A 71389-nucleotide genomic window follows, 5' to 3' on the forward strand; every position below is an offset into this window, starting at 1 on the left:
TTGATGCTCTTTTGTGCTTTTCAACCTTATTAGCTTTTTCCCCATGACCACCTGCTAAGTGAAACAAATAGGTTACTTTAACAAAACAAAAGAAAGATGACACATAAGTATTAATACTTCTATGACATGGCATTAAATGTGTACTTCTATCATTTCAACCTCATGCTTCTCTTTCTAGTGCACTGCGATGTATTTCATGTGCATTTCTAGTGCTTGTTGCACTAGAAGAGCAAGATGCCTAGCACAGAGGCGGATCCACCATGGGGTCAATGGGGTCAGACGACCCCATGGCAAATATGGACTTTAGTGTTAGGGACTGGTTTTTGCCCTTGGAAGCCATGGAAATGACCCCATGGAGAAGAAGAAGCTTCGGTGGCTGGGGTTCTTTTATGTTTTTTTTTATAAAAAAAACTGCTTTGCAAAACGACGTTGTTTTGGGCAATGCAATTTTTTTAAAATGACGTAGCCAAAACGACGTCGTTTTGGTCTAGGACTTAAAAAAAAAAAAAAAAAACGAGGCTGCAGCTTCTTAACAGCACACAAACCCGAAAACAGACCCTCCAAACTCCAAATTTTCATATTTCTCCTCCCTAACCCCAATCTCCCCAAGACCTCTACCACCATCTCCTCCCTTGCCACCGCCGCCAAGGGTGCTAGCTGCCGTTCACCACCAGCCATTCCCGTTGCCGCCACTATTTTTGTGAAAGTTTACAATTCAATTCAAGTAAGTTCTAATTTCTAAACCCTAAGCCTAAATTAATGTTGAAGTATGATATATTTAATTAAATTGAAATCAAATTCGTAATTATTTAGATGAAATTGATGGTTTGAACTTTGATTATAGGTTATAGATTTATTAGGTAGTTTACACTACGACCCCATGAGTGGTCATTCCTGCATTCGCCACTGGCCTAGCAGTCTCAAATTTTCAATAACAAAGCATGCTATATATTTTGGTCCTCAAGTGCACTGCAAAGTAGTGCACTAGAAAGGCAAGATGCATAACAGTCCCAGATTTTCAATAACAAAGCATGCTATATATTTTGGTCTTCAAGTGCACTACTATCACAGTGCACTAGAAAAGCAAGATGCATAGCAGTCCTAGATTTTCAGTAACAAACCATGCTATATATTTTGGTCTTCAAGTGCACTACTATCGCAGTGCACTTGAAGTTCTATGACATATTATTAACAGTCTACTTCTTTGACAGTATTTAACAGTTGTGCAACATATACATTGTAGTCAAAACATGTTTCTCTTCAAAACATTTCAAAACATTGCTATTGGACTTTGAAGTTAGAGATTTTGTAATACCTTGGAGTTTGATACTGATATTTTGTCAGTCATTTTTGAAGCTTCTTTGTTTGATTTGGGATGGTCTTCTGTGCTTTTTGCAGCTTGATTGTTTGTTTTTGGTTGTTGGTCAGTGATTTTTGCAGGTTGGGTCTTTGATTCTGTCATTGTTGGACCTTTTTGTCAATTACCTGTATGAAACATGGTACTCTTGCATTAGTTAGACGAATCTTAAGACAAAAGTGGAAAGTGAGTGTGGGTTTTTGAGATTGTACCTTCTGTTGATCTTTATGGATGAAATTTTCTTCCTTTTTTCCTGGGTTGTCCTTGCGCTTAGTTGTTTTTTTAGGGTTTTTGTAGTGTCGATTTTGAAGACCTGTGGCCATGGCAGATTGTAACTTCGAGTCGGAGTTTGTCACCTGATTGGTGGTTATGGAGTTCGTCGCCTACATTTGGAGTTGATGTCGCACAGATCGGGAGTGAGAGGTGAGTTGGTTTTGTTGTAATATTATGTTAACTCGCAATTGTACGGGGCAATTAGTAGTATAGAACGACAAGTACGAGGTCGTACCCACGAGGACTGAGAAGTTAAAATTAGTTATGTACTTAGATTACCAAATTCAATAAAGTAGGAGGTTATGTCTAAAACAGAAATTAAAACAAGAGTGATTGTGATTGTTGAACAAAAGAAGCAAAATGAAATTGCAAACAAAAGCAAAGTAAGTAAGTGAAACAAAGAGTGGTTTTAAGAGCTGGAAAACAGTTTTGGAGACTAGGGCATTCGAATCACCATAACAATTCAATTCTGGGTTATAAGGAGTCAAGTAACAAGTCTAATTCATATTCAAAGATTGATTCTAGCTAAAGTATGATTAGGCCATGGTGTCTGGTCCTAACCTTGTGTTCCTAATTCCCTAATTTGATCATCTATTGTCTAACCTAAAATTAAGCATTAAGAACCCATTAAACATAGAAGAACAATTTAAACAACCAAGCATGTATCTAATCCCTGTTGTCGAATGTCCATACATACTCTTCCTATTCATAGTTCAATTCGAATTAAAGCATGGTGTCTACTCTTAATTCAAACCATACAAGTTCTAATGGTGATCAATCATTCAAACAAGCATATTAACTGATAAGCATAATGAATATGAACATGAATCATGAATCCAACTTGAAACTCCAAACTTCAAACTTATAAACCCAGAATATTCATGTTAGGTTACATCAAAGCCCTAATTATGAAATTAGCTGCTCATAATGGAAAAGAAACTTAGATATAAATGAGAAAACATAAAGAATGCAACAAGAGTAGAGAAACCCCTTTTTTGAAGTTCTTGTGGTGTCCAAGACTTCTTCAAGTGCTTCTCCACGTCTAATGCTTCTCCAAGAGCTTCCCCACGTCTAGAATGATGTATGACAGCTAGTAGGTGATTTGGGATGAGTTTGGGTGAGTGGTGATGGCTGAGAAAGAGGAAATTCGTATGGAAATGGAAGGGAGGTTTTCTGGAGCTGTTTTGGTGATTTGGGGCAATTTAGAGTATTGGGTTGATTGCTGGAGTGTTTAGGGTTGTGGGAATGTTTAAGGATGATTTCTGGATGTGTTGATGGAATGATGGAAGTGTGTAGGATGGCTGAGGTGAATTGTGTGGGATTGTGAATCCCTGGCTATGTACCTAGAGTGTATGGGGTTCATGGGAGTTGTTTTGAAGCTTGAAGACTTCTCTATTTATAGGGCTAAGAGGGAGGAACATCATGATGAATTCCAACACCATCATTCCTCTTTTAGGACAATCCATAACTCTCACTTCATCTTGTCTATGTTAGTGTGGTTGAAATCAATTCCATCCCATACTTCTTTTGCTGCTGCACCTCAAGCTTTCTTCACATGCATGCACATTCTTTCTCTTTAATAGCATGTACCAACTAACCCACCACCAGCCTGGAAAGTGCTTCTAGATTTATCCAAACATGTTTCCCACAATGCCTTGTTTTTGCTCCTTTAGACTTTCATAGCTGGAATGCCTCCCTACTTTACTCATTATGTTGGGTCCAAAGTCAGTTACAGTTGGGGTGAGGCACATGGCTTAAAGGAGGTGACAAGGCTCAACAGCTAGCAGCTGTAATCCTAAGCATGGTATGCATTTTGATGGGCCCACAGATTGGGCTTGGCTTCATCAATTGATACGTTTTAGCAGTCCATCTTGCAGTTCAGAATCTCCTCTTTCCAACCACATATTATTTGGGCCAATACAAGTTGGAAGGAAGAAGTTAAGGCTGAAATAAATTACTAACTCAGTCTGCTCGTTTTTGCACCATTTTGCATCTTTTCCCATCCAAAGCCACCATTGCTATCTAAGGCCCAATGAACTGAATGATAAACAAAAAAGGGATTAAAAGCACAAGTTTAACTCAATAACATAACCAAATCATAAGCTAGAAGGGTACAAAATGATATACAATTATGAACTGATCAAGTTTTCTGCTACTTAGGTATTGCGCCTATTTTCACAACTATCTATCTAGATTTAATTTTTTTTTTTTCGATGGGCTTTGTCAAATTGAATCTTTTCAGTAATTTTTCAGCTTTTCTTTTGAGATTTCATCCAGCATGTTGTAGACCTTATATGTATTCCATTGTAGGAATGAACCTTTGGCCCTCTTCTTTGATTTGGCTGGTTCTTGACCTTTTTTTTTTTGCCTTTCTCTTTTGTGCTCTCGTCTCTGCTTTTGGGAATGAGGAATCTAGTTTGGTTGCGATCTTTTGATATGTTGTTTCTTTGATTTTGTTAGCCCTCGGACGCAAGTTTTTGATTGTATCTCTTTTGCTTCACCTTCTTGCTTTTCTCCTTTATCCTCTTCATTCTGCAGTTCTTGTGCTAATTTTTGATCTCTCAACAAGGCAATAACAGCTTCCCTTTCATTTATAATCTCCAAGTAGGAAATCTTCTTTGCAAGAAGTTGATCATTTTCTAGCTGCAGCTTTGTCCTGTAGGATTTTTCCTCATAAACATCAAGTTGTATGGAATTCTTTTGATATGCTTCTTCCTTAACTGCAATTGCTCCTACTGCTTCCTTAATTCTTCTTTTTTATGCAGGATGTTATTGCATCATGAATCTTTTGATTCTCTCCTTTCTTTGTCTAATATTCAGCAACACTATTGATCTCCGTCATATACTCTTGTGTAAGCTGTTTTCATCCTCCTTGTATTCTGGGATTGATCCCACAATTTCCTCAATCAACGTTATATTCTTGTTTTTGAGATTTCAGTTTGGAGGTCATCTTGTAGCTGGTGCTGTTGCTGGACTTTATATTCTTGCTTCTCTTGGTGCTCTTGCTCCTTTTGCTATGCAGCAAGTTCATCACTCTCTCCTTTATCAGTGACGTTGAACCTCTTTTTCTAGATGTTGGCACCAAAACTCACTACAAAAAAACACCCATTCCGCAACAACTGGATGTTGTTGCAAAACGTCAAAATTTGTTGCCTGAACATATAGGCAACGAAAAATTGTCGTTGCAACGATCATTGCATTATACCCGTGTCCTAATGGAATACGCAATGAAATACATGAGTTGTTGCTCGAGCACTAATGCAACGATAAAGTTACGCGTTGGCGTCTGTCTTAGAGAACGACCGTGATGTTGTTGCCTATTCTCATTCCCAACAACTTTCATGTCGTTACATATCACGGAAAGAAACCACACCTAACTCGTTGCTTACTATTATAGGGAACGACATTTTTAGGTTTTGTGTGTAAAAATGAATAGGCAACAATACCAATTGTTACTTATTTAAATTAGATTCCTTTGTTTTACTTAAACACAAGGAAACCAATTCCCTGCCTCATGTATGTGACACATTGTTGCGCTTTCTCTCTAAGTCCTCTCCTTATAATTTAAGCAACGATAAACAATTGTTGCCCATAGCTATACGCAAGCACACATGTAGTCGTTGCCTATCACATTTTCATTATGGTGGCAAATTTTCCCCTCCATGAAATTGGCAACAAAATGAAACTAATAAGCGAGGATCTAGGTTTCCCGCGTTCACAGATGTCAGACTGCGCAAGGGCTTTCAAATATTGTTGCCTATTGTTGTTATAGGTAAGGAGATTTTAGTCGTTGCCTAATGTTTCGTTGCCGAATCCATGTTTTCTTGTAGTGACTGAACAGATAGGGATGAGTGCAACTTACAAGTGATGTGGACGATCTAGGGATCGATTGCATGCTCGACGCTGACTCTTCCTGTCCTTGGATGCTGATCCTGAATAGAAGGAAGCCGAGACTCGTGAGGTCCATGGAATCGGTGTGGAACCACCTAAGACCCTCCGATGCCGAAGTAAGTTTGTTTCTAAGAGCTTTTGCTACTGACAATGTATTTAGCATAAAAGTCAAGCTAAAAAGTCTTACCCTTGTATTGTAGCGAAGGGGCCTTTTTATAGAGGGCATTTGGTATGCTCTTAGTACTTAATTTCAATGTGGGACTCGTGGGAGGGCCCTATGAGGTTGACACGAGTCTTTAGATATTTCGGGCGGACCCTTCGAGGTTGATTCTGCAGAATCGGTAGAAGGTACTGTTGCTTCGATTTAGCTGCACCAAAATGGATTCAGCTGCATCCTCAACTTGTGATACTCGCAAGTGCACGAGCCGTTCGGTAGTATAGCATATGTAAGTGCGAGGTCGATCCCACGAGGATTGGTGATTGAATGATCCGATTCGTTTTCCCTACACAAAACAGAAATGAAAAAGAAAATAAATAAAACAAGAAAAAAAAAAGGAAATAACTCAAGCAAATAAGTTCCCAAGTTCAATTAGATTAACGGATTGATTCTAGCTAAAGTATGATTAAGCCATGGTGTTTGGTCATAACCTTGTGTTCCTAATTCCCTAATTTGATCATTTGTTGTCTAACCTAAAACTAAGCATTAGGAACCCATTAAGCATAGAAGAACAATTTAAACAACCAAGCATGTATCTAATCCCTGTTGTCGAATGTCCATACATACTCTTCATATTCATAGTTCAATTCGAATTAAAGCATGGTGTCTACTCTTAATTCAAACCAAGATAGCTAACATGCAAGCCTAAATGGTGATCAATCATTCAAACTAGCATATTAACTTATAAGCATAATGAATAAGAACAAAAACCATAATTGAAACTTGGAAACTAATTAAACTTGAATGCTTAAGAAAGAATGTACATTACAAATAAAAGTAAAGTGGAACTAAGAAAACTTGAAGGAAATTTAGTAAAATCAAAAATCATTTTGTTACAACAATTGACAACTTGAAAGGAAACTAAGAGAATTTGAGGGAGAGAAGGGAAGGGAGCTCTAGAGAAGTGTTTGAGAGCTCCCCCCCTTGGGGTGTGATTTGAAGCTTGAAGGCTTCTCTATTTATAGGGCTAAGAGGGAGGAACATCATGATGGATTCCCACACCATCCTTCATCTTTTGCTGCTGCACCTCAAGCATCTTCACATGGGTTCAAAGGTGATCAGTTGTGGCTGCCTTTGCTGCCAACCCATGTGGTTGCCTTTTGGTTGCCAACCCATGTGGTTGCCTTTTGGTTGCTGAAAAACGAGTTTTCTGAACTAGTCTTGGTGTAGGAAGGCCAGAGGTTTCAAAACGTATCCAATGGTGCTCAAATTTGGATATGTTATACTAGACACCCATTGGAACAACTTCTATGAAGAAAGTATTCCCATCGGAGCAGTAGAAGTGTGCGTTTTGGGCCTTGCAAGTTGGCAGCTGAACAGAGACTAGAATTGACTTCATTTCATTTCTTTGCTTTACATGCATGCACATGCTTTCTCTATAATAACTCCAGCATGTACCAACTTGCTCCTTTAGAATTTCATAGCTGGAATGCCTCCCCACTTCACTCATTATGTTGGATCCAAAGTCAGTTGCAGCATGGGTGAGGCACATGGCTTAAAGGAGGAGACAAGGCTCAAAGCTGGCAGCTGCAAATCCTCCTGAGCATGGTTCAGTGTTGGATGGGCTAAGGACTCCACATATGTTCAATTGGGCTGAATTGTGGATATGTTATACTAGACACCCAATTGAACAACTTCTATGAAGAATGTCTCCTCATCCGAGTTGTGCAGATTGCTGAAATGAGACCTGCAAGGTGACTTACGAAACTGGACTGACAAGAAGTGTGGCCCAACTTTGGTTTTGTCTTTAAGCTCTTGCTCTTTGCCAATCAGCCCTTAACATGCATGGATTGCATCAAATGTGATTTCTTGCTATCTTAACCTACAAAACACACAAACAGAGGTAAGTGACTCAAAAATAAAGAGAAACTAAGCAAAATCACTAAGTAAAGAAGGCAAGCAAGTGTATGAAATTATGGACTTATCAAAACAGAAAATGGATTAAAAGCACAAGTTTAACTCAATAACATAACCAAATCATAAGCTAGAAGGGTACAAAATGATATACAATTATGAACCGATCAGGTACCGATTGTAGACTCACTTAGGCGGTAGCGACCGTTCGCTGCCTTGGACAATGTCATTGGTAGCCGATGCCGTTTCTTCGCAGCCTTGGGCAATTGGGGAGTTTCATTAATCCACGTGTCACTGAATGAGTGGAGGGTCAGATATGGTACAAACACTAAATAATAACAGTGTTATGTTTTCCACAATATTAGAAAGGAAATGTTAGAAAGGAACAAAAAAATAAGATTAACAAATTTATACACAAGTATATATATGTGTTTGTACACCCTTAATTCAGTTTTCAAATATAAATATTGGATCATTATAGGTTATTCTGGGAACCAAATTAAATCAAAACCCTAGGTCAAATATTTCCTTCCATTTGGGGATTATTTGACCTAATTGGGAGTTACTCAATTTAATCGAGGGTTACTCAATTTAATTGGGAGTTACCTGATTTAATTGGGATTGATTTGATTAGTACCTTAATTAGGGATTTGATTTAAATCAAATAAATCAAATCCCTAATTAAGCCAATCTCGCCAAATCGGGGAGGAATAATTCATTTCCATCTACGGAATTATTCCTCTGAAACCCTAGCCTCCGAGGCCCCTATAAATAGATGGCTACACACAAGGGTTGAGGTATGTCTAAATTCCTACTGAAACTCTGCAGAGATTATCCCTCACAAACCCTAGCCGCCATACTCTCTCTCCCTTTCACACAAGGCTCCGGCCACCCGGTTTACACCTTACATATATATCTTCATACCCTATTTAGCTATTGATTTCCCTAAATCAATTTAACTAACTTAGGCATCGGAGGGCCTTTGGCCAACACCCCCAGGGTGTGGTCCTCTTATTTCGATATATTTTGCAGGGAGAAAGAGGCAACGAAGAAGAAAGGGAAATCTTTCAATTGAATATTCTCGTGGGAAGAAATCGCCCCCACAGTTATCTTTCCCAATTTTTAAGTGTGACAACAAAGGCATCATCCTCCTCTTCATTTTCTTCTTCAGCAACATCATCATGCTCTTCATTCACGTCTTCAGCAGCATCATCATCCTCTTGAACTTTAGTACTTTTTATATGTTTGTTAAGTAGAGTTAATATTAAGAGTTTACTTCTATGACATGGTATTAAGAGTGTACTCCTATGACATGTTATTAATAGTTTACTTCTATGACATGGTATTAAGAATGTATGTCTATGACATGTTATTAACAATGTTGTCATATCAGCTGCAGATTATTTGAAAGCAAAGAGTACCTTTATCTGGTTGTTCTTTAGATGATGAAGCTTCGCACTTAGTTGTTGAAGACTCCATTTGACAGACCCTAGTGTCATTTGTTCTCTTCCAAGAATTGGAGTGAGCATGTTAGATCTTTGACACAGCCAATACTGCATTTTTTTTGTGTGGCAATATCACGTGTCAATTCATATCACTAGAGTAATGCTACGAATTTGTAGTTTGGAGATTTGTGTTCTTACCAGTATTAGGATTAGGCAGCCACTCAAGCTTGGCTCCTTTTTTTTGACCTTCTTGTTCTTCTTTGCCTATTCTAATCCAAAATACATGTAGTCCAAAACTCTTTGAGCCCAATTATATTTCCCCATCTCTTCTAAGGTGTCTATTGTAGTTGTATATGTCCAAGCGAGTGTACAACCAGAGTTGCAAAAGAGATTAGTCATGAAGAGTTGTAGGATTATCAATCTTGTTACATCCATAGGACCTTCTTCTGTTTTATCTTCAAATGCTAAGTTCAAGTACTTATCAATTTAAGTCTTTGTTATCTTCTTATAACCCACGTTGATATTGATCTTTGCTCCTTATTCATCTTGGATTTCTGACAAATAAAAAAATACAGTTGAAATCTTGTAGGTAGATAGACAAGATAGACATGTATAATGGAAATGCAAATTTCTTTGTAAAATATCAAATTTCACATGCACTAGATATGTAAATGAAAATAAAAATAAAATAATTATTATTTGTTTGGAATCTTCTTGTTCAACTTCCTTTTGTTGATGCACTTCTTTTCCATTTGTCAAAGTCTATGTAACTAGAGTTTTGTACTTGCAATATATAAGAGGAAACTATTCTATTTCTAAAATGAAAAAACAAAATATCAAGTAGTTAGAGCCTCATGCTGATAACGTGTTATATAACCAAGGGAATTTGTAGAGAGAAATGAGGAGTAGAGGAAGACAATAGAAATAATTCTCTAAACTTGTATGTCTCATCATTTCATCTATGGTAGAGCCACATATTTATAGGGTTACAAGATAGGAGATTAAGTACTACATTTACAACATATGAATAAGTTACAAGCACTAACTACAAATATTTAGGATATTGGTTACATAGAATTAGAAATGGTGGAATGCTAAAAGGTATGGTGGTCATCCACCAACTCATGCATTTACAACAATTTCAATATTTTTTAATTTTTTTTTTATCTTAAATAAATAAATACATATATATATATATATATATATATATATATATATATATATATATATATATACACACACAAATAATAATTGGCTCAACCGATATCAAGTTCATCGGCTGGAAAGAATTTGGAACACATATTCTTACATCCGTAATGTTAAGAGAAACATGTTGAATTTTGCAAAAGCTGGTCAATTGGTTTATATCCATTCTAATATCTGTCTCCAACCACATTTCAGTGAGAGCTACAAAGATGGGCCTTTCAAGAAATAGGATAATGATCCAAAATCCTCTTTTTTAGATGACTCTGTTCAGAAATTGGAGGAAATGAGATGGAAATGGTTGGAAGGCAATTATGCAGGTGTTCACAACCAAGCATCATCCTCACCGTCCTCTATGCCCAGCCACTCTTCTCTTGGAGGGAGCTCAAGCACAAGGACTAGTGCAAAAGTGAAGGGGAAATTACCATTTGGCTAAAGTTGCTATTTTTAATTTTAAGTATTTTCAATTTCCGTTTTGTTTGTTTTGAAGTTTCAACAAAAAAACTTTAAGTTTTGTTTCTACATGCAAATTTTAATTATGAACTTATTATTTTATGAATAAGTGGTTTTTTATTTATTCAATTAGTTATGTATTTTATTTGTTCAATGTATTGAAAGAACAATGAATTTCCTTCTTCTTTAGCAATTCTTGAAGAGTCACGTCCTCCTAGACCCTAGTCCAAGGAAGTTTTGATCACTCACCCTTGGATCTAATCTAAGGGTTGAGAAAAAACTAATTTAAATATCAATGTCATTATTTTATTACTTTTTTTTTATACAAAATATTAATTTAACTTAAACAAAAACAAAAACTAAAAAAAAAAACTAAATCACTCCACCCAAAACTGGCTCTCTCTCATAAAGCCAAGAACTCTTTCTCCATTGTCGTTCACAACTACCTTCAACTCAGGCGTTGCAGACTAAAATCAAGAACATGTGCTGTTTAAGATTCTCTCTAATTCTTATTGGTTATCTATTGCATCTCGTAATTTAAATTCAAATATTCAACTTTTTCAGAAACAAAAGAAATTTTTTTGACCCAAATCTAGAGCCATCAAGCCTTCACACTTTAACGTGATTGAATTTCAAGGACCCACAACCAAGTCACTTTCTTGTTGTTCTCTGCCTTTGTGATCAATTTTTTTGTTTATAAATGTTAGATTTGAATGATTCATGAACCCAGTTTAGGAAAACTTCAATTTTTATAAACAAATTTTGGGGTTTTTTTTTTTTTTTTTTGGTCATTTCATGAACCCGACTTGGATTTCTGCAATTATATTGTATTTTCATGAAAGGTTCATGTTTTCTTATTAACTAGGCGTGAAGGAGAAAGATGATTGGTGTCAAAGACGACGGTCTTACATGCGGATGAGTTTTTTGTTCATATTTTCATCTCCGATATGAAACTCTTTTTAAAAAAAAAATAATTTTAATAACTAAAATAGTATTTTACTGCAGTAAAAGTAAAATAAAAGATGACATATTGATATTTAAACTAGTTTTTTCTCAACCCTTAGTTTCGATCCAAGGGTAAGTAAGGTAACCATAACTTCCTTAGACCATAGGGTATAGGAGAACGGGACTGAATTCTTGAAACCAAAAGCAATACTTTTATTATATTTTCTAGTACATTCCTCCTTAGAGCATTTTCACCCATTTATCATGGCAAAAGGCAAGGGCAAGTAAAGGTGGTTACTGTTCATGTAAATAGTATAAGCAATTTTTTTTTGTACTTTTCCACCTATTGTTGTGGCAACTTAAGAGCAATTACTATTCATATGGGATTAATTTTATTTATATGTATGAGATTAATAAATAAAAATTTGCTAGGTATGTAAAAAAAAATTCTGAATTTTTTGGTAATTTTTCAACATTTTTTTCGATTAAATTTTTTTTCTTTGACGTCAGTGCTCTCATACAGCAGCTTGGGCTATCTTGCCTTGGGCCTTGCCCGCGCTTGATGGACTCCAGCTCTTGCCTGGGCTGAATGTCACCGCTGGAGCTGATTTTGGGAGACCAGGGGGCCTTTTGCCTGGGCAGGGCTGTCCGCTTGAACTGCTCTTCGAATCCATTCGTCCAGAAAGCCCTATCCATTTATCACATCGAATCCATTCGTCCAAAAGGGCTCATTCGCTATAGCACTCTCCCTCACGTGCCCTCGATTGCTCGTCTGCTGTCGGCGGTCAGGTACTGTTCTGTAGCAGCGACGTCGTCTATCAGGTACTGTTCTATCTTTCGTTCCAGATCGATACCGCACCGCGATTGGTTACCTTTGATCCAGATCGAAATTCGTAGGGGGTGAGCGAATTAGGCAACTATGGACAGTATTGTTCTTACATGGGGTGATCTGAGTTTTTTTTTTTCTTTTCCCTTCAGTGACTCTTAGTAAATATCAAAGTACCAATTCTAATCAATTTGGATTGGATTGTAGAAAAAATCTTTTCACACTTTATTTGGACGAATTGTTTTCAAAATAGTTTTGGGTGTGAATCAAACACCCCCATGTTCATATTTTTCTATCTATTAATTTTACTACTGTCATTGTTTTCCAAGTTAGCAGAAGGAAACCTAACACCTACAACTAATTACCTTCATGCTTTGATTGTATATCTTATTTGAAGGTTGCAAGAAAATGGGCAAGAGAGGAAAGAGTCAGAAGAAAGTCGATGGAAAGCCTAATAAGATAAAGCTCCGTGATGAAAATGGTGTCATTGAAGATGACATGGACGACGAAATTGATGCATGTATGTTGATTAATTCTATGATTTTGTTTATTGTACTTTTTTGTGGTCAAATTTATTTTCTGGTACTGATAGTTGAGTTGGTGTTTGTTCAGTACCTATTTGATCACGGAGTTGGTTTTCTGAAAATTATTTTTGGACATTCTTATATGTTTACTGTAGTCACCCTGTGTAATTTGGAGAGAGAAAGTGATGTGTTCAATGTTCGCTTTCCCTTTAACGTAATTATATTTTAAAATCGTTTCTTGTGCATATTCTTATTTGGAAAAGTAAGTGATTGATTTTGCGAATTCTTTGGTTGCAGTTCACAAACAAAGAGATGTTGTTCCTCTGGACATTAATGAAGAGGCTGAGGATTCCGATGAAGATAACGAGCAACCTGTCTTTGACTTTGAGGTTTTCTTTTTTATTATTTTCCCTTTCATCAAGTTTTAATAGTTTCTGTGGACCTATTACAGAGATTGATACAACTCTGTGATGCTTTTGATAGTGTTTGTTTTTGTATTTTCAGTGAGTTTTATGAATAGAATTGGGATATCAACTTCTGAACTTCATTTTCATCTCCTTATTTCAAAGTAATTATTGATATTTGTATTTTCAGATTTTAATTTAGTATTGCTAATACTGTTTACAGAATATTAATGATGGCGATGATGATGACACCCATGATACTGGATTTGCTGCAAAAAGTAAGGAAGATGGTTTAAGATCTTTTGATTTCTCATTAAAATAAAAATGTCATTTGGTTGTATGTTTTTATGCCATAGTTCCTTGTTGACCTACTATAAGTGTAGCTCAGTGGTTCCTTGACAATTCGACTTCAAGTTGTCAAGCGTAAAAGAAATCAAGTTTTCTTGAATTGTTAGAATAGAAACGTGTCCTTTTATTATTCGATTCTATAGATTGTTTGACCTTTTAGAGGCACGTTACAAGTTCTTAATATTGTTGTGCGTTAGCGGTGTGTTGAAATTTTGTGAACTTCGTTATGTCACCACTTTGATAGGGTTGATATAATGAAATTCACATTATTTGCTCTTTGCTCTATGTTCATTGTATGGATGACTCTGTCTTCATCATTTGTACAAAATCCCTTGGTTCAACTCCATTATAATATCAGACCAAAAAAAAAAAAAAAAACTCCATTATAATACCTGCACACTTTTTGTGTTTTAGGTGAAAAAATCGTTATATTTCTGTAATTACTTCCAACAACTCCTCTTACAAGTTATATACCTGGTTTAGAGTTTACATAACTTGTTTCTTATTTATGTATTGCCTGCAGTTGTTAGGCAGCAAAAGTTTTTAACGGCAAAGTTTGGTGGAGTTGAGGATGAAATGCATGATGATGATGAAGAGGATGAGGAAGATCAAAACCCTGTATGGGGAGGAAGGAAGCAGCAATATTATGATGCTGATAATCGTGATTTTGAGGTGAGGGCATGCTCTTTAAGTTCTAAATGTCTATCTGCCTGCCCGTCTCCCTCTCTCCATATATATATATATATATATATATATCTGTGCATATCTGTCTGCTTACCTACTTCTATTCATGTTTATTTTATTACAAATTTACTGCTGACCATTTTCCAGTGATGCTTGTTCATTCCCCATTCAAATTCAATCGAATGTGCATAACTGGATTCCTGTGTACATATATTAATAAGATTTAGGGTTTTATTTAAATTAGATTTTATTTTTGATTGATGAAGCAACAATCAAGTGGCGATGAGTCTGCGAAAGAGGAAGAGGCAGAAGTGCTGAGGCTGCAAAGAGAAAGGGCAAAATCAGCAATGTGGGAAGACTTTGGCCTTGAGGATATTTGTCAAAATGAGAGTGATGCCGAATTAACTTTTGAGGTGGGGTTTGCAGATACGGTTGTTTCTTTGGTTTTGTTGGGTCTTCAGTTTTTTTTTTAGTCTCTCCTTGTGATGGGAAGTGATGGTGAACTTAATTATTTACGAGTTTCTGTTCAAAGGCGGGGGATTATGATGTAAATGTTCTTACAAATGGCGTATCATCAAATTATTTCATTCCTGCAGGAAATTTCACGTAAGGGAAAAAGTACAAAGAAGTCTCCAATGGGAATTGAAGTTTCAGATGACATGGGTACAGCTTATGAGGAGGTGAAGAAAGACTTGAATTCTTTGTCAAAGGAGGAGAAAATGGATGTTTTATATAGGTAAGGTTTTTCATAGACATTAAAAAAATATATATATTGTACGTGATTTCTCTCTATCTAGTTTGGTATATGGGTCTATTATTTGTTTAGTCACTCATTCTCATCAAACCTGAAAAGTTTCCCAACAAATCTAACAACTCAAGAATTCCTTGGCTCTAGATGCTGAGGGAATCAAAACTTGACTTGCTCAGTAGATCGATGCATCTTGTGTGTTCAGGCTCCTTTGCTTCCTAATCATTAATTTAAATCACCACATATTGACTGTCGTCTGCATCTCACGAGGAGGGATGGAGGTTTCCTTCCTCCAATGGGTTTGGAATTTTTTTTAATGAATTGTATTTGCTATTTGTTGAAACGCCCTAGGACCAGAAATTCATGTTGGGCTTGAACAGAACGTTAAAGAAATCAAGGATGTTTCTTCCCTTCTTTTTTCTGTTTTATCAATCGGAACTTGAGGATGGAGTCATAATAATCTATTTTAATGTTTTTTTTAACTACTTCTACCATATATTAAATGAGGTTTTGAAGTATTAGTTGGGGCAATTTGGAAGCACATCCACTATTAATATGAGGTGCACATCCACTACTAAAACTGCATCTGAATTTTTTTTACTATGCTTATCTTATATTTTCTTTTATATTAAGATCTTTTTTATAAAAAAATTGTATTGATTTAAAGATCTCTATTTTTGTTATTTTGTCTTCCTTGTCTATTTTCTCTTGTATGCGGTTCTCGTCAGCAATTGTTATTGTTACAATGTCAACAAAGAAAGAGAATAAATGTCAACAAAGAAAGAAAATAAATGTCAATAAAATGGGGGTGGCATGATAGTATAGGTTATAATAGGAACAATATTGTTTTAGAAATTGAGGAATAGGTTGAAGTGCCAATTGTTGTCTTCAGGGAGAAGGCATCAAGGTTTTTATATAGGTTTTGTACGATGATATTTGCTTATATTTGACACTTCCATATTATATTTTTTTTGTTTGGTTGCTGAGAGAAGTGTGATTTCTCTGTGCAATGTGGTATTCTGCTGCTTTAAAAATGTTGTTAAGCTCAATTCATTGCCTTATTGTGTTGCTAATCGCAAATCCACACATGATTTTTTTTTTTTGGGTATTTATTTTAGTTTTACTGTAGGGTACTTTGGCCTCCTTAATTAATCATTTGTCCCTACAGTTCCGCTCCAGAATTAATTGGGTTGTTGTCAGAGCTGAATGATGCACTTGAAGAGCTTCAAAGCAGAGTTAATCCACTTTTAAGCAAGGTATAACTCCTTTTATTCTTTCGCCTTTTATTTCATGCTTTTCGTGGTAGAACTCTGAGTTACTGGAATCGCTTTTCTCTCTGTTGGCATCTTGGCATGGAGGGTTTGTTAGGAAGAGTAATGAGGAAATTTTTCAGGATAATCTTTTGAATCTGGTTTGGATACATGGACAAATCAATTTTTGGTTTAAATGTATCATTCTTCTCGTTGTTATTACCCTTTTTGGTTTGAATGATCCGACTGTCTATTCTTCAAGTCTTCGTTCATTGATCAGTTCTGCAAAAAATACCCAAATTGGAAAATATTTAACCATTTGATGAAATGATAGTCATTTTCATGTTCATTTCAAAGTACCATTCTCGTCTATTTATTTCATCATCATGAGATGTCTTAATTTTGTCAATTTCATTTCAAAGGGGATCTGTGAATAAAGACTTGGATCCCAAAAGGTTTGGTTTCTTAAAATACAATGCAGAGGGTGGGGCCTCCGCATTGTATTTTAACAATCCGAATCTTTGATTTTTCAAGTCTTCATTCATGGATCATCTTTGAAAAAAATTTAGCCAAATTGTAAAAAACATCAAATTGTGATGAAATAAATAGACGACCCACAGTGCTTTCAAAGAAATACTAATTTTAATAAAATGGTCCGGTTTGGGTATTTTTTGCATATATGATGAATCAATAAAGACTTCAAGAATACACAGTCGGATCACTTAGAAGTCCTTTGGCTTGTACATGTGTTGTTATGGTTTTAATATTTAATATTTGGATAGCAGAATGCTGGGTAACTTTAGGTTTCTTCTTATTGTTTGATATAATATGATTACCTGTAACAATGGAGCCCTTTCCCTCTTTTATCATTTTTATTTATCTTCTGTTATGCTAAATTTGGTTGATAACTTGGTGTCAAGCATTATTGATGTTTTCTTGTTATGAAGGTTAAAAATGGGGAGGTCATGTTGGAAGGAGGGATGCGCTATTTAGAGGTAAAGCAGCTTCTTCTGCTGGCCTATTGTCAAGCCATAACGTTCTACCTTCTTCTCAAGTCCGAAGGCCAACAAGTTCGTGATCATCCTGTTCTTGCTCGCCTAATAGAGATCAAGAGTTTGTTGGATAAGGTCTTCTTTTTCTCTTTAAGACACCACCCCCCTTGCCCTCTTGCTTTTCCTCCTGAGTGAGCATGTTTTCTTTGCTAAATTTAAAAAGCATCTTGTACTTGCTGGCCTTATACAGATCTATTTATTTCAGACCAAAAGAAAAATACAAATCTAATTATTGTTTATGGTTTTCTTTTTGAAATTAAGGTATCAATTAAAATAAAAGTGCATACATCTTATATGTGCATATAATACAGCGTGCTTTTGGCTCAATCTCTCAACTACTATTTTTTTATATGTTTCTTTCCAAAGGATGGAATATGCATGATCCGCGAATAAGTTGTATGTAATTAATCTTGGAGGAATATATTGTGGGTAGTTTTGTCCCTTCTCTGGATTCTAAACAACTCTTCTCTTGACCATACTCTGCACATGAGTAGTTGGATTTGTCTGTTTCTGATTGGTCTTTTTCTTTTGGTCATGCTGTTTCTGTTGGTTTACCTATAGCACACTGAAATTTTAAGTATCACGGCAGAAACCACTTGTTAGTTGTTAGTACATAGTTGTGATGCATGAGTTAAAAGTGTTTCTTCATACATAAAAGTCAAAAGCCTTCAGAGATCAATGGACATATCACTAATATGGTTCATAACTGCAATATTAAGTTCACTGCCTCTTTGAATAGATGGGTATAACTTATGATACATGAATGCCTAAACCTTTCTGGTAATTGCTCTCTTAAGCTGATGTACGAGTTAATCAATGATTGTCTAATTGCTATCTTCACGTATATTTTTTGTTCGATTTGATGGAACTACCTTTTATTGAATTTGCAAAAAGAAAGGCCACATTTGTGATCAGGATGAATGTTACAACTGAGTTGGTGGTCGTTATAATTGGAACTGATGTGCGGCAATATGAAAATGACAACCCTTGGGTCAAACGTCAGCTTATCCCAAAATGGGCCCTGTAGATCAGTTTAATATATTACCTATGAATATAGGTTCTGCTTTTCCTGTTGCTCTTGATTAAGCACAAGCATAATTACAAAAGTGGTTTATGTGAAGTGTACACTGCTGTTTCGGTTCTCCAGTAAGATAGGGGCTAATGTGGGTTTCACTTAACAGATGAAGCAACTTGATGGGAATCTACCATCTGACTTTGAGGAAATTCTCAACAAATATAATGGGATAGAAGCAGTAGTGAAGTCGGGTAAAGTGACTGCTACTGAAGCATCTGGTTCTCTTGCTGAGGGTTACAGTCCCCCACCTGCCTTTGTTGAGGCAGAAGAAGCAGCTGCGGTAGTTACTGCTTTAATCTTCTTGTCTTTCAGCAATATACAATATATAATTATTTAGTAATGATCTCTTGTGTGATTCATACGTTAATTCACTGCAGCCACATGACATTGCTGTGTTGGAAAAGGTGGAGTCTCTGAAGGATAATCAGAACAAGGTGGGAAAGCGCAAATGTCAGGTAAATCATACATGGCAGATCTGTTAACCAGTTTCAGTTTCTGTGCTCTTTCCTAAGTTTTCTTTTTTCTTTTTTCTTTGTGGCTATATGAAGATTATCAATTTGTCTTATGCTGACTTTTTAGTATGTGGCAGAATGATGAAGTTGGTGTACAGAGCATGGAAATGTTGAAAGTAAGAGCTGCCCTTGAGGAAAAGTTGAAGCAGAAGGGTGTCTTCAGTTCCATCACTCCAAAAACTGATAAACCCCGGAAACTTCTAAAGCCATTGAATGGGTATCAACATGCTCTTATATATTTTTTAAATATGCTTGTACCTATGCTGTGAAGACTAATTCAACTAAAGTTTGAATTAAACAGGAAGCTTGAATCATATGATGATTTTGATGATGATGCTGTAAATGCTGAAGGCGCCATCCATGGATTGACCAATGGGCGTGCAAGTAAGCTCTCCCAACTTGTTGGTGCTAATCCAAATAAGTCCAAGGTATGAACTTCAATACTACTGTCTTCCTAATCAATTCTTGTTTTTTAACTGCTTTCTGAGTTTACGAGCCTTAGTGAGATTTATGAGATTCATCGCTAATCATTGTGCTCCTCATTTTTCTTGGTAGATTCAAATAGGATAAAAGTCTTTGCATATCTATCCCCTAACTTTATTTACATCTGGATATTGTTTTGCTATATTAGTGTTGCAGTTTTGTGGAGAATGCAATCCAAACATTAGTTGTCTAGTTGTTTTGTGTCAACATATTAACATATAATCAGGATTCAGGATAACCTGGCATGGTTCCTATTTTTCCTTATCTTTTTGTTTAACCAAAGAAGAATACATAATCCTGATGTTGGTTACAAACGTCAAGTTATGATTATGAAAAATAATAATAATAATAACTTTTTGATGCTTTTTTTTTTATCTTTATGAGAAGGTTGTCTCAGGTGATGATGATTTACCTCAGAGAGATGATATTGGGGAGAGGCGGAGAAAGCATGAGCTCCGAGTACTGGCAGGAGCTGGAATCAAGTCTGATGGTGATGCTGGAGATGAAAATGGCACTATTTCGGATGATGGAGATGTTGAGATGGATGATAGTGGAACTGGAGATTCAGAAGATGAATTTTACGAACAAGTGAAAGAAAAACGAGCTGCAAAACTTGCTGCCAAAGCTCAGATTTATTCAAGGTGTTTTTTGCCTTGTAGTTAATTGCTACATTTTTTAGTTTACATCATCCCACTGTCATGAAATGATGTAATTTGTGTTTGCGTTTAAATAGTGGTTGTTGATTTCAAGTTGGTAATTTGTTTTTGCTAAAGTTTCTTTGCGTCTGCAGGTCCTCTACAGTTCCATCTTTGGTCGAAACTGAATCTGTCGATGGGAAACGCCACATTACTTATCAGGTAAATATGAGCCAATTTCAACTTTGCTCGTATGATCGGTTATTTAAGATTTACCATTATTTCTTGTCTCACCATATTATTTTCTCTTCCTCCAAATTTACTCCAGATGGAGAAGAACAGAGGACTTACTCGTGCTCGCAAGAAGCTGATCAAGAATCCAAGAAAGAAGTACAAGGTATTTTGATCAAATAGTTAGCACATTTGATGTTGCAGGCTACTAAGTGTTTTCTGTTAACTCAATTCTCTCTCTATCTCTCTGCGCAGTTGAAGCACCAGAAAGCACAAGAGCGTAGAAAAGGACAGGTAAGAGAAGTCAAGAAGCCTATTGGTCCCTATGGCGGGGAGACCTCTGGAATCAATGCAGGAATCAGCAGGAGCATCAGATTCAAGAACTAATTTGTTGTTACCCGTTATTGCTTCATTTTTGACCCTCCCAATACGTCTTCTTGTTGGATCATTAGGAGTGTTTTACGAACTTATTGTGTCACAATTTTGATAGTCATATAATTTTAAAATGTAGTGGAAGAAATTTTTATTCAAGATTTGAACTCTTTGGAAGAAGTTTGTTTTGCAAGAATATCATAGGCAGGGGTTAAAATGGAATGATAAACGCCAAATGTCCAGCATATGTAATTGTTTAATGCCAAGATTGATAGTATGACAACATATAACATGTGAAACTATTCGACGTTCGACGAGAAATAAAATTAATCCAGATTAGCATTCGTCATACCTGGAGTTCTAGTACCCCGAATGTGTTTACAAAGAACCAATCAGCCTCGTCCGCATCAGGATCTGGTTCAGTGCTGGGTGGCCATCTGGCTTCTTAAGAAAAGTAGGCAGGTCAGGAAAGTTGAGTGGAGGCAGGCCAGGAACCAACAAGGGCATGTCTTCCAACTCAAATGGAAGATATGCTGCACACCATGGCCGAATTGGTAAAGAATGAAGCTCCATATATGCCGTGTCTCTTGGCCACATTAAGGGCAAGGGCCCGTGGCAAAAACGAATCGTAAACTACACAATTGACAGGGAAATTGGAGTGTTGGTATTTCTTCAGGACTTGAGATGGGGTTCTTGAGCCATTGGTTTTGAATGAAGTAAGGAAACTGTAAACCACCGATTGCTTGGTTGCGCACATAGCGTCAAGGAATCAAAGCACGTTAGGGACACAAATGGAGTTGACAGTGTAACTAGTAGTTGCCAATGTGGCCTTGATGCTTTTAGGTCCCGTTTGGTTCACGGAACGAATTTGAGGGGAAATTATTTCCTATGTCATGTCCCAAGGGATGAGAAATAGAAGATTCATTTCCTACGTTTGGTAATACTGGAAAAGCAACCGGGAGATATCACTTCATTTCATTTCTCATGTTTGTTTTGAGTAAGAATGAAAAACAAAGTTTATATAAATTTTCTATTATACCCATATTAAATCAAATAAAAAAAGAATGCATTTAATGATATATTGTAATTCTAAATTGTTAATGGAGACAAAATGCTTATGAAAAATGTTTATTTAATATTGGCTCATTTTCCCAAACTTTCCCATGATTAGACCTGTCAAACGGGTCGTTTTAACGAGTTTCGGGTCGTGTTCGTGTTAACCCATTAAATTATCGGGTTGACACGACACGACCCATTAACCTAACGGGTGAAAAATATCATACCCAAACACGACCCATTATAATTCGCAAAAAACCCACACGACCCGTTAAGAACAAACAGGAAAAAAAAAAAAAACTATCGCCCAACGCTAACTCTTCTTTCCCCAAACCCCCAACCCTAACTCTTCCCTCTTTCCCTCTTCATTTCAGTCTCCCCTCCCCCCCCCAAACAAAAAACTTTTCTCTCTCACAGATGTCTTACAAAATTGGTCCTCTCTCTCTCTCTCTCTCTCTCTCTCTCTCTCTCTCAATCCAACCTTAAAACCCAACAACAACAGCAAAAACAGAGGAATAAACAAAATTGACTGAGAGATAAAGGTCTAGGTCGAGAGAGATGTGGAACTACATGATGAAATCTAAAATCTCAGGTGACGTCACCGTGATGGAGGTCTCCGTTTCACCACAGTCTTCTCTTGGCTGGGTTGAGTCTGTTGAGTGGAAAGAAGAGTAGAATAAAAAAAGGGGAGAGAGAGAGAATGATGGAAAGAGGAAGAAGAAAAGGGAAGAAAAGAAAAAAAAGAGAGATGGAGAGAAGGGAAAAGAAGAAGAAAAAAAGTGAGAGTGACGGAGAGAGAATGGGTTGATGGAAAAATAATATTAAAAAAGAGAATGGAAGAGATGAAGAGATGAAAAATGATAGAAGAAAAAAAAACACATGTTTGGTTTTAGGAATTGAGATATTTTTTTTAAAAACATTTTGTAAAATTACAAAATTACCCTTCTTAACGGGTGGATGTAAATATTCGCGAATTGACCCGACACGACCCGTTAGCTTAATGGGTGGCTAACGAGTTCACCCATTTTCAACTCAACCCATTAAGCTCAACTCAAATACTGATAATTTCGTGCGAATTTATGTCTTGTTAACGGGTCGTGTGTAATATTGACAGGTCTACCCATGATGAGGGAAAACAAAACCCAAATTGAGAGGATGGCTCCACTTCCCCCCTACTTTCCCATGGGCCAGGCAACGATTTCTCATACATGGACTTACCAAAAATGGGAAAGCAATTGATTTCTCATCCTCAAGTCTCCTTTCCCATAAACCAAACAGAAAGGCTAGGCGTTTTGCAAATTACTTACATGACATTGTGATACTATACAACCCCTTTCTTTCGAAAGAAATATCACCTATGACTATGAATATATATATATATATATAGTCTTTCTCTTATCTGGATGTTCGGATTGTTTAGCATGCGGACCTCAATGTTTCTTCAGTTTTCTCTTCTTATATTTGCTGCCAAATCAAGCCACTACACTGCTACATAAAAATATCCAATCGGTGCTGTAGAAGTATACATCTTCAAATCATTTTTTACAATGAAACACAGCTGCAAACATTGGAATCCGCACACTAAACAATCCAGATGTCTAGATAAGAGGTATGTGTATTACTTGTAAGTTGTATTGCAAAATAATAAACCTTATTTTGTTTTATATATATTATATTAGATCTGACAATATTGTACACAATTCGTTAATACGACACGAATTCGTACAAAAAGTTAAGTATTTGAGTCCCAAGTTATTGGGTCGTGTTGATAACAAGTTGACCCGTTACCCACCGGATCGTGTCAATGTCATTCGCAAATCTGGTTAAGAGTAGGGATATTTTTGTAATTTTACACGAATAAATCTGGAAAAAATGAGAGAAATTGATTGCTGGGCAGGGGAGTCGAACCCCTACCTCACTTTTAGAAAGAAAAAAAATAACGGAAATTCCAACTGTGCTGCAATCAAGTTTTAGTTATCGTTGATTTCAATTGGTATTTATACACATCTTGTAGGTAAGTTAATATAATATTAATTTTTGCAAAAGCATACAAAATAGAAAGATTGAAATTTAAAGCCCTCACCCTTTCTCTGGAACTCCAGCCGCAAGGAGTGAGAAGCATCATTTCTTCAAAGCAAATCCATCTTCGTTTTTCAAAGCATCATCGGTCTTTCTTCCTTATACTGTAAGATTTTATTTATCTCAATTTTGTAGAATTATTTATATTATGTGAACAGAACATTGAACTTTATGAGAACAAGACGATTGATACTTTGGTTTCTGCGGCAGAAGGAAAAGAAATAAGAAAAAAGAAGAAGAGGAAGAAGAAAGATAAATCCAACCCAACCTAACCTTCTTCCCGAAGGAACACCGCGCGCAGCACCAACCACCAGGTCCAGCGACTCCAGCTTTCTTCTTCTTCTCTGCTGCTCGACGAGATACTTCTTTATTTTTTTTTTCCAGTTTTTTCCTTTTTATTTAAAATTTTAGGCGTTCATCAAAATGATAAATTCTTGAGTGCATTTTATATCATTATGGCTGAAATGGATGCTGTATGAGTGCATTTTATAAGAGGTTTGATGTATTTTTTATGCTTCATAAGAATGTTGCATAGCTTTAACAAAATTTCTATTCATTGTATCTTGTAAAATTTCTCATAGATATATTAATTTGCTATTGTCAGATGGCTTTGAGAGGTGCGTGGCAATTGCAAAAGCTGATTGTGAGCTTTTCTGATTGGGGAGGAAGCAGTAGGGGAATCAGGTAGATTGCTCAAATCACCAGTATTTGTAAACCGTGCATTGCAGGAGTATTTTGTCAAGTTAGATAATCTGATTTCATAAAGGAAATAAATGTTTTAAATGTAAGGATAAAACTTTTATTGTTGTTTTAAAATATTGATTGACACTTCCTAGTGGAACTGTCGCTTGAAAGATACAGTTATAATTTACCGCAAGATCATTTGCTTGAATGTTGTTATGTATAAAAAAACAAACCATAGTATTCATGATGAATTTGCCCACTTGTTTTTGTTAGATGCAATTTGATATAGCAAGATTATTTCTTTTTGCTTTTGGGCTTTTGTTTTCATCATAATATATATTTGCATGGTAATTACTCTCAATGATTGAAGTATAGGCAAGGAATGCCACTCTAGATGCAGTTTGAAATTGGACCGTAGGGCTTAGACTTTGTAACTTAGCTTAATTCTCTGCACTTTTAGGAGATGACTTAGGAATGAGGCTGGGGTTAACAGATTGGGTCTTATATGTTAGGAATTGCTTTGGTATTTTGCATTACATGTTAGGTTGGAGCTTAATTGAGTAAAAGTAGGCTTGCTCATGCTTGCCCTTTCTTCTTTAGTAGAACTGAAGCGAAGTTGATAATGCATTGGTGGTTCAGTTACTGGAGGAGGAGCATCATTATAAGCTTTAAGCCTATAGTGTTTTATTAAAGCTTAATGTATCTGTATATGTCTGAAATTTCTCTTTTGGTATTGTTGTGATATTTTTATTGGATTGCACTTTCTGGTTCATTTATTTCTAATCCTATCCTTAGGGAATAATCTATGGTGGGGTTTGTTAGCCCAGATTGGATTGGATTGGACTGGACTATTTTTATGAACTGTGCTGGATAGGATTGGCTTGGACTTAGTCCTGGCTGTGTTAGGTATGGTGCTGGACTAAGGAGCTGGATAGTGTTATATAGCGCTGTCCTGCATAATAAAATACAGTACATGGTATTTCAGGGGTAAATATTAGAACTTCAAATTTTAGCACTTTCATTTTCGAATTTTAATAAATTTAACCTTTGACATGGTAGGTCATTTATGGAGTCATATTTACCAGTATTTAAAGAGAAGAATCCTCAGCTGGAGGTGGTTACTGAACTCATCCGGGGTCAGCATCCACATTTGAAGGGCTTTTACAGTAAGACACCTCTCTCTCATACAAATAGTTACACTCTTGTGAGTAGCACGAGGCTTTGAAATTCTTTTGTAAGAGTTTCCTTTGTCAATGCACATTGAACAAAAGTAAGAGTCTCTCTCATACAAATAGTTGCACTCTTGTGAGTAGCTTGAGGCTTTGAAATTCTTTTGTAAGAGTTTCCTTTGTCAATGCACAGAGAACAAAAGTGAGAGGGTGGTATGTGTGAAGAATATGGATCCAGAAGAGGTTCTTCAATATGCAACCAGGCTAAGAAATTCACTGGGGAGAAAAGTGGTGAAACTGAAGACTAGACATGTAACCAAACATCCTAGCGTGCAAGGTACCTGGACAACAGACGTGAAATTTTGAGGCACGCGAAACAATCCCAACGAGTCTGATGTAATCTTAGCTCCTAGTTTGAAGATTATTGTTCAAATTGGTTTTCAGTTTTGTGCTTTATCAATTGCTTGATTCGAAATATGGTATGATGTTCCTGGTCAAATAATATAACCTCATGAAGATTTCAGTTCAACCAGTGCTCTATGAGAATGTGACTTTCTTTGTTTTTGTTTGTATTTTTTGGAATCAAATATTTCACCTTCATGTGATATTATTTTGTAAAAATGACATTTATAACAATGATGGACAAAAATATCAGCCGATACACCGATATGTTAGATTTCAGAGGCCTACTATAAAACCAACATTGATGCTCTCTGCACGACCAATATTTTCATCCTTGATAACAACCCCGATATGATGACCTGGCAAATGGAAACCATCGAAGAATAAGACTTGGCTATTTACAACAAAACAAAAACCAAAAAGTTGGGAATGTGTTATTTCTGACCTTTTTATAAAAAAAAATTATAAATAGAAACGTATTTCTGAATTTTAAGCAAGGAATGGTTACTGTGGAATGTGTTTCTGGTTACCATACAGCAAAACAATCTTAAAGCTAGAGAGGGTTTCTACCATTCGACGGCCGGATAATAATATGCAGTTTTTTGTCTTTTCAACATGGTTTGGCAAGTGAGCATTGCAAAAGAATTAAATCTAGGCATATCAACATATAATCTTCTGTTTTTTTTCAATGAACTAATGTACGCACAATATACATAAATAAAAAAACAATTCTCGAACTTTAATATCATTATCATTTTCAATCATACCATCATAATGTTACATTAAGTAAAACAGAGACCAGCTCCTGTCATCATTTTTATTTCATCTCCCATTTTAACAAAACATATGCTCATATTGGAGATATTACTATGCCGAGCTCAAATTTTTTCAGAGAACAAACAAAAAATCCCGCTTAAGGAACAAATCTACACTCAGATCTGAGTAAGGATGGTAATTGTAAAATCCACCCCTCAAGCCTAGAAATCAACCTCTAGGTATAAAGGAATCACTCAGTCAGAAACCCTGCTTCGAATCAAGTACCACTGGTAGCCTCAGCAGCCTTTTTCTCCCTTTGCTTCTCCCTTTTCTTCTTGTTTTTCAATGCATTCTTGCTCACCGTCCTTCATTAATTAATACGGACAAGCATTTGTAAGAATAAACTGTAAAAAAAATCAGAGCCTAATGTAAAGAGGAAACAAACAAAATAGGCATGTACTTACTCTGTAGAGCTCTCTCCAAACAGCTGCCATTACAAAGTCATTGAAACCATCAGCATCACATCAAGCAATTGTTTCATTCCAATACAAATTAGTAAAAGGTTTTCCAAAAATGATTGTCAATAGTATCTGTACGATGAACTCATCCATGAATTTGAAGAACCAACTAAAAAAATGAAACCAACATATATCCTGTATACCTGAGCCTGAACAGCAGCAGCACTCTTAGCATGTGGGGGCCGATAAGCAGCAGGCTTTTGGGCAGGAGGGTTGCTAGCGCTAGCTTTTGCAGAGGTCTGAGAAATTTTGGACCTGTCTCCTGAAAAATTATCCAAGTTCTTCAGTGAACCAAAAAAATATATGTCTAAAATCCAAATCCACAGTCAACTGCACTTGAAAATTCTAAACGAGAGCAACCTTGAGGTTTCGTTTCGACAACGTTTAACGATCCTATGGACTTGACAAGTTCGGCAATGTCACCAAACCTATCTGGTGACTCTGGTTTCCAATCAGCCTGAACAAATAGTTGGGGCCAGGAAAGAAACCAAATTAGGAGATGTGAACAACGTAAAGATTTGTTTTTAGGCAGTTTAAAGACGGTTGCACCATCAACACTGACCTGGTACAACTTGTCAAACATCTTCTTGAAGAATAATGACCCGTTGTGGTGGAAAATCTTAATCCTTCATTACAGAGAGAAAAGAAACATGAAGTGGTTTACTGGTGAATAAACTTCTTTGAACCAGACCATCAGACTATGTATCCAATCCATCCCATATGAAAGAATGTGCACACACACCAACATAATATGCAAGAGCTGAGTAAATATGCTCAGAGTGTCCTTGCACCTTTTTAAATGAACAGTTAAAATCAATATAAAAGTGTGAATAGTCTATAACACGAAGATGAACAAATTTTGTGCCCATGGATAGAATAAACTGCTCTCATGATGAAGGTTCAATAAACAAAATCATTTGGAAGATTGATAACCATTTCTTTTTCAAAGGCCACAAATGACAAAGAAATTCTAGATAGGCACATGGTAAGTATAGCTCTAGTGCACTTATTAGTTCAATGAAGTGCACTACCATATACTTGACCCTTTTGTTAACCCGGAAACATTCCATAATATACCCAAATGAAGTGCACTACCAAATGTTAACATACCCATTGTCAACTTGAAGTCTTGGTGCAGTTGTCGCAGTCATGAAATAGCATCCATCTGGAGACCATTCGCTTGTCACAGACAATTCAGCCCTAGTTGTCCCAAGCTGTTTTTTCTCCACATAATCCCAAAATGCCTAAATGGTAATAAATAAAAAATGAAAAATTGACTTTAGAAATCATAATGCACATATATGATCTTTATCATCTTTTGCAAGCCAGAATAAAGGTATTCATCATCAAAGTGCATGCGTATGTGAAAACCAGTAAAAATAACATGAGATAATGTTATATGATTGAGGACAAAATAATGGCCATACAGAAAATACACCGGAGAAGAAAATGTACACATCTAAACTAAATTAATAACATACCATATCACCAGGTAAGTTACCAAAGCCTGCCAAACACAGAACTGCAAACCAGATAATTAAGGCCACAATATATATATATATAGATCTTTTTGTCTTCTCTAAGAAATAAATAAGTATTATATTTTTTATAACATATTATATTATATTATGTTTCATTATGCTCCCAGGTTGGTAGTCACTTTTGGCCCCCCTTCCATTCACTGATTTTTTTTCAGCATGTCTACAAGTTACTAAACTTTCTCAAAGCTACCAAATAACAAATGTGAACTTGATTTTAAAGGCAACCACCATTAAAAAAATAATGCCCACTAAATAATTTTGATAAACCAAAAATAATAGAGGAGCCATCTTATGAAGTATTAGGGAGATGAATTAGCCGTTTCAAGTAAACAAAATTAATGTTCTCAAGAAGTAAGTGGCAATTCTCAAGGATACATTTTCCCTTTGGATTCCATCGGATAGTATTGTATGGACCCATTCCAAGCTCAAGAAGAGGATTGCACTTCTTGTCAAACACGGTCGCTTTTGAAGGCATAACTAATACAGTTCAAGGAAAAGAACAAATTCTGAACATTTGCAGGAAGGATATACATGATAAGCTGAAAATCACAAAAACAAAAAATCCTAATATAAAAGATGCACATAGAAATTAGCATTCAGACCCGAATACTCTTACAATGATTCTGAAGAACCCATATAAGTTGAATGTAATATGTTTAGAAAGGGGGATGGACCATAGAGACCCCTACTTAAAAGATCACTTGCATCTCCAGATAATATTTCCCTGTCCAAATAATTTAAACCCCGGAGTGAAAATCACCTCAATATTCTGATAACTAGAGTCCCCAAGTGCAGCTGCCTATATATATATATGTGTGTGTGTGTGTGTGTGGTACTAAGATTCTTGATATACAGTCAAGAGTAAGCTTAATTTCATCACAAACAATATTCACTAAACATTCCGAGTCTTATATACTGCTCCTGTTAAGTTGTCTCTTCAAAACATAATAAAAGGATACAGCCATAAACTACAGCAAATTCTGATCCAGAATATGACCACTGAACATCATGAACAGGCCCCTCTTTACCTGCCAAATATCTAAGGATAATTAGGCTGCATGCAGTTAAATGTTAATTTTGATTTACTATTGAAGTTGGAACATACGAAGAGGTACAAGTCCTTCATGGGTCCCATCTGTTGTCAGGTAGTTGAGCTTTGATTCCCCATAGTAACTCTGATTGGTTTTATCAACATCTGACTGCACCACAACTAAAAGCCCGGTTGAGCCATTATTCCAATTCAGTTGCACTGATGAACATCGGAAGAAACTCCGTCGCGCAAGAGATTGACTCTGTACAGCTTTTGCACAAGAAAATATCTGGACACTGGCAGGAATCCCCTAAATAGAAAGAAATTGAACTTGATAAATGAACAAAAAAGTGAAAGAACAAAATTAGCATGAGATAATAATGTGAAAAATCAGCCCCATTGTCAAAAATGTTGAGATTATATCTGCTACTAAGTGGATGAAATTCCACCCATTCAATGTGCCAAGTCCAAAACAATGTATAGTTTCACAATTTCCTGACACTGCATCCTTCCATGTTTGAAACTCCAAAAGAGTTGAATACTTTGAGTTGAAGTTCAGAAGGTCCAACAATATTTAGTATAAATCCAATACTGCTTTTAAAGTTCACACGATTCCCAGACTAGATATCATTCATGAAGAAGTCTCTACAATCAAGTTATTAACCAAAGGTATGCGTACAAACCTTGGATTCTGGAACAAATGCGGCCACATGGGAGCCAGGTGCCTTAGAAAGCTCAAATGCAGCCACTCCAGGAACTCTTAGCCGATATATAAATGGTTTAGAGAAATCTCCAGCATCCAAAAATTGTATCTCATTTGTTGCCAGTCGACATACAACAGCTTCATCAGAGCTGAATCTAATTGAGGGCCTGAAGAGCATAGAATTTCACAATCGAAATACATTTCACATAACAAACAAGACATGAAATATAAGACATTGTACAATATGGTTGCCATACCATGTAGCTTTTGTCATGTTCTTTTGGAATTGTTGATAAACAGGATCACCAGTCTCGGTGTTCCATAAGATGACATTCTTCTCTTGTGGTGTTGATGATTTTTGAAAAGTTTGCACATAAGTCCCACGTGGGGACAAGGCAGCTGCAGCAACATTGGGGATTTGAAAAGATCTGATCTCCCTGTAGCTGCTGCAATCATATATGCTAATTACTGAATCAGATTTCATCACCATCAGCCTCGATCCATCTTCACTGAATTTTGTACTTGTGCAGGAAATGTTTTCAAGCTTGATACCAGGTTGCCCATTGCTAAATGGGGGCCCATTCCAGAGCGAGAACCCTTCCGGGCCTCGAACTGGGAGAGAGGTGAAAGAAAATAAGAGAGACAGATAAAAACATATAGGATATAGCTAACTAACTAATACTGAATGAAATATATGATTTAAGTACCTAAGATATCCAGAGGCGGGGCAGTTTCAGAGGCTGACATAGCAAGCTGACAGAGGTATATATGTCAAGGAAAGCTTACCCTGAACCTGTTGATAAAAGTTTTGTGAAAGTGCTTTACGGGTTAGATTTTGTATGGCCATGATTCTTCATTCATACAGATTTATGAAGAACAATTCTGCCTTTTTCTGCCAATGGAACAATTTTGCTTAAATAATATGCACAATCTCAATAAACAAAGACATGAATCATTGAACCTTTAAGTATTTTTTAAAAATATTACCCAACACATTAAATTTTAATCTAAAAAAACAAATAAGGAAAATTACAAACCAAATACATATAAAATTCTATTGAACCTTCAAGTTACCAGTTACCTTTGGTGCCAAATTTCACATTCCCTGTTGTTGAACTTATGCACAGTAACAATAGGCTAGTTCCTAGGCCCTTTTTTTCTTCTTCTTTTTTTATTTTTTTTACAGACTCTGCAACTTCCTTTACACTCAATTGAAGAGAAACATTTCTTTGCATTGTCTTTTGTCCTCCAACAATAGAATCTTCATTCATAGCTAATTTTAAAAGCCGAATAAAAAAAAAATGAATATAATATCAACCGAACCCTACTTCCCCATCATTTCTCAGCAACCAAACGGCGCTAATTCATTTTCAACATCTAGGGTTTATATATATGTACGATAGATCATAGAGAGAGAAAGAGAGAGACCTTAATCTGATTAGAGTCCCAGTTCTGTTTCCGGCTTCAGAGCTCCGGCGGGACTCAATGGGTATCGGAGAACTTTAAACGACGTCGGAGAAGAGTCACTATGACTGTGACTCTGTGAGTAAACTTTATTACTGTTGCTGAGCTTCAGTCTCAGTTATTATATCTTATATGGGAGGCGAATTTGGGTCTTAGTGGCAAATTACATTTTTTTTTTTCCCTTCCTGCTCGGATATTAAGGGCCTGTTTGGGAATGGCAAAAACCGCTTTCTGATAACTAAAAGCGCTTCTGACAGCGTTTGACAGAAAAGTTTAAAAGCGCTTCTGGGTCATAGAAGCGCTTCCTGAAAAAGCACCTGCTATGTGCTTCTTCAGGAAGCACTCCCAAGTGCTTTTCTACGAAGCACTTTAATTTTTTATGAAAATTCAAGATTTTTATAATAAAAGCGCTTTTGTTAGAAGCGCTTATGAGCAGAAGTACTTCCTAGAGAAGCAGTCCCAAACGCCCTAAGCCTCCAATCCAAAATCTTTGAGCATTTAATACACAAGTTGTGACACACACAAAATAATTATTAGGACTAAAAAAGAAGTTAAAACAAAAAATCCCCAGCGCAAATGCCAACTGTGGTCCTAAATTTGCTTAAGCGTCAGCACGAATGCCTTTATTAGCAGCACACAGTAATCCCGCCACAATCCATCGCAGAGTCTACAATGGTGTTGAGGCCCAAAAGGTTCAGAGGCCAAACTTGCTCAAAGGCCAACGAATCCCATGCCCATAACAAAAGCTTGGCCCGAACATGTGCAACGAATGAAACACGACACATGGCAAAGCAAATGCAATCTTCTCATTTACCAGGTGGCGAACAAAGTCGTATCAAGCTCATGGCTTTCAAGCCCACTCTTTCACCAAGCGTAAAGAGGCAAGCTTCCAGTTGGTGCAATTCAAGCTTTTGATCGATGTTATGTTGTCCAAGCATGAAAAACACATTCTGCATGGATCCTTGAAATGCCAAGCAGCTTCCTTCGTACCAAACCACTCAACAAACTCAAATGGGCCCAAACCACATAAATTCACAAGACTTATAAGAGGAGTTATGGTGTGGAAGGTTACGGAGATTCACAAAACTCATAAAAGCTTTTGGATAATATAGACTTTGAGCTATTTGGTAGCACCAAAGTTCAAGCCCATTACTAGGAATTCTCTCATATGAGTAAGCAAATGAGATACTTTCCCGCACCCCTTATAAAAGAGATTAAGTAGGGTCATCCCAACCCTAATAATGGAATCCAAAACCTACTTAATTACTGGCAATTATGGCCCTAAGTATTGTATGGGTCAGGTAGGGCTAGCCCTATAACAAATAGACTAAGTCTACACCCTACCTAAAAGATCTTCCATATCTTTTTTCTTTGGTTGGAGTAGATGCTTTTATAAAATAGAAGCACCATAAAATAGTACAAAGGATAGCAAAACTATCCGAAACCCAAATGTGAGAGGCAGATATAAGAACGTAATCTTAAAAAAAGATTTGTGGCCTAAGATCTTCCATATCTATGTGCAAGCCATTGCCTCCCTCATTAATTTAGTTAAAAGAAAATTATGTTTTAGATGATATTTTAACTTAGAACCTATTAAATCCTTACACCATCCTAACGTCACTTAAATCATAAGATTATTTTGTTGAAATAATGAAATAAAGTATGCAAATATAGTTTATGGTCTCTGCAAATTTTTATTATTTATCGATATAATTTCTTACACAAGGTCCTATCGGGCCGACACATAGACCGAAAGTTAAAATTCGGCCCCAAACGTTTATACAAACATAGATAACAGGTAATATATTAGAAGTTTTTTTTTCTAAGTACAAAGTAAAATCCGGCCTAGGGATTAGTGACGTTGCTAAATGCTTCATCCTATTAAACTTCTAAATCTATATTTATGCATCTGTCGATAAGATTTTTTTATTTAACCTTATTTAGAGAAAACTTTTATTGGACACAAATATTGTTTCAATTTGTTTTAAATTATTTGTATTTTAATAAACTATTTGTTTTATGCTTTTATTCTTTTAAAATAAAGTAGTTATGTTCTGAATTTTTTTTTACTTTTTGTAGAAGCACCCAAACGCTAATCAGTTAGTAAATTCGTAAAGATTAACTTATTAGTTTTTTTTTTCAATTTAAATAGAAAGGAAATTTGAATAAATAGCACCTGAATTTTTAGTCACATGTGCCATTACCACCTGAACTTTTATTTTTTTATTTTTAACCACCTAAACTTTGTAAAGTGTTGAAATCCATCACCTATGTCTAATTCCGTTAAAGTTTCCGTTAAGTTTAAATGCATTTTTTTCAATTAATTGTATCTAAAAATTATTTTTAAAAGGAAAAAAATGAATGAAATTTAACCTAATTAGAATGGATTACACCACCTTGTTAACCAGAGACTTCCTCAGGTAAGTTTTGGTTTCCTATGATTTTTTAAGATTCATAACTTCATAGTAATTACAGTCACCAGATTAACAAGGATGCATTTTGCAAACTCTTCGTCTTCTTGAATTCTTGATGGTCTACAGCAGATGGCTCCTTGTTGTCAAGTTGGGTCGGAAAGTGTAGGCCATAAGAGCAACTCCACCCATTTGCCCCTTGCCATGGCAAGGGGGGAGCTAGGGCAGCCACTATTCACGTGAATAGTGGTTGCCCTTGCAAATATTATTGTGTGTTTTCACCCGTTGCCATGGCAAATGGCAATTACTATTCATTTTTTTGTTTTTTTACAAATTTGTTTACCTAAACAATTAATTTGGATAATATTTTCGGATAAAATTTTTGAGTTCGTATGTGTCAATATTTATTATAAATTTCATATCTCAATCAGATAGATTTTTGGCATTTATAGAAGAAAAAAAATCATTAAATTTTTTTATTGCACAAAAATTGGCTGCCGTTGGATTGGAGAAAAAAATCTGATCGGAGAGCCCAGAGCGTGATACGTGGACTTTAGCGGCACTGTAGCACGTAGCACTGTAGCGGTACTGTAGCACTGACGTCAGCACTAAAACGAGGGCTGGAGCTCGGGCCAACCTTGCCCTCGGGCCAGTGTTGCGTCGATTCAGCTGCACCAAAATGGATTCAGCTGCATCCTCAACTTGTGATACTCGCAAGTGCACGAGCCGTTCGGTAGTATAGCATATGTAAGTGCGAGGTCGATTCCACAGGGATTAGTGATTGAATAATCCAATTCAGTTTTCCTACACAAAACAGAAAAACAAGAAAGAAAATAAATAAAACAAGAAAGAAAGAAAAGAAAATAACTCAAGTAGATAAGTTCCCAAGTTCAATTAGATTAACGGATTGATTCTAGCTAAAGTATGATTAAGCCATGGTGTTTGGTCCTAACCTTGTGTTCCTAATTCCCTAATTTGATCATTTGTTGTCTAACCTAAAATTAAGCATTAGGAACCCATTAAGCATAGAAGAACATTTTAAACAACCAAGTATGTATCTAATCCCTGTTGTCGAATGTCCATACATACTCTTCCTATCCATAGTTCAATTCGAATTAAAGCATGGTGTCTACTCTTAATTCAAACCAAGATAGCTAACATGCAAGCCTAAATGGCGATCAATCATTCAAACTAGCATATTAACTTAAAAGCATAATGAATAAGAACAAAAACCATAATTGAAACTTGAAAACTAATTAAACTTGAATACTTAAGAAAGAATGTACATTACAAATAAAATTAAAGTAGAACTTGAAAACTTGAAGAAAAATTTAGTAAAATCATTTTGTTACAACAATTGACAACTTGAAAGGAAACTAAGAGAATTTGAGGGAGAGAAGGGAAGGGAGCTCTAGAGAAGTGTTTGAGAGCTCCCCCCTTGGGGTGTGTTTTGAAGCTTGAAGACTTCTCTATTTATAGGGCTAAGAGGGAGGAACATCATGATGAATTCCAACACCACAATTCCTCTTTTAATACAACTCAAAACTCTCACTTCATCTTGTCTATGTTAGTGTGGTTGGAATCAATTCCATCCCATACTTATTTTGCTGCTCTTGAAGCTTTCTTCACATGGGTTTTCAAAGGTGTTCAATTGTGGCTGCTTTTTGCTACCAACCCATGTGGTTTTATTTTGGTCGCTGAAAAGAAATGATTTTTCTGAACCAGGCTTGGTGTAGGAAGGCCAGAGGTTTCAAAACGTATCCAATGGGGCTCAAATTTGGATATGTTATACTAGACACCCATTGGAACAACCTCTATGAAGAAAGTATTCCCATCGGAGCAGTAGAAGTATGCATTTTGGGCCTTGCAAGTTAGCTGCCGAACAAAGACTGGAATTGACTTCATTTCATTTCATTTCATTCTTTTTGCTTCACATGCATGCACATGCTTCTCTTTAATAGCTCCAGCATGTACCAATTTGCTCCTTTAGACTTTCATAGCTGGAATGCCTCCCTATTTCACTCATTATGTTGGGTACAAAGTCAGTTATAGCTGGGGTGAGGCACATGGCTAAAAGGAGGCACATGGCTAAAAGCTGGCAGCTGCAAATCCTCCTGAGCAGGGTTCAGTGTTGGACGGGCTAAGGACTCCAGATATGTTCAATTGGGCTGAAATTTGGATATGTTATAGTACACACCCATTGGAACAACTTTCATGAATATCTTCACCTCATCCGAGCCCCAGAGCATGCTGATCCAAGGCCAAGAAGTTGACCTACGAAACTGTGCTGGCAAGGGTTTGTACCCAAAATTAGTTTGTCTTTAAGCTCTTCTTCCATTCACCCAAATCAGGCCTTAACATGCATGGATTGCATCATTTCCTATCCAAAACCATCATTGTTACCTAAAGCTCAATGAACTGAAAGATAAACACAAAAATGATTAAAAGCACAAGTTTAACTCAAAAACATAACCAAATCATAAACTAGAATGGTACACAATGATATACAATTATGAACCGATCAGCCAGCCCAAGTTACTGGGTCCCACCTTGTGCCCGGGCTTGGGCTCCTCGCTGGAAACAGATTTTCTCATTTTTTGCCCCCAGCCCAAGGCTCAGTCATGCCTCTGGAGTTGCTCTAAACAATCAACCTATGTGCCATCTTGGGTTGCAGAGTTTGAGTTGATGGGTCCCGCTACTTTTTGGGGATTATTTATTAGCATCTTCTAGGAAAATTGACATGTAATTGGAAGATAAAAAGACCAATATGAAGTATGATGTATATGAAGAGGGTGGGCGACAATTGGCGTTGATAAGGCATAGAAGAAGTATCGTATAATTAAGTTAACTTTATTTATTTATTTTAAATTTATTTTTAGTTATAATTAATTGTGGAAATGCCCTTAAACTTAACGGAAACTTTAATGAAGTTAGATGTAGATTGTGAATTACAACACTTTACAAAGTTTAGATGGTTAAAAATAAAAATTAAAAGTTTAGGTGGTAATGACGTACGTGCCTAAAAATTCAGATTGTATTTATGTAAATTTCCCTGAATAGAATGACCAAAAGAAAAATGATCCGTTAACGGGTTAAACGGATTGAATTTCATCCTACTAGCTAGTGATGGGTGACAGAAAAAACTGGTAGATAGGATCATGGAAAATTGATTTGCTATTATCAGAATTCAAATACAAGATAGCAAAGCTAGATATGATGGAAAACAAGATTATTGCTTATTTTAATGAACACCTTTGCCTTTGAAATAAAATACTCATTTTTTGTGTGATGCAGATAAATTCTATTTTCAAAACATCTTCCGACAAATTAAAGCATCAACGTAATCTTGCTGGCAATCTTGTCATGGGAGAAAAGATAGGTGCATAATTTTTTCTTTGTAGAATTTTTAGTAATGATTCCCATCTGATTTAGTATAGATTGATAGGTATGTTTCTCTGTTTGAATGACCAGAAAAATTTCAAAATAGGGATTTGGGTGGAGATTCCTTATCACCAAATCACCATCATTAAGAAAATGGAAAAGAATGAATGGGGGTAGGTTGTTTGCTTTGGGAAAAGCTTGTGCCTTGACAGTGATTTTGCACCTTCAAGAAGTCTTTTTGAACTCTCCAAGCGAGATGTTGACCCTATTATCAACCTTTGACATTATTAACCAACCTCATTAAATTATTTGAATTTCATTTTTTTTTTTAGTTTTTGGGAATTGGCTCGTGAAGGTTTTGCATTAATCAAATGTAAGTTACAATTTTTATAATTTGAAAGGATATCGTTCTCTCCCTCTTCCTATCTCTCTCTTTGATTGGCTAGTCCTTACTTAGTTCCTTGCACTTTTATTTAGTCCTATTATAATTAACATTTATTTTCTATTATAATTTAAATTTATTCCTTATTTTATTTAGGGTTAACACATATTCTTTGTACTTCTTTATAAATGCCTCCATATTAGAGAAGAATACATGTATGAAATATCTGATATATATCAACATTCCCATATACTTTGTTTGGCATGGTATAAGAGCCTAGGTTTTCTTGTGACTTGTGCTTGCATTCTCCTTGCAATTTACATGTCCATCCCCCTCCCCTTCTCTTCAAGGGCAAAGAGGGAGGGAAGGGAAGGGAGTGAAAATGATATGTTTCTCTTTTCTACGAAGATATTGCCTATTTCTTCGCTCTGACAACCCTTCTCTTTAGCGGGAGAGAGGGAGTGAAAAGAAGTTGTGTCTGTGTGAATTAACTAAAGTTGATATGGAAGATTTCTCATAGTGAACCCTAAAAAAGGTCCCTCAAATAAATTATTTTATATGGCGTGTGACACAAAATTTTTACTAGGCATGTAACAACAAATTTTTTTTTCCTGCCAAATACAAAAAAATAATAATAATTCTTCTTCCATTTATCGTCACGCTATGGCATGTGATTCTTATTCATTTGTTGATGTGAGGTTCATAGTAAGAATTGCATCATTCAGCAACTAACAATCTCACATACGCACGTAAATAACTGATTATCAGCATTTAATTCATAAAAGAAAACAATATACAATATCTATTCCATGGACATTTTTCTATTGAAATAGGGAAATTTCAAATTAGCTTAATAATGGTTTTTCTTATGATAGGTGGATTTGATAGGTGGTTAAGATAGAGATAGATGCATGTGACCTCCCTTGAAAAAGTGGGTAGTCAAAGTTGATGAATGCAAACAAAGAGGTCTCATAATACGATTATGATTTGTTAATGTGAGTCATAGTCTAAATTAATCACATTTCCTCTTCTTTTTTTTTAAATTTACAAATTTAGATTTGGCGGTCAAAAACCGCCGTTTCACCATTTAACCAACACCCCACCCAATCCCATTTATGTCATTGTCTACATAATTGAAACCAACTTTACAAATGACTGATCAATATATTACATATTTGCCATTTAAAAGAGAGTGGTTGAGTTGGTAAGGATCGTTCTCTTTGCTATCAAGGCTTAAGTTTGAGTCTTGTTGTCGACAATCCTTTTTTATGGGTACTATGTAAAAACCGAAAAAGGGGCTAGATCCCCTCTATAAATCCCCTCTGTAAGTCCTCAAAAAGGCCTTGATATGCATTGGCCTTGGGATGGGGTAGCCTCATCTCTCCCTAAACTTTTTCAAATCAAACAAAAAAGTGCTGCTATTTCCACTTCTATCCTATTTCCCCACCCACCTTATCTTCCCACCCATCATGTAAATTTGAAAAAACACAATCCTATCTTTCCACCCACCATTATTCTTAAAATACCATTTAATAATTAATTCAAGCAAATTTGCATATACTACCTGAACTATTAAGCATGTGCGCTATTACCACATGAATTTTTAATTTTAGCCACCTGAACTTTATATAGTATTACAATCCACCACCTATGTCTAAGTCCGTTAAAGTTTTCATTAAATCTAAGGGCATTTTCTTCTATTCCTTATAACTAAAAATAAATGTAAAACACAGATTTAAAAAGAATAAAAAGATGTTATAACTTCATAGATTGTGAATTTTATGGGCAAATACTCTCTCTCCCCCTCCATCTAGCAAATTCACAAAATTTAACATCAAATGCTAGAACTTGAATTTCATAACTTCATCATAGTTTTGGGAAGGAATCAGTTGCCTTCCAATTACATACTAGTCTTACTAAATATCCCTAAAAGGTCATAAACATCTACCATTGGCAAACAAGTTCTACAACAAGTGCAGTCCTTAAAATGAACATCCTATAACAAACTGCAAGTTAATTTAAAAAAAAAAACATAAAAATAACCAAGTAGTTAAGTTTTTCCCTTTTTAACATATATATCCACATGTGCATTTAATTTTACACATGCAAATAACGAACAAAACATAGTCTTTCACAACTATCTTCATAAACCATACCCTTAAACTTAATGGAAACTTTAATAGAGTTACATATATGTGGTGGATTGTAACACTTACAACTCAAGTGGTTAAAAATTAAAATTAAAAGTTCATGTGGTAATGGCTCACATGCCTAAAAATTCAAATGATATTTATGTAAATTCCCATTTAAAAAAAGCCAAAAAAACAAGACCTTGTTAAAATCTTATTAGAAAGAGGTAGGTGGGGACATGATTAGGAGTATGCTTGAGTAGTATTAATTCAAAGATTATCAATGAATCTTAAACCATGCAAACTTCTAGATTTGGTGTCGTTTTCATCCCACTGTATAAGATGGGAAAGTCCATGTTTTATGCCACAATTCCCGGTAGCAATTTGGTTGGGCATGGTCAAACTATATGGAATTCCAAAAAAAATAATTTAAAAAAAAATTAATATTCTATTTAATTTGATATTAAAAGAAATTACTATATACATAGGGGTGTTGCTATTTGGACCACATTTACTTACCACCTTTCTAATATAAGTGGGTCACTAGTGGGGCCCACCTCTATTAGTGAAGCGGTCGACAAGGTAGTCAGTAAATGTAGTACATTTTCCTTGAATGGTCCCATAAATATATTTATTTGAGAAACACAAAAAATCCTTATATTTTTAAGTTTTCACAATTATCATATTATTTAAAGGCAGTGATATGTTATTAGGTTAATCAAGTAGAATTAAAATCCTCAATTAATTGCCAATGGGAGCCTAGTGAAAAAAAGGCTTTTGACTTGCATATCACTGGTCTCAAATTCGAATTTATTGGAATCGGCTCACCTTAAGGATGCAAAGGAAGAAGGAAGAGGGAGTCTCAGCAAGAAAGCGATTCATTGCCAAGGCACGGGTGATCTATCGCTTTTATACCGAGAGCTCTAGTTCATGAGTTTTTTTTCCGTGAAGCTCCAGTACACGAATATGTGAAGATGCGATCAATCGCTTGGGCTAGTGATCGATCACACACGTGGTTTCCAGTTCGGCGTGTTTTGGCGCAGAAGGTGATTTTGGGCAGGTTTCTTAGTCTAGTTTGATTAAGAGTTAATTTCCTATTCCTTGGAACATTGTACTAAAGTCCTATGGTTTATAAATATGAATTTTAGTTCTAGGGTTTTCTCTAAGAGTTTCAAAATGAGTGCAAGAGAGAAAACAAGGGCATCAAATTTGGTTTGAGCCAGGGTGAGAGAAAAGAGAGCTAGGGTTTATGAGAGAGCAAACGGGATTCTTCATTGTAACCAAAGGGGTTCTTTCATACTAGTGAATTTCTTGAGGATCACCAAGAGAACGTAGACACAACGTCGAACCTCTATAAATTCTTATGTTCTTTGTGCGTGTGTTCGGTTGGTGTGTGCTTTATCTTTGTGTGGCTTGTGTGTGGTGGTTACATAGTCCATCAATGACAAGGTCTTAGATGTTTTTGCACAACAGAACTCCATGGCACCTTGGTAATATGTATTTGAGAGAAACCCCCCTCCTATTTGTAGTTTAGACCATCGCTTATATTAATTAAAAATAGAATTTTAAAATTTCAATAACGAACCCTTTCAGCAACTCCCTTGAATCCTCGATAATGCACTCAAATGGACTCATATTAGGACTTGCACTTTGGATAACCAAAGTGATCTTAGAGTAGACAAAGATCCTCATGAAGGAGTGTCTTTGGTTGATTTTTGCAAGCATAATTCATAAGTGATGATCTAAAAACTATACGATTCAAATTATTAGGTCACATCCCAAGGTGAGACTTATAAAAATGCTTACTCACATGCACACACACATCTCAACGCCCATCCTTGAAAGAATTTAGCCAAATAAAAAACGTTTAGCCATATAAATATGATCAAATAATATTTTTTTAATTAAAAAAAAATCAGAATGATAATCAAATGGCCAAAACGAAATTTCACTTTTTCTTTTTGTTTTTAAGAAGTTGTACATAGAATTTATATTTATAATTTTTTTTTTTCAAAAAAAAAAAACCCCGTGTTGCGCGTGTACAAATTCACAATGATACTTAAAACATTCCAAGGAGACATTCAGTTTTACTTTTACTACTCAAGAGTTAAGAAAATATTTATGGCAAGTGGTAACAAATTCATAATCATAATAGACAAGGATATATTAGTCATTCAAATTACACCAGTAGTAGTACTTACTTCTGTACTCACAAATAGGCGCCAAGCTACTACTACTAGTAAAGAAGAAAAAAAAAAAAACATTCCGAGGAATAAGTACTACTACTAGTACTTATCTTGCCTACTTAATAAGAAAAAGGAATTTATAAGTTAATATTACACTAACTAATCATTTTGGTCCATTCCATAAACGTAATAGAAAATGAGATATTTAGTCATATACCCATTCTTAGTACTAAAAATATAGATAAACCATACACAATTTAATTTCTATAAACAAATTAAAAAAAAACCTAAAAAAATGACAGTTGACCCTATTAAATTTCATTTTAATTATTAAATTACTTTGATGCCCTATTGAGTGTTTTGGGTTTTTTTATAAGGTTTTGGAGTTGGGTTTATTTTAAGAAATCAATGACAGTTTTGTAATTTAAAAGAAGTTAAAAGTCTTTTTGTTATGTTGTAAATGGGTTTTGGGTGTGTTTTTAAAGTCCATTTTATATATAATTTTTTATAATTTACGCTTCTACATTGGGTATAATAGTGAATCTCCCATAATATCAAATATTAAAATTCAGGCAAAAACCATGAACTAGAATTGTAAAATTAGGAGGTCAAAGTATATCAAATACATACGATCTAGGAGTTACAATATCATTTTCCATAATTAATAAGAAAAATTAATATTACAGCTGGGTGGTGTTGTGTGAGAGTGGGCAAAGACCAAAAGGCAGACAAAAGAGAAAACCGTGTGGGTCCCCTATCCATGACAAAATCCTTCTCCCTTGGACTTTTTGGCTCGCACGGCCATGGTCCTAGTAGTCTACTACTCTTGTGGGCCCTCCGCATCCCATAATAAATAAATAAAAATTGAAAATAAAAATCCAAAAAGTAAAAGTAGAAAAAATCTCCTGTGATTGCCTTTGCCAGTCCACTCTCCTTCCAATGTCTATACGACCTACGTGCCTTTTGTTCCGCGACAACGCATGTTTAGACCTCGCCACGTGGATTTACTGGTATAGCGAGTTCCTGCTCACGGGTGTTGTGGGCCGACCGGACACCCTGAAATGCAGACACTGTTCTAATAGCGATCACCCGCCGAAAAAGACAAAATATTTTCAAAATATTTAAATATACCTAAAAATAAAGGAAAATAGAAAAGTACAAATTGTACCAAAAGCATTATAGTTTGTGTTAAGATTTCAGAGGGACATAGCCTTGGTCCACTATTAGCAATATCAATATTGTCTCTAACTTAGCCACTTGTTTAGTAGGTGTGGGGTTTTATACAAAAAATCTCGATGTTAATAGGAGTGGAATAATTTATTATATGAGACTTTCTATTTTGTTAAGTTTTTGATGTGGGACTCGTGTATTCTTCAACAGTTTGCTGTTGTAGTTTTGTGAGCTTTTATGTTGGAATTTCTTTGGTCATTTATGGCTATGTGTAGAGGTACACTTGCGCTCTTAATGTTGTCGGTGGAATCCTCCGTATTTAGATTAATCCTTTGTGTTTACTGCGCTTTCATATTTGTAATAACCTTGTGTGGTTATCTGTATTTGTACTGGCTCTTGTGGTTGACGATCTTTGTGCTTGAATTATAAATGCAATATATCGTCTTTATCTCAAAAAACAATTGGTAGTCGTATAAGTTGGATAAGAAATTCCGATTTCAGCTAATGTCAATTTGGAAATTTCAATTTTCGCACTCTAAAATTAAATATGACATATGAAATTCTAAAATTCTAAAATAATAATAATAATAATAATAATAATAATTGGAAAGTATCTCAAAATTATGAATTTCAAGATATGGATTTCAAACTAGCCACAATGTCTAACTTCATATTGAAATAAATATGACCTAATGACCAAAGAGACATATATGAGTTGTTACATAAATAATAACAATAGTTTCTTTGAGCTTTTGGTATGAGTTTTCTATTTTGACCAATTTTAATCTTTCAAATTGTTGACCATATTCAAAAGGGAAAATTTTAGAAATGTTACTTGAACTTATACACCAACTTCATCTGAAAGGGTGATTTGTTGTCATAGGATATAGGCTGTTAAGCTCATAATTTCATACATATACATGCCCAATTTACTTACTTCTTTTGCTTAGTTCCTATAATTCTAAGTTATTTCCCTCCCTTTGTGTGTTTTGTAGGCCAATAGAGCAAGAGAGCATAATTCATGCAATTCAAGCATGTTAAGGCCTAATTTGGATGAATGGAAGAAGAGCTTAAAAGACAAACTCATTTTGGCTACAGCCCCCTGCCAGTCCAGTTCCGTAGGTCATATTGCAAGCTTTGTTTCAGCAACCTACACAGCTCGGATGAGGCAGCATTCTTCATGAAAGTTGTTCCAATGGGTGTGTACTATAACATATCCAAAAGTCAGCCCCATTGGATAAATATGGAGTCTGTTACCTAGCAAACACAGAGCCATGCTCAGGATGGATTTTATCAGCGCGCAAAATGAGTTAGCAATTTGTTTTGGCCTTAACTTCCTCCTCCGACCTTGGATTGGCCCAAATGACATATGGCTGGAAAGAAGACATTCTGAACTTCAATTTCGAGTGCTTAAAGTCCTAATTTGATTAAGAGAAGCCCAAGTTGTAAGCCCTTGAAGTTGCTGGTTATGCTGACCTCAGCATGTGCTGGTTGGATGCTTGGTCATGGTGAGCTAGGTATGAGCTATCATTTCTGGTTGGAAGCTTGGTCATGGTGACATGAAGATGAGCTAGGGCTGCTGGTGGGATCTATTGGTGAAGTGCATCAACCAATTCAGATTTTATAATGCAAGTGTTGTATGCATTAGTGAAGTGCATCAACCAATTCATCTTTTATAATGCAAGTGTTGTATGCATTAGCCATATTGAATTCAGATTTGTCACTCCCCTCTCCCTATAAATACCACATCCATTCCACATTCAAGACACAACAAATCCTGAGATTCACAACCCCCACAATTCACTCCAACCATCCTCAAACACTCTCAAAATCCCAAACACTCCAACAATCACCAAAACAACTCCAGCAAACCTCTCTTCCATTTCCCTACGAATTTCATCTTCCTTAGCCATCACCACTCACTCAAACTCATCCCAAATCACCTCCATATCCTTCATACATCTTTCTAGAAGTGGGGAAGCTCTTGGAGAAGCATTAGAAGTGGAGAAGCACTTGGAGAAGCCTTGGACACCACAAGAACTTCAGAAAAAGGGTTTTTCTACTCTTATTGTATTCATTATGTTTTCTCATTTCTGTTCAAGTCTCTTTTCCATTATGAGTAGCTAAATCCATAACTAGGGCTTCGATGTAACCTAACATGAATATTCTGGGTTTATAAGTTTGGAGTTTCAAGTTTGATTCATGATTCATGTTCTTATTCATTATGCTTATAAGTTAACATGCTTGTTTGAATGATTGATCACCATTAGAACTTGTTTGTTAACTATCTTGGTTTGAATTAAGAGTATACACCATGCTTTAATTCGAATTGAACTATGAATAGGAAGAGTATGTATGGACATTCGACAACAGGGATTAGATACATACTTGGTTGTTTAAAATGTTCTTCTATGCTTAATGGGTTCCTAATGCTTAATTTTAGGTTAGACAACAAATGATCAAATTAGGGAATTAGGAACACAAGGTTAGGACCAAACACCATGGCCTAATCATACTTTAGCTAGAATCAATCTTTGAATCTGAATTAGACTTGTTACTTGAATCTTTATAACCCAGAATTGAATTGTTATGGTGATTCGAATGCCCTAGTCTCAAAATCTGTTTTCCAACTCTTAAAACCACTCTTTGTTACATTTGTTTACTTGTTTTTGTTTGCAATTTCATTTTGCTTCTTTTGTTCAACAATCACAACCACTCTTGTTTTAAATTCTGTTTTAGACATAACCTCCTACTTTCTTGAATTTGGTAATCTAAGTACATAACTAGTTTTAACTTCTCAGTCTTCGTGGGTACGACCTCGTACTTGTCTTGCTATACTACTAATTGCCCCGTACAATTGCGAGTTAACATAATATTAACAACAAATTTTGGCGCCGTTGCCGGGGACTGAACGAAAGTTCTTCCCTGGTTATGTGCCCAAGGTTACCCTATTCTTTTTAGTGTTTCTAATTAATCTAATTTTCTGTTTCAGGTAGTTTATGTCTAAAAATCCATTACTTGAACAAGTGAGGTCTTCGTTCCAACGTTCTAGATCTTTGAACGCAGGACCATCATTGCAACCCAGACGAGTGACCTCTGAAATTCAGAATCGTCTAGAAAGGGAGTTGTCAACTGCAAAAGAGCAAGCTCTTGCTACATTTACAAGTCTTGCTCTCCACACTGAACTTCCCGGTTCTTCACTTTCAAATTCGGAAGCAAGTTCAGACCAAGAAGAAGAAGAAATGATGGCTGCCATTGAGTTCATGGGAGAACTTGATATCCCAACAATTCCAGCATCTCCTTCAAGCATTTTGCTGCCCACTGTAGCTCGAAATTATGAGCTTAAATCTTCTCATCTTAATATGCTGCCTTCCTTTTATGGTTTACCTAATGAAGATCCATTGACTCATATAAAGGATATTTTTAATGTTGTGAGTTCTTTTCCCTTGACAGGTGTGACAGAAGATCAACTTCGAATGAGAGTGTTTCCATACACTTTAAAGGATAAGGCGAAGTATTGGTTGAATTCTTTGAAGCCTGGTTCACTCACTACATGGTCTGCCATTCAAAAGAAGTTCCTGGAAAAATACTTCTCCACGCAAAAGACCGACATGCTTAGGGACAAGATCTTGTTATTTGCACAGCAAGATGATGAATCGTTTTGTGAAGCATGGGAGAAATTCAATGGGTTGCTCAACCAATGTCCTCATCATGGGATTCCATTGAAGCTTCAAATGCGTATGTTTTATAAAGGACTAACCCCTTCTAGTCATAATATAGTCACCAATTTTGCAGGTGGTTCTTTTAAAACCAAAACTCCAGAAGAAACGTACGAACTCTTTGAGGAGATAGCAATGGAGACCCAACATACGGATACAAGAGGTAAACGTGTTATTAGTGGTTCTAATGATGCTTCTAGTGTGCAGATTTCAAAACTGGAACAAAAGCTAGATGCTCTTCTTGCATTAAACTCAAGAAGCCCTCCGAAGGAAGTGTGTAGCATTTGTGAATCTCATGACCATGCTACCACAGCTTGTCCACTTGGGGCTGGATATCCAGAATTTGTGCAAGAGCAAGCTAAGTTGGTAAATTCCTACAACCAAGGTCCAAGAAATGATCCATACTCTCAAAGTTATAATCCAGGTTGGAGGAATCATCCAAACTTTTCATGGAGAAATACCCAGAATCAAGCAAATCCCCCTTCATTCCAAAGGCCACAACAATCATCATCATCATTGGAAGATATAGTGAAGCAGATGGCAATCAACCAATCCAATTTTCAGCAAACTACACAAGCTGCCATCTCCAAATTGGAAGTCCAATTAGGCCAAATAGCTGCTGAAATAACTCAAAGAGTGCCTGGGAAATGGCCAAGCCAAACTGAGATCAATCCAAAGAACCCAGAAGCCAAGGCCATTCATGTGCTCAGATCAGGTAAGATCATTGATAATAAAGATGATTCTAATCTTTCAAATGATGTTGTGATTGTAGAAAATGAAGAGGAGGAGACCATGGCCACGGAAGGAGAACAACTCAAAACTTCTCAATCTGCTCCTAAGGCCAAATCAGATTCTCAGAAATCCGATCAATTCCAATTGCATAAAAGGGATGACAAATTTGTGCCACCACATCTTCAAGAAGATAGATACGTGCCACCCGCTCCATATGTTCCACAGATTCCATTTCCAGGCCGTCTTAAGAAAGCAAAGCAAGATAAGGCTTTTAAAGAGATTTATGATATTTTGAGTAAAGTTAATATCAATTTGCCTTTGCTTGATCTTATTGAACAGATTCCTGCATATGGAAAATTCATCAAGGACTTGAAAACTCACAAGCTCAATTTCGCTCCAAATGAAGGAGTAAAGCTCGACCAGAATGTAAGTGCTGTATTGCAAAGGAAGCTTCCACCAAAACTAGATGATCCTGGCAGCTTTGACATTCCCATTAACATTGGAGGCAAGAAGGTTGGAAGAGCCATGTTGGACTTGGGAGCAAGCATCAATGTTTTGCCATATTCAGTTTATCAAGAGCTTGGCTTAGAAGGGATGAAGAAGACTTCAATGCGACTTGAACTAGCTGATCATTCTATAAAATATCCAAAAGGTATTGTAGAAGATATTCTAGTTCAAGTTAATACACTAATTCTCCCTGCTGATTTTTTAGTGATGGACATGGAAGACAATCCAAATGGAGATCGTGTTGATCCCATTCTCCTAGGCAGGCCATTCATGGCCACTGCAGACACAATCATCAAAGTGAAAGATAGCACTCTCTCCATGACTGTTTTGGGTGAAACTGTTGAATTTAAAATGCTTAATGCTCTATCTCAACCTTCTATCTCTCTTGATTCTTGCTTTTCAATTGATGTTGTGGATCATGAGGTTTCTTCCAAAATTTTGCAGAGAAAGTCTAATGATGCTCTAGAAGCTGTCTTAACACAAGAAGAGGAAGATCTTTGTGAACCGGAGTTCCAAGAAGTGGTGGCTGCCTTAGAAGTGTTTCCGCCATACCCACCATCCTTTAGGCCACCAATCGAGCCTCTTGGACCATCATCCACGAAATTGGAGCCATCCATTGTCATCCCACCAAAGCTAGAACTTAAACCTCTTCCCAATAATCTTAAATATACATATTTGGGTGCTAACGAAACTCTCCCTGTTATAATTGCTGCAGGTCTCTCCTCACATGAAGAAGAGAGCTTAATTAAAGTTCTAAAAGAGCATAAAACAGCCATTGGGTGGACCATAGCAGACATCAAAGGAATTAGTCCAAGCATGTGCATGCACCGGATTTTAATGGAAGAAGACAGCAAACCATCTCGTGATGCCCAAAGGAGGCTAAATCCCAACATGAAAGAGGTGGTTAGAGCTGAAGTTTTAAAGCTACTCGATGTAGGAATCATCTACCCAATTTCAGATTCTAAGTGGGTGAGCCCTGTGCAAGTTGTTCCAAAGAAGTCCGGAATCACCGTTGTGAAGAATGAGAAGAATGAGCTAGTTCCTACACGAACTGTCACTGGTTGGAGAGTTTGCATTGATTACAGGAAGTTGAACACATCCACTAGAAAAGATCATTTCCCCTTACCTTTTATTGATCAAATGCTTGAACGTTTATCTGGCCATGCTTACTATTGTTTTCTTGATGGTTTTTCAGGTTATAATCAAATTCCCATTGCTCCGGAAGACCAAGAGAAAACCACATTCACATGCCCATTTGGTACGTTTGCTTATAGAAGGATGCCATTCGGTTTATGCAATGCCCCAGCAACTTTCCAAAGATGCATGATGTCAATCTTTTCAGATATGGTGGAACGATTCATTGAGGTATTTATGGATGATTTTTCAGTTTTTGATTCCTCTTTTGATAATTGTCTTCACCACTTGTCTCTAGTGCTTAAAAGATGCCAGGAAACAAATCTGATTTTGAATTGGGAGAAGTGTCACTTCATGGTGAGACAAGGCATTGTACTAGGCCATGTGATTTCAAGCAAGGGAATCGAAGTGGATAAAGCCAAGATCGACCTCATCTCAAATCTTCCACCCCCTACCTCTGTTAAAGGAATTAGAAGCTTTCTAGGTCATGCTGGATTCTATAGAAGGTTCATCAAAAATTTCTCAAGCATTACAAGGCCATTGTGTAATCTCCTTGCTAAGGATGCTATTTTTGAGTTTAATGAAGCTTGCATGGAAGCTTTTTCTACCTTGAAGAGGGAGCTAACTTCAGCCCCTATTATCATAGCTCCGGATTGGTCTTTACCATTTGAAATAATGTGTGATGCCTCTGACTTTGCTATTGGTGCAGTTTTAGGTCAAAAGAAGAACAAGCTGCCCCATGTGATTCATTATGCTAGCCGGACCTTGAATGATGCTCAAATCAACTACTCCACAACAGAGAAGGAGTTGCTTGCTGTGGTTTTTGCTTTAGAAAAATTTCGTTCTTACCTTGTTGGTTCTAAAGTAATTGTTTATTCTGACCATGCAGCCCTTAGATACTTGCTCACTAAGAAGGATGCCAAACCACGCTTGATTAGATGGATTCTCTTGCTGCAAGAATTCGATTTGGAGATTCGAGATAAGAAGGGATGTGAGAATGTGGTAGCTGATCATTTGAGCAGAATTGTGGTTGAAGAAAAAGGAGGAGCTGTGCTACCCTTGAATGAGACTTTCCCTGATGAACAACTATATGCTGCCCAAATCAAAGAGCCATGGTATGCTGATTTTGTTAATTATCTTGCTTGTGGTGTTCTTAGAAATGATCTAACTTCTCAGGATAAGAAGAAGTTCTTTTCCATGGTGAAACATTATGTATGGGATGAACCTTTCTTATTCAAGCATTGCCCGGATCAACTCATCAGAAGATGTGTTCCAGAAGAAGAGCAAGAAAGCATACTTAGGCATAGCCACGAATTGGCCTGTGGAGGTCACTTTGGAGCTAAGAAAACAGCACTTAAAATTCTGCAATCTGGTTTCTTTTGGCCCACTCTATTTAAAGATGCATTTAATTTTTGTGTTAAGTGTGATAGGTGCCAAAGGATGGGGAACATAAGTCGCAGGAATGAAATGCCATTGAATAACATACTTGTTGTGGAGCTCTTCGATGTGTGGGGTATTGATTTCATGGGACCATTCCCATCTTCCTTTGGTTATACTTACATACTTGTTGCTGTTGATTATGTGTCTAAATGGGTGGAAGCCATAGCCACCAAAACCAATGATTATAAGGTGGTGCTGAAGTTCTTGAAGGATAATATTTTCACAAGGTTTGGTACTCCAAGGGCTGTCATTAGTGATGGAGGCAGCCACTTCTGTAACAAGCCATTCGAAGCACTCATGAAGAAGTACAACATCACCCATCGAGTCTCTACACCATATCATCCGCAAACTTCTGGTCAAGTGGAAATAAGCAATAGAGAAATTAAGCACATCCTGGAGAAGGTGGTGAACAATACAAGGAAAGATTGGGCAGCCAAGCTCAATGATGCATTATGGGCTTATAGGACAGCATATAAGACTCCCATTGGAATGAGCCCTTATCGTCTTGTGTTTGGGAAAGCTTGTCACCTGCCAATGGAGCTTGAACACAATGCTTTTTGGGCCATCAAGAAGTTAAATTTTGATCTAGACAAGGCAGGCCATGCAAGAAAGTTTCAGCTGAATGAATTGGAAGAAATTAGACATGAGTCTTATGAGAATGCAAAGCTTTACAAAGAACGAACCAAGAGTTACCATGACAGAAACATTCAACGGAAAGAGTTCTCCAAAGGTATGTCAGTTCTTTTGTTTAACTCACGTTTGCGTCTCTTTCCAGGAAAATTGAAGTCTAGATGGCAAGGCCCATTCACCGTGGTCAATGTTTCTCCCTATGGAGCTGTGGAGATTCAAAACCCTAAAGATGGCTCGACTTTCAAAGTAAATGGACAACGTTTAAAGCCATTCTATGAGGGAGTTTCAGCTGGCATCCAAACTGGCCATGTGGTAGATCAACTTCCCTTCGTACCATCAACTTAGCTGATTGCACAATGTCTTGCCAAGACAGTAACTAAGGCGCTTCTTGGGAGGCAACCCATGTGTTCAAGAAGAAGGTGCTTGGTAGCAATCGACCTAATCGCATCAAGGGGGAGCATTTCAAATCCTTTCTCTTTACTTGTTATTATTTTAAATTTCTGTTTTTTTTATATAAAAATTTAAAAAAAATAAAAAAATTTAAAAATTTTAAAAGATTTTTCATATGAGCTAACTTATGGTAACTCCAGTGAGCACTTCCGTCAATACAGTGTCTAGGAGTTCTTTAGGCGACACCTTCGGTGTCTAAGAAGTTTGGGTTTTAAGCGGGACCATTGTGACCCCTCCAACCTTCCCGGATCCCCTGGCTGTGTTTTCTGAGGCCCTTAACTGGTCATCCATGAGTTGCTTATATATTCATTTTTTTTATTTTTTATTTTTCCTAAACCTTCTTCTAAACTTTTCCCTTTATCATTTGTTTGTTCTCAATCATCTTTTGTATGCTTTCACATTGAGGACAATGTTCAATTTAGGTCTGGGGGGAAGGTTTTCAATTTCAATTTTCTTATCCATTTGTGTTTTCAATTTTCGTTCTCTTGTCACAATTTTTTTTTTATTTTTTTTATTTTTTTTTATTTTTTTTTATTTTTTAAAGAATGTCATACAATCAATGCTATGGAGCTGCTATTTGAGGTTTTCATATCAGAATTTTGCACTTCACAAAGCTTTTGCTCTTAGAATTCTGGTGGCTAAAGTACCACGCTCAAATTCTTGAAGGAAAATAGTGGAGACTACCCTAGTGAGCTATATCGAGCCTAATTGCTTTCTTGAGAGGATATCATGTGCTTGCTCTCATTCATGAATGAACTCATTGAAGTGATGCTAGGCTATGTGTGCATAACCATTCTATGTGCTTTCTTTTCACCCTACCTATATGTGTGTTCCATCAACCCTCTTGAAGCCAAACACTTAAAGCCTTTTCTTCTATCACCCTCATCATTTCCCTACCTTTGTATCTCAATCTGAGATACTTGACCTATTGTAGCCATACCCTATAGCTTAGAAATATACCAAGGTGTGCCAAGATAAAGTTTGAAGCAAGGAAGTTGCAGCCATGTACCTAAATAAAGATGATGTGAATCTGTGCAATGAAGTTAATGAAGATGCAGATCAAATCAACGAAGATGAAAGTGTTTCGATTTGATCTAAGTGTGAAAAATAAAGTCTATGCCAGGAGATACCATGAAGTTTGCTGCCATGCCAATCTAAATCAATGATGCCTTGCAGATTAATGAAGCATGCAACCTTGGTATGTTCTTAAGTTATTTGTTTTTCCTTCCAATTCTTCCATTTCCCCTAAACCTTAGCCTTTCATTACAACATTGTGAAAGACCTAGCTGATCTTTGAGGATGTATTCATGGGTGCTGGTAAGTATGTGTGTATCTCTATTCTTAGTATTTAATTCCTTTCATGAGATCTAACCAAATTTGTGCTTCTATTTCATACACTCACTTATGCTTTCTTGAGAGAATTAAAACATAGGTTCTGAGTGATTGAGTGTTATCTGTGAGAATTAGAGTCGAAGCATGTTCTCTATTCAAGGTTTGAGTGTGCTTGCTTTGAAACTGTGTGCCTTTGAGCTATAGCTTCCACTTGTACACACTGATTGATGACCTATCTTGGCAACTCTATGGTGTTGGAGGTATGACTAAAACTTTCTTTCATTTTCATTAGTTGATTTCAAAGTTGTTTTTCTAACCATTTTGTTTTGTAGAGTTAGAAAAACGTTTGTGGGTATCGTATCTGTTAAACCCTCAGGAGACACAACTCCTCCTACTAGGGATGCCTAGAGGTTTAAAGGCTTGTTGCATACGCTCAATGCAATCGAGTTACCTACGAAAGTGGTCTAGTTAACTTCTTGTTTTGTTTTTATCTTTGTTTCTCTTTTGTTTTGCTCGAGGACTAGCAAAATCTAAGTTTGGGGGTGTGTTAAGCTCATAATTTCATACATATACATGCCCAATTTACTTACTTCTTTTGCTTAGTTCCTATAATTCTAAGTTATTTCCCTCCCTTTGTGTGTTTTGTAGGCCAATAGAGCAAGAGAGCATAATTCATGCAATTCAAGCATGTTAAGGCCTAATTTGGATGAATGGAAGAAGAGCTTAAAAGACAAACTCATTTTGGCTACAGCCCCCTGCCAGTCCAGTTCCGTAGGTCATATTGCAAGCTTTGTTTCAGCAACCTACACAGCTCGGATGAGGCAGCATTCTTCATGAAAGTTGTTCCAATGGGTGTGTACTATAACATATCCAAACGTCAGCCCCATTGGATAAATATGGAGTCTGTTACCTAGCAAACACAGAGCCATGCTCAGGATGGATTTTATCAGCGCGCAAAATGAGTTAGCCATTTGTTTTGGCCTTAACTTCCTCCTCCGACCTTGGATTGGCCCAAATGACATATGGCTGGAAAGAAGACATTCTGAACTTCAATTTCGAGTGCTTAAAGTTCTAATTTGATTAATAGAAGCCCAAGTTGTAAGCCCTTGAAGTTGCTGGTTATGCTGACCTCAGCATGTGCTGGTTGGATGCTTGGTCATGGTGAGCTAGGTATGAGCTATCATTTCTGGTTGGAAGCTTGGTCATGGTGACATGAAGATGAGCTAGGGCTGCTGGTGGGATCTATTGGTGAAGTGCATCAACCAATTCAGATTTTATAATGCAAGTGTTGTATGCATTAGTGAAGTGCATCAACCAATTCATCTTTTATAATGCAAGTGTTGTATGCATTAGCCATATTGAATTCAGATTTGTCACTCCCCTCTCCCTATAAATACCACATCCATTCCACATTCAAGACACAACAAATCCTGAGATTCACAACCCCCACAATTCACTCCAACCATCCTCAAACACTCTCAAAATCCCAAACACTCCAACAATCACCAAAACAACTCCAGCAAACCTCTCTTCCATTTCCCTACGAATTTCATCTTCCTTAGCCATCACCACTCACTCAAACTCATCCCAAATCACCTCCATATCCTTCATACATCTTTCTAGAAGTGGGGAAGCTCTTGGAGAAGCATTAGAAGTGGAGAAGCACTTGGAGAAGCCTTGGACACCACAAGAACTTCAGAAAAAGGGTTTTTCTACTCTTATTGTATTCATTATGTTTTCTCATTTCTGTTCAAGTCTCTTTTCCATTATGAGTAGCTAAATCCATAACTAGGGCTTCGATGTAACCTAACATGAATATTCTGGGTTTATAAGTTTGGAGTTTCAAGTTTGATTCATGATTCATGTTCTTATTCATTATGCTTATAAGTTAACATGCTTGTTTGAATGATTGATCACCATTAGAACTTGTTTGTTAACTATCTTGGTTTGAATTAAGAGTATACACCATGCTTTAATTCGAATTGAACTATGAATAGGAAGAGTATGTATGGACATTCGACAACAGGGATTAGATACATACTTGGTTGTTTAAAATGTTCTTCTATGCTTAATGGGTTCCTAATGCTTAATTTTAGGTTAGACAACAAATGATCAAATTAGGGAATTAGGAACACAAGGTTAGGACCAAACACCATGGCCTAATCATACTTTAGCTAGAATCAATCTTTGAATCTGAATTAGACTTGTTACTTGAATCTTTATAACCCAGAATTGAATTGTTATGGTGATTCGAATGCCCTAGTCTCAAAATCTGTTTTCCAACTCTTAAAACCACTCTTTGTTACATTTGTTTACTTGTTTTTGTTTGCAATTTCATTTTGCTTCTTTTGTTCAACAATCACAACCACTCTTGTTTTAAATTCTGTTTTAGACATAACCTCCTACTTTCTTGAATTTGGTAATCTAAGTACATAACTAGTTTTAACTTCTCAGTCTTCGTGGGTACGACCTCGTACTTGTCTTGCTATACTACTAATTGCCCCGTACAATTGCGAGTTAACATAATATTAACAACATAGGCCCTATGTTTTCTTATTTACTTGATGAGGAGCTGCATACTTTGCAAATTTACTATATAAGCAAAACTTAACTTGACTATGTTCTTTATACTTATTTATCATCTTACTTATTTCATATCAAGCTTCCTCCGATAACCTATTGTGTGATACTTGGTTTGCACCTTGATGCTTGATTATCATACTTGTTTGGATTGCTTACAATTTGGTGTGTCCCCTTTTGTTTCTTATTCCCCCTTTTTTTTTTCATGGTCTTGAATGAAGTTCATATATCTAATTCGTTGGCACATCTTCTTTTTCTTTGTCACGTGAATTTCCATCAATAAGAATGGATCTAGCAATGTTCCTTCCATCTTAATTACATTTTGCATTGTCCCTTTGCCTCAACCAATTTGATTTCTGTTTATCGTTTCACTTCTAACATCAACTATTATATCCTAATTTTTCTTGATTCTTTTATTGTCAAGGACCTCAAGACACATAAGACATTTTTTTTTTTAAGTGAGGTGTGAGAATTGATTATATCCATTTCATCTTGGTGTTGGATTATCCAATCAACCATTTTTAGCTTTTGTAGGAACACGTGTAATAGTTCAAAAATGGCATTCTCGTCTTGGGCATCCAGCTAGTGCAATAATCAAGCATCCTATTTTCAATAAACAAGTGTCAATTAGTGGCTCCTATAATGTATGTTTTTGTCCTTCATGTCCTCTGGGAAAAAGCACAGTTACCATTTTAAAAATCAGATTCTATTTTTCATCCTTATTAGAGTTTGTACACTTCAATGTTTGGAGTCCACTAATTGTTTCAGTTCATGGTTATCGATATTATTTGATTTTCGTAGATGAATTCTCTCGTTAATTATACTTGGATTTTTCCCATGAAACAAAAATTTGAACTCTTTGACATCTTTGTTTGTTTTAAGAAACAAGTTGAAAATAAGCTTAACACTTCCATTAAAGCTTTGCAATGTGATGAAGGGGGTGAATATACCAAGCTTGTCTTTCAAAAATTGTTTGGCTAATTATAAGATTGCTCAATGGTTTTCATGTCAATAACACCCTCAACAAAATGGCTTAGTGGAACGAAACATTGTTATATAGTTGAAACTACTATAGTTATGCTTTCTCATGTACATGTTCCTTCTTTGTATTTGTTCGATGCTTGTCAAACAATCACTTACCTACATGAGTCCTCTTAAATCTGTCTCATTTTGAAAATTATTTCAAATGACTCCTAGATATGATATTTGTCACGCCCCAATCCACGGATTTACGTAATCTTGGATTAAGACGTGATTTACACCTTAATTATAGAATTTAATAAAAACTATAACTAAAATGTGAAGAACAGTCAAATAAATAAATAAATAAATATTTGACATAGAATTTTCAACGGAAATAACAAAATTCGAAATCTTACATCATTACGTTATTTTACAAGTTAGAACCACTCAAGAGTTCACTAAAAGAATAGCTCATTATTCAACCACAAGCTATGTACATAACACACTCTATAGACATGCCAAATTATCTCAAGTCCTAGATTTCAGGTTTAGTACCTGAAAAATCCGTTAAGGGGTGAGCGAAACAACAACTTAGTAGGGACATAAACCTTTTCATGGTAAATTGATAAAACTAAATTAAGTGACATGCCATCACTCAATCAAATATCATATCGATAATATTAATGCATATATGCTCTTCATCTATTCCCATTAATTCATATAACTGGACAAGCAGACCTACACGTCCCATACCATGTTTATAACACTTGGTCCCAAATGCCCATTTATATGAACTAACCCCCATCTCAATCATCCCATAAATCCCCTTTTGTTAGTCATCTTGTCTAACTCCCTGTCTCCAGTCCCGCATCATCCAATAAAAACCATGTGCACTGTGGGATCCTTTAGATCTTGTACCTACCAAGAGTTTGACTCAACTACACAAAACATCATTTCTGTTACCCTCTTTTCCATCATTATTTTCTCAAACCAAGAACTCCAATAAATTTCCATGACAAGATATAGTTCTTCTTTTCACATATCTCACAAAAACAATATTGTGGGGGAATATATTTCGGCGACCAATGAATGGGTGACACATGAAAAGGGAAATTGCCTAGGTCAGAAGGGAAATTATATTTGATTTAAGATGAGAATATCTCCCTAAATTAAGGATGAGATTTCCACCAAATCTCCTTGATTAATTCCAATATCTTATTTATGGGTAAGAATAATCCTAATTAAATAAGGATTATTTTTCAAACCCTAGAAGGCAAGAGCACTATAAATACATGGCTACATCACACATATGAGGTGATCCAATTTTTATGCTAGAAACTCCTCTCTCTCACGCCACTCTCTTCTGTCTTCCTCATGACTCTGGCTACATCACACATTTGCTAGTCACTAACAACGGATCGAAATACATCAGCAAATAGATGACTAAGTCCACTCCACTTCAGTTCAAAGAAAGTTCAAGTTTTCATTCAATGAAGTGTTCGAGACAAATGAAGCATCTTAAGGGAAACACATGCCAAGAAGGTCATTGTCCAAAAGCGTCCTAAGGGAGACACAAGACAGCTACAATGAAGCGTCCTAAGAGAGACGCAGGCCAAGAAGCCAACTGTCCAAAAACGTCCTAAGGGAGACGTAGGATAACTTCAATGAAGCGTCCTAAGGGAGACACAGGCTAAGGCAGGTCACTGTCCAAAAGTGTCCTAAGGGAGATGCAAGACAACTACAATGAAGTGTCCTAAAGGAGACGTATGCCAAACAATCCACTGTCCAAAAGCATCTTAAGGGAGATGCAAGACAACTACAATGAAGCGTCTTATGAGAGACGCATGCCAAGCAGGCCACTGTCCAAAAGCGTCCTAAGGGAGAAGCAAGACAACTACAATGAAGTGTCCTAAGGGAGATGCAACCCAAGCATGCCACTGTCCAAAAGCGTCCTAAGGCGTAGGATAACTACAATGAAACGTCCTAAGGGAGACGCATGCCAAACAGGCCACTGTCCAAAAAGTGTCCTAAGGGAGACGCAAGACAACTACAATGAATCGTTCTAAGAGAGATGCAAGCAAAGTAGGCCAATGTCCAAAAGCGTCCTAAGGGAGAGGCAGGCCAAGCATGCTACTGTCCAAAAGCGTCCTAAGGGATATGCAAGACAACTACAATGACATGTCCTAAATGAGACGCATGCCAAACATGCCACTACCCAAAAGCGTTCTAAAAGAGACGCATGACAATTACAAGAAGCATCTCAAGAGAGACACAGACCAAGTAAGCCACCGTCCAAAAGCATCGTAAGGAAGATGCAGGTCATTCAAGCAATTGTCTAACTAAGACGCCATCATGCCACTCAAGGACTTTACAAGACTCAACACAAATTTTGGTTAAAGAAGTAACTAAAATTTTCATAGCAAAGTAACCAACTAGCCGAAGTTCAACAAAAGAACAGGTGATCAACAGATTGAGAAGTTCAAATATATCAATGAGCAGCCGACATGCCTAAGTGTAACAGATCAGATGAAATGGTCAACCAAAACCAATACTTAAAGCTACAAAACCACAAAGAAGAAAAAGTCTTCATCTACTTTGAGACATCAGCAGGAGACTCCCCCTTGTTGACGTCCTCCTCAGCTTCAGTCTCATAAGCCGCATTTCTCTTCGGCTCTTGTCTCATCGACTACCTGTGCGTCGATTGATGACTCATTCCTTTTATTTAGTTGGTCATCCAAGTCGAGACCATGATGTTTTCATTTTTCAACATCTATGGCTAGGGGCAAACCATCTTCCTGCTTTCATGGCTTGGCAAACTTTGGCCATGTCCAGCTCAAGATCAAGCCTTTTACTAATCTTGTCAACTATAAGTAGGAGACAAAAGTTAATTGGTCACAAGAACTCAGATATAGCAAAACTTTGGATATGCGAGTAAATCATATTAGCAGTTTGAGACATACCATAGCAAGACATTGCACTAGTTGCCTAACTCAAGAGCTACCTAGTCCAAGCTGATCTCAACACAACATAGTTGCTCGGCCAATCTCGTAATTGGCCCCAACTCACAAAAGGAGCTCAACCTACTAAGGAAGGCCAAGCATAGTTGGAAATTCCAATGACTATTTCACATCTCCTCCCTCCCACATACGCGCCATGTAGAAGCTCTGGGGTATTTGTGGGAGCATATATTTCGGCGACCAATGAATGGGTGACACCTGGAAAATGGAAATTCCCTAGGTCAAATAATTATCCTAATTAAATCCTATTTAGTTAGGGAAATTATATTTGATTTAAGATGGGAATAAGGATGAGATTTCAACCAAATCTCCTATTTATGGGTGAGAATAATCCTAATTAAATAAGGATTATTCTTCAAACCCTAGAAGGAAATAGCACTATAAACACATGGCTACATCACACATATGAGGTGATTCGATTTTTACGCTAGAAACTCCCCTCTCTCACGGCACTCTCTCCTCTCTCCCTCACTGCTCCGGCCACTCGAATATCTTGTACGTTAGAGAAAACTCCGACCTTCTCTGTTATTTTCGTATATTTCTTAAGATCATCTAATTGATTTAGGCATCAGAGGGTCTTTGCCAACACCCCCTAGGTGTGGACTATTGACTCCAACATTTTTCGCAGGGATCGAGGGAGAAGAAAGAGAAGGAAGTTCGAAGGTCAAAGAATTTACGAGTGAATATTCCCCGTGCGGAATTTTGTTCAAACAAATGTAATCTTTTAAATATCATCAATATACATATAATCATGCCAACACATAAACACCTAATATCAAGAACATCCATCAAATTATATTACCACGCATAATATAGTGCTTACGAAATTTAATTGAATCAATCCCCATAAAGGCCCCCAAGAAACCCCCTACCTCGACACTAATACTTTTGCAAGAAATGTAACTACCCAATTTCCATCTCTCTCTCTCTCTCTCTCTCTCTCTCTGTTTTCTTTCTTTGTTCTATTGCCTCTATGCTTTATTGAAGAGGGAAATGTGATTTAAGGAACCAAATGTTGTATTTATATGATACTGAGGGCGTAGCTATATTTAGAAGATAACTTCAATCTTTAATGATCAACACTTTTTATCTTAATGCCCAAGTAATTTTTCTTTTCACTCCAAGTCAGTGAAAGATAAGAAGAGATACTATGAGGACACGTACTGATGGGTTAAATAACTCAACTATTACTTTCATTGATATCTCAACAGCTTGCAAGTAAATAAAACTAGTAAACAGATATGGTTACCATGCAACTAATTGGCATAGTTGATTGACACACACAGCTGTACTTATGCTAACCACGGGGAGCCTATAAGGAAACTCCCCAATTAGATAGCCATGCATAAAACATTCCAACTAGATAGCCATGCACAAAACAATCTTACACCATTAACTAAATTTAATATTAAAAGAAAATATTTAGGAAATCACCAAAACCATTTGATTAAAAAGAACGAGCATGAACTAGGTGAATCAACGAACCAATTAAATATTATTATAATCATAAATTCTATACAGTTATTATAATACTATAAGTTATTATAAAAGTATAACAACTATAGGGCACCTATTTAGGGAAAAAAAAGAAGGAATATATATAATTTAAAACAAAACCTCTTATTCAAATGAATATATATATATATATATATATATATATATATTAATAGAGTAAAATACAAATAATTATTAGAATAGTACTATAAAAGTAAAAAATATATATATATAGTTCTAATTAGTGTTGGTTTTATGGGGTTCTTAGATATAGGTCCAATTTAGTTGTGATGTAATGGATGCATGACACTAATTTTCCCTTTTCAATTGCAAGGCTCCAAGCTAAACGTGTGGTTGTTAAAACTAGTATGTTTATTTTAAAATAAAATTATTCAATAATTACATTGATTATCTTTAATAGCGGAAGATAAATTTATTTAATAGGAGCTGTTTTTTCTCAATGGCTTGTCTACTAGTTTAAAAGTCCCCAACTATTTTATTGAATACTATGTGTGTGTGTATATATATATATATATATATATAGTCCCCATGTATTGAGGGATCCCTCAAATAATTTTACTTAAGGGACACCCTTTAAGGCCCCCTAAAAATATTTTTGCAACGATCCAAACCATCTATTTTTTAAGTCTACACTCATAGATCATCCTTGGAAAAAATTAGACAAATCGAAAACCGTTTCGATATCCAATTGTGTCCTACAAAATCAATGAACACGGTGCTTCAAGAAAGTATTAAAATTTCAATAATTCAATTGAGTGGTCAAATGATATTAGATTCAAGTGATTTTTTTGTAGAGATGATCTTTGAATGAGCATCTATAAAATAGACAATTTGGATTAGTGAAATACAATACAGAGTGGGCCCTACAAGGGTGTCCCTCAAATATGCTTATTTGAGGGATCCCTCAAGTGAAGCTCCCTATATACATATATATATGAAATTGTTTTCCCTACAAGAGTGGGCCCTACACCCTTCTTCCTCTTCCTTCCTATGGAATTCTTTCTTCCTTTTATTAGTTTACTGAGATTCTGAGCAACATAGTTAGAAAAAGTGTTTGTATTTGGGTCCTTCCTCAGTGCAAGGAAGAACCTAGACAAATGAGATTTTGGGGCTGTTTTATCCTGAGGACATAGTGGCCTTTTCCGAAATGCTTTCAGAGCCGCAATACGTTTTAAAAAGAGCAACTTAGTACGCTACTCATCCCAAGAATCGTTCATAGCTTCACATCGATTTTTTTGGGTAATATTGTTCTTTTAATTTTCTCTGCTTCAACAATTTTAAGATCTCCTATCTGCCAAGGAAGCCGTAAACAATTCATTCACCCTTACCTAAACAAACCTTCCAAGTTTCAGGGTCTTCATTTTAAACAATGGAGGCAAAAGATGTTGTTTTACCTTACAACGAAAAAATTAGCTTATGTCTGCACATCTGTTAAACCATATGCCTCTGACAATCCCACTCCTAAACAAACTTGGGTCTTGCAGACATGGATTGAAAATGAGTTCTTGTGCAAGAACTATAGTTTGAATGGTTTATTTGATGATCTTTATGATTATTATTCTTCTTATGATACTTCTAAAGAATTGTGGGATGCACTTCAGAAAAAATATGATACAGTAGGGGCTGGTGCAAAGAAATTTGTTATTAGTCGCTATTTGAAGTTTCAAATGATGGATGAAAAATCAGTAGAAGCACAATCTCATGAACTACAGAAAATTGCACATGAAATTATTATTGAAGGCATGAATTTAGATGAACAATTGGTGGCTGTTATCATTGATAAGCTGCCTCCCAACTGGAAAGATTTCAAGAATGCTCTGCATCACAAGACCAAAGAATTTTCCTCGGAAAGCTTGATCACTCATTTGCGTATTGAGGAGGAGGCCAGGAAACATGACATGAAATAAGAAGTTTTGCTCGTCTTCAACAACAAGAAAAATCACAACTCCAATAGGAATCAAACCCCAGCTACTCTGAAGACAAATGGCAAGAATATGAAAAATCAAAATAGGAACCGCAACAACAATAACTAGAATTGAAATGGTCAACACAACAAGAATCAGAATCCTCAACACTATCAGAATCAGAACCTTCATCAAAATTAGAATAGGAGTCAGCCCTCCTCACGTGATGATGATTCGAGACAATTTTTATGTTATAATTGTCACAAGCCGGGGCACCTTGCCCGGAACTGCAGGAATAGGTCTCGCCCTGCTCCTCAAGTGAATATAACTGAAGAGCAACTTATTGTTATGATTTCAGAAATCAATATTTTTGATGGATCCGAGGGGTGATGGGTAGACACTGGCGCTTCTCGCCATGTTTGCTATAATCGTGCTTTTTTCAAGACCTAATCTGTGACTTATGATAGGAAAGTGTTGTTAGGTGATTCTCGCACAACAATTGTTGCTAGAACTGGGCAAGTAGAGTTAAAGTTTACTTCAGGAAAAACTGTCATCCTCAAAGATGTTCTGCACACTCCAGAAATAAGGAAGAATATGGTCTCAGACTATCTTCTCAACAAGGCTGGGTTTACTCAAACAATTGGAGCAGACTTGTATACATTTACAAAAAATGGTATGTTTGTTGGTAAGGGCTATGCTACTGATGGGATGTTCAAATTGTATATTGATGCTAATAAAAGTTCTTCTTCTACTTATATGTTGTGTTTTTTTAATACTTGGCATGCTAGACTTTGTCATGTTAACAAAAGGCTTGTTAAAAATATGAGTAAATTAGGATTTATTCTTGAAATATCATTAAATGATTTTGAGATGTGTGAATTTTGTAGCCAAGCTAAAACTACCAAAACCCCACATAAATATGTCACTAGAGTATCTGAACCACTTGATCTTATTCATTCTGACATTTGCGAATTTGATGGAGTGTTAACTAGAAATGGGAAATGATACTGTATCACTTTTATTGATGATTGCTCTAATTATTCTTTTGTTTATCTCATGAAAAATAAAAGTGAAGCAATTGATATGTTTAAGATTTTCATAACTGAAATTGAAAATCAATTTAATAGGAAAATTAAGAGATTTCACAATGATAGAGGTCAATAATATGAATTTGGTGTTTTTGTTGATTTGTATAAATCTCTTGGTATTATTCATGAAACAACTGCCCCTTATTCTCCTGAAATGAATGGTAAAGCTAAAAGAAAAAATAGAACACTGGTTGAATTAACTATTGCTATTTAACTTAGTTCAAAAGTTGCTTCTTTTTGGTGGGGAGAGATTCTACTCACTGTTTGTTATGTGCTAAATAGAATTCCCAACTCTGAAACTAAAATTTCCCCTTACGAAATTTTGAAAAATAAGAAACCTAATGTATTGTATTTTAGAACTTGGGGTTGTTTGGCTTACGTGCGTATCCCTTATCCAAAAAGATCAAAATTGGCTAGTAGATCATATGAATGTGTTTTTCTTGGGTATGTTGTTAATAGTAAGGCCTATAGATTTTATGATTTAAAGAACCATATTGTAATTGAATCTAATGACGTTGATTTTTTTGAAGATAAATTTCCTTTTAAATTGAGAAATAGTGGGGGTTCAACATCTAGTAGTCTATCTCTATCCATAAATAATGAACCTAGAGGTATATAGCTTTCTGAACCTAATGTAGAACCAAGGAAGAGTAAGAGAGCATGAACTGCGAAGGACTTTGGATCTGATTTTCATATATATACCTTAGAGCAGGATCCCACCACTCTCCAAGAAGCTTTGTCTTCTTTGGATGCAGATTTATGGCAGGAAGCTATAAATGATGAAATGGACTCCTTGGAGTCCAATAAAACTTGGCACCTAGTAGATCTTCCACCTGGTTGTAAGACAATTGGTTGTAAGTGGATTCTTAAAAAGAAATTAAAACCTGATGGTTCAATTGAAAAATATAAGGCTCGTCTTTTGTAGCCAAGGGTTATGGGCAAGGGGAAAATGTGGACTTCTTTGATACTCGTTCACCTGTCACTAGGATAACTTCTATTCGTGTGTTGTTTGCTTTAGCTGCTATTCATGATCTTGTTGTGCACCAAATGGATGTTAAAACAGAGTTCTTGAATGGTGATTTAGAGGAAGAAATTTACATGGACCAACCTGAGGGTTTTATTGTTCCTAGAAAAGAAAATAAAGTTTGTAAATTAGAAAAATCTCTTTATGGTTTGAAACAGGCACCTAAGCAATGACATGCAAAATTTGATAGTTTAGTAATCTCAAATGGATTTCAAATAAATGAAAGTGACAAATATATTTATTTTAAGCATGAGAATAATGTTTGCACTGTTATATGTCTCTATGTGGATGACTTACTTATTTTTGGCTCTAATATTCATGCTGTGAATAGTATCAAATCTTTGTTATGTGTGAACTTTGATATGAAAGATTTAGGTGATGCTGATGTGATACTTGGAATTAAGATAACTAGGTCTGAAAAAGGATTCTCTTTGGATCAATCTCATTACATTGAAAAAATCATTAACCACAAGGTGTGGTGCGGTTGGCAAATTGCCACCTTCAGTTGGCGAGCTACTTAGTGTCTCAATGGCAGGGGTTCAAAATTCGTTGGAAGCACTTTGTGGCTAGGGGCAAGTCAAACCCCGAGTGGGGATTAATCCCACCCTTTAGGTGTGGAGGCACCTCGTGGTATTTACCCAAAAAAAAAAAAAAAAAATCCTTAAGAAGTATAATTACTTTGACTGTGAACCAGCATGTACTCCTTATGATCCTAGTGTAAAATTTTTCAAGAACATTAGTGATAGTGTTAGACAAACTGAGTATGAGAGCATCATTGGTAGCCTTCGATATGCTACTGATTGCACTGGGCCTAATATAGTTTATGCCGTAGGAGTACTATGCATGTTTACAAGTGGACCTAGTTTGGAGCATTGGTATGCTATTGAGAGGGTCATGTGGTACCTTAAAAGGACGATGAACCTTGGATTACACTATGAGAAGTTTATTGTTGTCCTAGAAGGATAAAGCAATGCTGATTGAAATACCCTGTCAGATGATTCAAAGGCTACTAGTGAATATATATTTAATATTGCTGGTGGTGCATTTTCATGGAAGTCCAAAAAACAGACTATTCTGGCTCAGTCCACAATGGAGTAAAAGATGATAGCCCCAGAAATGGCTAGTGAGGAAGCAGGTTGGTTGAGAAACTACTCTCAGATAGCCCCTTGTGGGAGAGATCGATACCAACTGTTCTTATCCACTGTGATAGTACTGCAGTTATTGCAAAAGTTTAGAACCATTATTATAATGGTAAGAGGCGACAAATACGTCGCAAACACATTACTATTAGAGAGTTTCTTTCTAATGGGGCTGTAAGAGTGGATTATGTACGATCTAATGAGAATTTAGTTGATCCTTTGACGAAAGGACTAGCACGAGAAAAGGTTTGGAAAATCTCATAAGGAATGGGACTAAAACCCCTAGATGGTTAAGTCACTTGTGATGGTAACCCAACCTATAGATTGGAAATCCCAGGAAATAGGTTCAATGGGTAATAACAAGTCATCTAGTGATATGAGTGGAGTCATGCTATTGTTCCATATCCATCCTCAGAAGCATGAAGCGATTTAAGGTTGAGTTGTTTATAACTCTTAATAAGATCTATACTCTATATTGAGTGGGATATCTAGTTATAGGAATATCCCTGATAGTGTCACCTATGTGAATGTGAAAGTGAGGCCGCTTTCTATGAAAAATTTGAGGGAAATTTTCTAGAGCATTCACTATACAAGGATACAAGCACATGGCCGTAAAGTGCTGGCTTTTGAACTTCACCTTAGTAGGGCTGTGTGTGTGTGGTGTTGTCAGATATAGAGTTCAAAACTATATGTTACTCTTGTATATTCTGAAGCTTCGTCACTATGTAGAGGTTCAAGTTGAAAAACACCTTTACTTATGCATAGTCTTATGATATGTTGCTCAATGAACTTATTTTGAAAATAAACAAGTGGGGGATTGTTAAAACTGGTATGTTTATTTTAAAATAAAATTATTCAATAATTACATTGATTATCTTTATTAGTGGGAGATAAATTTCTTTAATAGGGGATGTTTTTCTTCAACGGCTTGTTTGCCGGTTTTAAAGTCTCCAACATAGTCAAAAAGGTGATTGTATTCTGGTCCTTTCTCAGTGCAAGGAAAAACCTAGACAGAAGAGATTCTGGGGCTGTTTTATCCTTGGGACGTAGTGGCCTTTTCTAAGCTGCATGCACAAATTGGACAAAGTTGTGAAACGTCTTAACGAGAGCGACTTAGTACGCGACTCATCCCAAGAATCGTTTACAGCTTCACATCGAATTTTTTTGGGTAATATTGTTCTTTTAATTTTCTCTGCTGCAATAGTGGCTATGTAAGCTATTCTAATGTCCACTATAGTGTATGAAATTACATGATATTTCGTTGGTTAGAAATGGAAAGTTTCAAGAAACACATTCCTAAATTTATGTTATCTCCTCTATTCAAGTTTGTGCTTCATGAATTCAAAGATTTTACATTTAATTATGGGATGTGCAATAGATATAGAAGCCATATTTTTTAAAACCCTAAAATGCTAGAAGGACTCATACATTTTTTTTTCTTTCTAATTGGTTGCATACTTGTTTTCCCGATAAGAGTTCTTCATGGTTATTTTGTTATAGAGTCTTTTATCATTTATTTTGTTATGGAGCTATGGAGTTGGATACATCCCTTACCTGTATTAGAGGTTTATTGTTTTCAATTTTACCTATTGGTTGGTTGGGTATTGGGTGCAAAGAGGTAATTCACCTTTTTGTTGGGTATGGAGTTGTCTTTGACAAATTCTAAGGTACGAAGTTGAAATAGTATTTAATTACCAAGATAATAGGTAATTTACGAACATAAAAAAAATAGTGAAAAAAAAAAAACTTAATGAACTACCTATTGTCCAAGATGGCAAAAAGTATTAGACCGACAAGCTTAACAACAACAAAACCATGAAAAATGATTGAGATCAAACATGAAAAATGACGGAGCAAGCGTTGTAGGTGCCGGAAAGTTGCTCCTTTGCTTAATCTGCTTTCCACTATGCATGTTCGACAAAACCTCCAAGAGTTCCTTTCCTTTGATGTGCTGCGATGTGTGTCGTGTGCAGCTCGCGTGTGTATTTTTTATTTTTTTAAAGTTCCTAACCAAAATGACGTCGTTTTGGATTAGTGAAAAAAAAAACAAGATCCATATTGTAGACGGAAAAGAAGGAGGAAACTCCTTTAGCAATAATGAGATTTTCCTTTAAAAAAACCAAGTCCATTTTTGTGAGATTCTTTTTATCCCCACCTCACCAATCCAAGTCCTTTTAAAAAATCATCAAATTCATAACTTTTTTTTGCATCTCCATTCTGATTTTTTCCCCTCTTTTTTATTTTATATTTTATTTTATTCTTGTTTTGAGAGAACTTCAAGTCATTTATAAAAAATGATTAATTGATCAAGTCTTGTGCCATGAAAGAAAATATTGTATCGATCAAGCTTTATTTTATTTTATTAGGATCGATCATGCTTTATTTTATTTTATTAGGATCGATCAAGCTGTTAGCCTTTTAGAATTGCACCTCCGCCGAAAAATTCTTGGGTTCTTCAATAATAATGGGTAAAAAAGATGAATTCCTAATGAGTTAGTTCTCTAGGAATTAGAATACCACCTCCCACTCAAAAGTCCAATTCCTCCAAAATTAGGTGTTAAATTCCTATTTTGTGTGGGTCCCATTTGCATTTTGATTTCTCCATGTGAAGTAAACACACGAGTATCCGCAATAGGAATTCAACTCCTTATTTTAATTTCGATTACAGATTAGTAAATATGCCATTAATTAATTTGAAACACAATATTTCAATGTTGTTGATAAACACATGTAAATAGGGAGTTGCTCTTTGTAATTGATTTTCGAATCTACAAAATGGTTAGCATTTCTGAAGAAGCATTACAAAAGCGGTTAGCCATAATAACTTATTACTAATCATTTTCGGTCAAATTTAACTAAATTTTGACTAACATTGCTTTGCTGGATATGTTATTAGAGATCAAAGTAAAATTTCACCAAAGCATAGAAAAGTAAAAAGGTAAAATTTAACTAAATGATTATATTATTTTGACAGAACCTTCATGGTAAGAGCTTCAAGCCAAAGGCACAAATACTCGTTGAATTCAACCTTTGCAAGAAAAAATGTGAAAAGAAAAGTCATTCGACCATGGTTAGAAAAATGACGTCGTCTTGGGTTAAATTAACCACTTTTCTCTCCCTCTCTGTCCGGTTGGATATTAGCTGTCAAATAAAACTCAATATTAAAAATAAAACAAGAAAACAAAAAAACAAAAAAACTTTTTAAAAACAAAATTTTTAACTTTATAAAACACTTTCGAAGGCCTTCTCTTCTCCCTTCTCTCCCCCAGTTTTCACACTCTCAGCTTCTCTGCTTTCTCTCTCTCTCTTTTTTCTGTGTGCCTCTGGCCAAGCTCTCTTTCTCTCTCTCTCACTCTCTCTTTCTCTCCCACCTTTTCAGCTTCTGTTACTTGGTCAGAGTAATTGATCTCTCTCGGTCCTCAATTTCAGTAATTTCACTGAAATCCCATGTTGGTGGATTGAAGTTATTCACTGATTCTTTTGACTTCCGGAAAAATTTCTGGTGAATTCCAGTACTAATAGTTTGATTATTGTGTAAAGTTTCATACTTGACAAAGTAAAATCCAAAAAGGTTGAGAAAGGCAACTGACAGAGAGAGGGATAGAGAGGCTCTTTTGAGTAACTGGGTCACTTTTCTCTATCGCTTTAAACGCTGGTTTGGTGATTTTGGAGGTGGGTTTTGGTGGTTTTTGTGATTTTGGAGGTGGGTTTTCAAGACTTTGGCTTAAGCTTTAAAATATGATTGTTAGCTCTCTCTGCAATGCAGGCGCTAGGTTCTCGGTGAGTTAATAAAAACTTCATATAATTTTCTTTTCAACTTTTGCTCATATTCTTCCTTGTTGAGAAACATATACCATTGATCATGGCAATTTTTGGTGAACATATACATGTTACAAATTGTGTTCTCTACTCATAAAATTATGAACATCTTGTGAGTTTTTTGGAGTGTCAATTCGTATTATGTAAATGTGTATTTGGTATTAATAATTATGAGATACTCTATGATATTATTAAATGAGGTGGGAAGATTGTGTACGCCAATTAGATATGCTTCATGTTTCAATTCATGCATAGTATATAAATTTGTTGTCTGGGCCCACCAAAAGTCACTCAATAATTTCAGCTGGTTCCGATTACACTCGTAGAAGCTAATCTATGATTCTGATCTTTTGCTTTTTATTTTATTTTTATCATTTACTAACACCCCATTCAATTTTAAGCGTGGTTGATTTATGCCTTTGGATTAATGAAATCACGGACCTTTGGTCCATTCTAAAGGACTTTGAGTTTTGATTTGTATAATATAATGCATTATTTGCATATATTATATATTTATTAGTTTAATATGAGTAGGTGATTGTGTTTTTTTCCT

General features: G+C 36.1%; 4 protein-coding genes and 1 non-coding gene across 12 annotated transcripts in view; 3 read left to right on the forward strand and 2 right to left on the reverse strand.

Moving 5' to 3' along the window:
• The first annotated feature begins 12304 nt into the window (after window positions 1-12304).
• On the forward strand, window positions 12305-20941 carry EMB2777 (Sas10/U3 ribonucleoprotein (Utp) family protein). Of its 3 annotated transcripts, none has more exons than XM_088246791.1 (17): window positions 12305-12460; window positions 12862-12984; window positions 13286-13377; window positions 13616-13670; window positions 14264-14412; window positions 14691-14837; window positions 15021-15160; window positions 16341-16428; window positions 17370-17549; window positions 18656-18829; window positions 18927-19004; window positions 19139-19278; window positions 19363-19489; window positions 19932-20185; window positions 20335-20401; window positions 20508-20576; window positions 20666-20941. In XM_088246791.1, the coding sequence occupies exons 2-17, from the start codon at window positions 12873-12875 to the stop codon at window positions 20795-20797; spliced, it is 2004 nt and encodes a 667-aa protein (XP_088102917.1). In that variant the 5' UTR covers window positions 12305-12460; window positions 12862-12872; the 3' UTR covers window positions 20798-20941. The 3 variants fall into 3 exon arrangements, with proteins under 3 accessions (XP_088102917.1, XP_088102918.1, XP_088102916.1); XM_088246792.1 differs by having other exon boundaries at window positions 12387-12538; XM_088246790.1 differs by lacking the exon at window positions 12305-12460 and adding an exon at window positions 12559-12582.
• A 2947-nt stretch (window positions 20942-23888) lies between these two features.
• LOC110745540 (mitochondrial ribosomal protein L51/S25/CI-B8 family protein) lies at window positions 23889-26342 on the forward strand. Of its 4 annotated transcripts, none has more exons than XM_021945646.2 (5): window positions 23889-24023; window positions 24128-24243; window positions 24519-24601; window positions 25661-25767; window positions 25964-26342. In XM_021945646.2, exons 3-5 carry the CDS (start codon window positions 24522-24524, stop codon window positions 26134-26136), a joined length of 360 nt encoding a protein of 119 aa, XP_021801338.1. In that variant the 5' UTR covers window positions 23889-24023; window positions 24128-24243; window positions 24519-24521; the 3' UTR covers window positions 26137-26342. The 4 variants fall into 4 exon arrangements, with proteins under 4 accessions (XP_021801338.1, XP_021801335.1, XP_088102726.1 ...); XM_021945643.2 differs by having other exon boundaries at window positions 24128-24231; window positions 24522-24601; XM_088246600.1 differs by having other exon boundaries at window positions 23896-24023; window positions 24131-24243.
• Window positions 26343-26901: 559 nt separating this feature from the next.
• On the reverse strand, window positions 26902-32377 carry LOC110745542 (Eukaryotic translation initiation factor eIF2A family protein). Of its 3 annotated transcripts, none has more exons than XM_088246599.1 (14): window positions 32149-32377; window positions 31428-31513; window positions 30978-31332; window positions 30701-30887; window positions 30093-30327; window positions 29947-30015; window positions 29363-29449; window positions 28928-28968; window positions 28557-28690; window positions 28009-28072; window positions 27807-27903; window positions 27590-27708; window positions 27393-27415; window positions 26902-27293 (listed from the first exon to the last, which is right to left on the reverse strand). In XM_088246599.1, exons 2-14 carry the CDS (start codon window positions 31465-31467, stop codon window positions 27206-27208), a joined length of 1539 nt encoding a protein of 512 aa, XP_088102725.1. In that variant the 5' UTR covers window positions 31468-31513; window positions 32149-32377; the 3' UTR covers window positions 26902-27205. The 3 variants fall into 3 exon arrangements, with proteins under 3 accessions (XP_088102725.1, XP_088102724.1, XP_021801340.2); XM_088246598.1 differs by having other exon boundaries at window positions 29363-29464; window positions 31428-31612; XM_021945648.2 differs by having other exon boundaries at window positions 29363-29464; window positions 32149-32376.
• Window positions 32378-47454: 15077 nt separating this feature from the next.
• On the reverse strand, window positions 47455-47561 carry LOC148297592 (small nucleolar RNA R71). Its single transcript, XR_015833228.1, has one exon. It is a non-coding gene; the product is annotated as a small nucleolar RNA R71 (small nucleolar RNA).
• Window positions 47562-70244: 22683 nt separating this feature from the next.
• Window positions 70245-71389, forward strand: part of LOC110774167 (basic helix-loop-helix (bHLH) DNA-binding superfamily protein) — a 5063-nt gene continuing 3918 nt past the window's right edge. Inside the window, exon 1 of the mRNA XM_021978709.2 lies at window positions 70245-70797. Coding sequence (XP_021834401.1) covers window positions 70756-70797 — 42 coding nt within the window. The 5' untranslated portion in view covers window positions 70245-70755. The remainder of the gene's footprint in view (window positions 70798-71389) is intronic.

This window comes from Prunus avium, chromosome 1 (genome assembly GCF_965620075.1).
Source record: "Prunus avium chromosome 1, drPruAviu1.hap1.1, whole genome shotgun sequence".
In the NCBI taxonomy this organism is placed as follows: domain Eukaryota; kingdom Viridiplantae; phylum Streptophyta; class Magnoliopsida; order Rosales; family Rosaceae; genus Prunus; species Prunus avium.

What these genes read in the sequence shown, in the direction of transcription:
- EMB2777 (XM_088246791.1), top strand. Translation starts at nt 12,873, where the DNA reads ATGGGCAAGAGAGGAAAGAGTCAGAAGAAAGTCGATGGAAAGCCTAAT. An exon ending in ATGCCGAATTAACTTTTGAG is followed by an intron (nt 14,838 to 15,020) that starts GTGGGGTTTGCA and finishes TCATTCCTGCAG; the next exon opens with GAAATTTCACGTAAGGGAAA. An exon ending in ATCCAAGAAAGAAGTACAAG is followed by an intron (nt 20,577 to 20,665) that starts GTATTTTGATCA and finishes CTCTCTGCGCAG; the next exon opens with TTGAAGCACCAGAAAGCACA.
- LOC110745540 (XM_021945646.2), top strand. Translation starts at nt 24,522, where the DNA reads ATGGCTTTGAGAGGTGCGTGGCAATTGCAAAAGCTGATTGTGAGCTTT. An exon ending in GGAAGCAGTAGGGGAATCAG is followed by an intron (nt 24,602 to 25,660) that starts GTAGATTGCTCA and finishes TTGACATGGTAG; the next exon opens with GTCATTTATGGAGTCATATT. An exon ending in ACATTTGAAGGGCTTTTACA is followed by an intron (nt 25,768 to 25,963) that starts GTAAGACACCTC and finishes GTCAATGCACAG; the next exon opens with AGAACAAAAGTGAGAGGGTG.
- LOC110745542 (XM_088246598.1), bottom strand. Translation starts at nt 31,467, where the DNA reads ATGTCAGCCTCTGAAACTGCCCCGCCTCTGGATATCTTAG. An exon ending in CCCGCCTCTGGATATCTTAG is followed by an intron (nt 31,333 to 31,427) that starts GTACTTAAATCA and finishes CCTCTCTCCCAG; the next exon opens with TTCGAGGCCCGGAAGGGTTC. An exon ending in GTAACTTACCTGGTGATATG is followed by an intron (nt 28,691 to 28,927) that starts GTATGTTATTAA and finishes ATTACCATTTAG; the next exon opens with GCATTTTGGGATTATGTGGA.